At 32.8% G+C, this 72089-nt stretch overlaps 2 protein-coding genes and 1 long non-coding RNA gene across 5 annotated transcripts in view; 2 read left to right on the top strand and 1 right to left on the bottom strand.

Annotated features, from left to right (window-relative positions):
* Positions 1-37054: 37054 nt before the first annotated feature.
* Positions 37055-43687, top strand: LOC107940425 (ABC transporter G family member 22). 3 transcript variants are annotated; one of them, XM_041111605.1, is made up of 11 exons: positions 37055-37157; positions 37439-37837; positions 38787-38857; positions 40373-40608; positions 41450-41605; positions 41685-41868; positions 41947-42255; positions 42349-42633; positions 42713-42997; positions 43081-43188; positions 43284-43687. In XM_041111605.1, the coding sequence occupies exons 2-11, from the start codon at positions 37450-37452 to the stop codon at positions 43497-43499; spliced, it is 2238 nt and encodes a 745-aa protein (XP_040967539.1). In that variant the 5' UTR covers positions 37055-37157; positions 37439-37449; the 3' UTR covers positions 43500-43687. The 3 variants fall into 3 exon arrangements, with proteins under 3 accessions (XP_040967539.1, XP_040967542.1, XP_040967544.1); XM_041111608.1 differs by lacking the exon at positions 37055-37157 and having other exon boundaries at positions 37206-37837; XM_041111610.1 differs by lacking the exons at positions 37055-37157; positions 37439-37837 and adding an exon at positions 38947-39002 and having other exon boundaries at positions 38806-38857.
* A 133-nt stretch (positions 43688-43820) lies between these two features.
* LOC107940426 (prolycopene isomerase, chloroplastic) lies at positions 43821-48203 on the bottom strand. The gene is made up of 13 exons (XM_016873848.2): positions 47239-48203; positions 46421-46627; positions 46224-46323; positions 46044-46126; positions 45908-45964; positions 45676-45828; positions 45470-45548; positions 45226-45374; positions 44970-45104; positions 44704-44817; positions 44519-44629; positions 44328-44436; positions 43821-44105 (listed from the first exon to the last, which is right to left on the bottom strand). Exons 1-13 carry the CDS (start codon positions 47659-47661, stop codon positions 44032-44034), a joined length of 1794 nt encoding a protein of 597 aa, XP_016729337.1. The 5' UTR covers positions 47662-48203; the 3' UTR covers positions 43821-44031.
* A 22693-nt stretch (positions 48204-70896) lies between these two features.
* LOC121228249 (uncharacterized) overlaps positions 70897-72089 on the top strand; it is a 4099-nt gene continuing 2906 nt past the window's right edge. Inside the window, exons 1-2 of the long non-coding RNA XR_005925793.1 lie at positions 70897-70962; positions 71434-71516. This is a non-coding gene — a long non-coding RNA (uncharacterized lncRNA). The remainder of the gene's footprint in view (positions 70963-71433; positions 71517-72089) is intronic.

Here is a 72089-nt window from a genome sequence, read left to right as displayed (position 1 = left end):
ACTCATTAAAAGTAATAAACTCAACCTCACATGTCAGTGAATTCATCAAGTCCGTCTCAATAGGACCATCCAAATCTTGGGACATGAATTCATTAAGAGTGAGAACTCAACCTTATGCATGTACATTGTTCGCCTTAGGAATAGGTAGCATGTACACTATGAGCCTTTCCATGGTTTCGTTTGATCACATTGAACTTAGAGAACTAAGTTGGGTATCCGTCATGAATTCCTCAACCACTAGGCTTTAAAACATATCCCCTTCAACGAATCAAGAACAATTTTCCTACTTAACCCTTTGGTTAGTAGATCAGTTAGGTTCTTTTGAAATCTTACGTACTCTAAAGCAAGTACTCTATTCTCTCATGAATAAATCTCTACAAGTAGATTCCTAAGGCACTCAGCCTTTTTCTCGGCTCAGTCAAGAGTTATAAACTTTGATTTTATTGTAGAATGAGCAATACACATCTGTTTAGTAGACTTCCAGGAAATAACTACTTTACCCACAGTGAAGACATACCCACTTGTAAAGCTAACTTTATCATTTACCCAATTTGCATTACAACATCCTTCTAAGACTGTAGGGTACCCAAAAAATTCCAACTTTTAAGTTATTGTACTTTAATTTCACTCAATACCATTTAGAGAAAGCTCAACATTGATAAATAGCATAGTAAATTGTGGACCATGATCCTCCCCCACTTATTATGCCGATGCCCTCAATGACATGAAGCCACGCTTTTAGTAACTTTGTTGCATTGAGTTGACATTTTAGTTTCAAGTCCATCTTGGGCCTTCAAGGCCTAAGGTTATGATCCATTCAACGCGCATTAGACAAAGACTCAAACTTAGTTTCATCTCAACCATTGGTGTACTCTTGTCTATGCTCATTCCTCCACTGAAGACTTGAACTCAATGCCACAACACATAATCATCAAGTTACAACCTTGAGGAACCCTTAATGGTATGATCCTTTGTTGACTGAATATAACCATGTCTTTGATACTAAAAAAATCCTCTAGATGTGGCACCAGCCGCACTCATGCGACATCCTGTTGGATGCGTCCCTCTAGACATGGTTTATGCCAACCATCCCCTGTGGTACCAACACAAAACATTTCAACATGGGAAATTCAAAGACATTGGCCATCCTCAATTTAGGCCTTCTCGACCCCTCCATGGCCACCTAATTGGATGTGGCCATCTTGGCCAATTGCAACACATATGGCACCACCGAATTAGGTTGATCTCAATCTCAATCTTAGATTAATGCTCATTCACACAAACTCATAGTTACCTTGAACAAGACATCTATAACACCCTTAACTCGTATTCTTTGACGAAACAGGGTTTCAGAGCATTACTAGGAATTTCAAAAACATTTTACAAACAATACGTGTAAGTTACTATTTATTTACCGAGATCATTCAAAACATCCCTTAATTGGACCCTTGACGCCCATTTCGAGCATTAGAGTCGAGTTGGGACTTAATTGAAACCTCTAAGAATTTTTCGCGACATTTTAAAAATTTTCCAAGTTGCAGGGCTCACACGCCCATGCAGTCTAGGGATACACCCATGTGGTCAGGCCGTGTACTGCACACACCCGTGTCCCTAACCCGTGTAACTCTCTGAATTTTAAGGAATGAAGAAATTGAAGTCACACGGCCAAGTCACGCACCCGTGTGCTAGGCTGTGTGGTGAATTTAATTTTCAAAATTTAGGTGCAGTTTTCACACAGCCGTATAACACGCCCGTATCCAAGGCCGTGTTGACCATACAGCTGAGGCACACACCCATGTCTCTGCCCATGTGCCCAATTCTAAGCATTTTTTTCTCAAAATTAAGGTGGAGGGGACACACGGCCTAACCAGATGCCCATGTTACTAGGCCGTGTGTCATACACGTCTAGACACACACCCGTGTGTCTTCCCATGTGGTTAAAATGAAGCCATTCCTAGCTTCATTTCTCACCCAAAATTTCACCCAAGACCTGCACTTGAAACACGTAAACAATACTAGTAATTCCAAGCATTCAAATTAAACAAACTTCTTCATTCAACAAGGCATATCATTGCATGCATAGGTGGTTATAAACTTACCTTAGATTAACTTAGGAAATAACAACCTTTGATAACATATACTCAACTTAACATATGCGTATATATATATATCAAAATAACCGACTTAATCATACCAAAATAAGTCATTATTAGCCATTCTAATGGCTAGGTTACAAAACATCATTATCAAGCTACCAATGGTTAAGTTGTCCTATACATGCCATTATACCAAAATGATTTTACTAAGTATACCCAAAATAACTAGTTGATAGTGTGACGATACTCTAGTGATCTCTAACCCTTGCGAGTTCTGAGCACTTTATAACAAGGAAAAATAAATGGAGTAAGCATTACATGCTTAGTAAGTTCGTATAACAAAAACTAAACTTACCAATCCCGTTATTTAAATCTAAGCATACAAAATCATGTTTTCCATCCATTAGCAATATTGCCTAAACACATGCATTCAATCAAACATTTTAGTCACCAAAAATCCTCATAAAAATCAAGTAAACATAGATGAGCTCATCATGCAATATTTTTTTTCAAGACATTATCATTTCATCTCATAATTCTCATACCATGTGCAGATTTTTATGTTTGTTGAATCATTGAAATTTTGATGGATGCTCAAGTAGTACACTAGAGGTGTACGATTCAATAATCCATCAATTTTTTTTCGATGGTACCCATTATGGTACTTAATCAAGGAACACACTTTCGAGCCACATATCGTATAATAGGATTGCTCGTCTAAGATAAATCCTTTATATAAAGTATGCTTAAAGAGTTCAATTAGGATTACCAGTCTAGGCTAAACCTTAATCGTAACGTACACTCGAGAGGTATTATAATAGGGTTACCTATCCAGGCTAAATCCTTTCTTTAACAAGGTCAATGGGATTACTTGTCCGAGCTAAATACCGTCCGCAATAAATGCAGGACCTCATTCATTTCAGGAAAACGCATATATTCATCGAAATTCAATATTCAATCAGGACTTAACCCATTTCATCATTTCAAGCATGTATTCAATTTTTCTTTATAAAAATCAAATAATTCACATCAAATGATAATAACATTTCATACAATCACAACATTCAATTAAACATATTTACATGCCCGATTAAGTTACACGAACTTAACTCATCACTTGTTCACGTTAGAAATCTACTAATCTGAAACCTTTTCTTTTCTGCGATCTAACCTCGAATTAGTGTTTTCCGGATCCAATTAAGCCTTGAAAGTTTCCCCTCTCTCTCCTAGGGTTTCCATAGAATTTTAAGTTGAAGATGAAAAAAATAAGATGATATTTTCTTTTTATCTTTTAATTAATTAAGTATTTAGCAATTTCCAATTTAGTCCTTGCCCTTTTTCTATATTTCCATGGATGAGTCATCAAAGAAAATCTACATACTCCTTTAATGGTCTAATTACCATATAAAGACCTCTAGATTTGAATTTCATATCTATTTAATCCTTATAGCTCCTAGAATTCAACTTTCATATTTTATGTGATTTAGTCATTCTCCTAATTAAACACTTAATCGATAAAATTTTCGTATCAACATTTTTACATGACATGCCTATTATAATGCGGACCATATAATGAAATAAAAATAAACCTTATTTTTGGATCGAATTTGGTCCCGAAACCACTATTCTAATTTTACTGAAAAATGGGCTGTTACAACATCCCCCATTAATTCTCTTGTTCAAGCTTATTGATTCGATAATCTTTTAGTTTAATTTGGTTAAAAACTTGGTGACGCTTAGACTAGCTCCATAAATCTCATGTATTAGTAGCTTATCATGGAGAAAGGCATCGTAAACCCTATCCCAAACACAATGATCCAATGATCCACTTGTGGTTCTCTGACCAACTCAAACTCAAGCCCTTTATGTAACACCCCGATTTTCTAGGCTGGAATTTTTAAGGGTTGTGGTTATGGTCAGTGAGTAGGTTGTGCTATTATGTTTAGTTGCATGTTTAAGTAACAGAATGGGCTTGCTGGTATGAAGGTTGAGTGAGTGTTAGTGTACATCAAGGTTCTAGGTTCGAGTCTTTCTGTGCGCATTTCGCAAATGCATTTCTATTTCATTTTGTTTGAAGTAAAAATATTTGACCGCTTATATTTATTTTCATTATTATTTTGTATTGATTTTTATGTTTTCTTTTTGGTTGGACATTCTTTTCTTCCTCCTTCTTGGTTTTCTTCTTCTTCTTTCCTTTCTTTTTAAAAAACGGTTGAGTTGTGGTTTTGGAAGAACTTCGACTTCTCGATCTTCGAGTCAGATTCTGGACGTCTTTGATCGTGAATCAAGTGTGGGTTTTGGAACTTTTCTATTTTATTTGTGAATTGTAAATTTGATTTTGATAGAATGTGGCAATCTTGGTATATTTTGGAAGTTGGTTATCGAAATCCGAAAGTGCTGTCAAGTGCTGTGGAAATCTATTCTGGTTAGTGTGTTTTTTGAGTCCCATCGATTGGGGGTCAATTTAGTGACTGGAAAACTCAATTTTCAAGCTATTTTAGGGTGGTCTTGTGACCACACAGGTGGCCACACGGGCGTGTGCCGATTCACATAGCTGCGTGCTTTTGGAAATTAGGGTTTCTGGGCTAATTTGGGTGCTACACGACCTGGCCACATGGCTGTGTGGCCTATTTGGGGATTTTAGTCGATTTTTATATGGCCGTGTCCTTTGGGTATACGAGCATGTGTGATTGGAAATTAGGGATTTAGTATTTTGATACCATACGATCGTGTGGCTAATTTGGGGTTTTAGGGATCCCACACGAGCATGTGTTTTGGACACACAGTCGTGTCTGGTGGGCACACAGGCGTGTGAAACACTCACACGGCCGTGTTTGTGCTGTACTCTATTTTAGCACATTTTGGACAGTGAGTTACACAGCCTACTCAGACTGTCGTGTCCCTATTCACACGGGCATGTCCCTCAGCCACATGGTCGTGTGACTCCCTCTACGTGGGTGTTTTGAACCCCACACGGCCTAGGTTTTTCCACACAGTCGGAGCACACGACCGTGTGGCTCTAAGTCACTTGTTCTGGTTCTGTGTGTTTTTTAACTGAGAATGTGTCTGTGTGTTTTTTACTTCGCTAATCTTTAGACAAGGTGGCTAATAATTCTAATCTAGGCTTCGGCTTATGTGATATCTGTGACTATTGTGTGAGATGTTTGATTCTGAATCTGATCTGTTGGTTGTATGTACATATCTGGTTCTGTCTGATTGTAGATTTACGTGTTCATTGTTTCTGTAGGATCGAATGCATTCATGCACTTGCATAAAGTATTTTGGGATTAGTTGTGAAGAGAAGGAAGACTAATTCTATTCTAATTTGGCAGTTTAACTGCAATCTTATTTGTACAGTAGTTTACCACACTATACTGCACGTACGTCAGCTTTGCTGCGTACCACTATCTAAACTAGCAGTTTAAACTGCATCATGATTGTATAGTGGATTACTGCATTACACTGTACTATATATACATAAGCTCTGCTATGTATTGATATCTGAGTGGCTTAGTCTACAAACATGGTGTGTAGGGTTGGATGGGTCTTTCGATGTCCTATGTGGTGTGTTTCGGTTGGGTGAGCTTAATCAACTCTTATGGGGTGTGATCGGGGGATGGAGAGATGTGCTGGCTAGATGGGTGGGTTTTATTACTTGACTACATTTCATATGCAACTATTTGAGAGTTTAGGGTGCAAGACCATCTGATTGTATTCTATTTTACTGTGAGTGACTTACTGTTGGGATGTTAGTTCCAAGTTTACTTTCTGTCTCTATGAGTATCTGTAAGTCTATTGTGCTATTGAATTAAATTCCATAATTTTGTTCTTAGTCTCAATTCGAGCTCACACTGAGCTCATGTAGCTCACCCCCTTAGTGTTTCCCCTTGCAGGTACGTTTCTAAAACTCTGACGCTGGACTCAGTACGTGGAGGTCTCAGACAGTCTTGGTTGAAAATAATTTATCATTTTTCTTTTTAGTTTTTGTTTTGATTCACCGTTGAGATATGTAGGGTTTTATAAAAACTGTGGTACAAGTTCAATTTTAAATTTTCAATCGTACATTTTATTTTATACATTTATTAAACTTAACTATAGCTTTTTTGATTGAAAGCTAAGGTTTAACTGTTTTCAGTTTGTTAAACTTTAAAATGTTGTAGTGGAATTGAGACAATATGTTTTATAAAATTTTTCTACAATCACTTCGGTGATCAATGTGACCCCCAAGATTTGGTCTAAACTTTTAGGTTAGGTTTAGGGTGTTACAATTTAGCTCAACTCTCAACTTGGAACGGCCAAGCCAAAGTTAAACCACCCGAGATCCGACTCATCAAAGCCAAACATGTGTTCCATCACCTTAAAGCGCCCAATAGGTTACAAGCTAGTGTTACCAGGCTTGGCTTAATCTCGTTAGGCCTTCCAAGCCCATATTGATCGCAATGGCCCACTAGCCAACACAGATGGAGCTTGCAACCACTCCAATGCTACTAAAGTACACTCTTGCACTACTCAAGTGCCCTCAAACCAATTGCCTCAAGTGTACTTTAACTCGTTGCTTGTAGGAGCCTTCATTGGTTCCAGTAGCGAAAATAAAACCAAATCTCATGTTTAAACGGTAGTATAATTTGCTTCTAAATTGTTGGAAATATATTACTACAAAACAAAATCATTAGTGTTGACAAGAAACCAAACTGAGTGTAAATAAAAAAGTAATCACCGTATCATGGAAGATCATGGAAGAATCACTGCCTTAGAAGTAAATTCACCTTGACCTGTATAATCGTGTAGTGGATGTTGCCCCCCAAGATTACCACATTACTTCAGTATTTGAACACCCGAATAAAGAAGGTGGAATACAATTGGCATTGCTCTTCTCGAAAGGAATGGAAATCGGAAAACAAAAACAGTTGGTCGAAAATCTGATCAGAAAATAAACTAGAAGAAAACCGATAAAACCATAGTAGGTTCAATTTCCAAGAAAGTTTGGATGGGTCATAGACGATCCGATTTAAAACCCAATCTCCTAGATAGAATTTCTCTTTTGTGTAATTTCGCAGAACACTAGAATTTAGAAAACAAAAAGGATGCAAGAAGCTTTTTTTTCTCTTGTTGTGTTTTGTGAAAAATGAGGAGAATGACCTCCTATTTATACAATTTTTTGAAGGACAAAATGGTAAAATAACAGTGTCAGTTTCTAAAAGTAGTAGAGATTTCTCCTCATCTACCGCAGTCAAAGAACTTTTTGTAACTGAAAATATTTTGAAAATATTCTTTTACATTACCAACAATTATTATAGCAAAAATTCATGTAAATCTAATAGATTGTGTAAGGTTTAAATATAAAATATGTAGCTTTTTAAAAAAAAATATTAAATATTTATTTTAGAATTGGCATGTACAAAGCAATATTTATTATAATTAAAATCTTATAAATTAGAAATGAGAAATTTTTGAATTGTTAATCTTATCAATTTTTTGTACTCTAAGTTTATAACATACATAATTTTGTTTTAAAATAATCACAAAATTTTAAAATTATTAATTAATTTAAATTTTCAATAACTCACGTGGCATTTAAATAGATTGTTCAACTCAGCTTTGGGTCTTAAACCTTAAACCTTATAATATATAATATGATATGATAACATGAGAATAGATAATAGCACATTCAAGTTGTAAGTGATAAATGAGGCTAAGTAGGATTTAAACAAAAACTCATATTCATTTTAATAAAATATTCATATTTTATTCTATAAAATATTTATTACTAAATATTTATAAATTGCAGTACATATTTATTTTTAAAATGTTAATATAGGTTTTTTATAAAATATTAAAATTACTATTTAAATTTTAAAATTGATGTTAATGTTAAAATTTATTATTGAAATAAAATTATAATATTAAATAATTTTATTAAAATAATAAAATTTATTAATAATTTATTATATGGCTAAATATAAATATAATAATATTTGAATCATATTAAAATTTAAAATTAAAATTTTACTATTTATATAATAATATTTGACTTTATTTAAATTAATTTTTATATAAAAATCAAATTACTTATAAATTATTTTATTTTTTTTAAAAACAACTTATGCTTTTCAGAATAGAAAGGCAATTTCCCTAAAAGACTTATTTTTGGCTAATCAAATTACATTCCATAAATATATATATATATATGTAACAGCTCAATTTTAACCCTATTTGGAACGGTGGTTTCGGGACCCTGAATCTGAGTCAAAATAATATTTAAATATTATTTTCTATGATTAAAATGTGTGAAGTTGCTTTTGTGAAAGTATCGTTTAAAAATTTTTGATGTTTGGAGGTCGATTGATGAAAAAGGGTTTAATCGCGTAAAATAAAAATTTAAGGGTTAATGTATAAGGGCCAAATTATGAATGTTTTTATACTATGGAATATTAAGGTTGCAATTTAGCCATAATTAAGAATTAGTGGCCGGCCAAAATGCATGAAATAGTAACTTGTTTATTATATATTATGACATTATGATATATTTTAATATATATTAATATATTATATTTGATAAAAGATGAAAGTGTTCATCTTTTTATTCTCATTTGGCCGAAACTAAGAGAAAGAAAAAGAAAGTTTAAGCTTTGGTATTTTCGGTCCTTGCAAATTCAATTAGGTAAGTGATTTGAGTTCGGTTTTTATTAATTTTTACGTTTTTGAGATCGTTGCTATGAATATTATAAAGCCCATGCTTGAAATTTTGAAATTGATTATGTATTCATGAAGTGTCATTGTTAATAGTTTGATGAAATTTATGTTTGATGTTAAAAATAAGATAAATGTGTTAGATTAACATTTTTGGTATTGAATATTTTTTTGGTAATTTTGAGCATTTAGGGTTAAATTTTGAAAATATTAAATTGAAGGATTAGATTGAGAAATTAGTGAAATGGGAGGACTTATATAAGCCTAGTGAACATTCGGCCTTAGCATTGTACATGCAAATTCTTTATATTTTGTATTTTGTAAAAAATTGGATTAAATTGTAAAAGTGCATAATGTTAGGGGTGATTTGGTAAATTGATCAATTATGTGTATTTGGATTTAAATGAATAAAGTTTTATTTGAATGAGCTTAATTTGGAACTTTTTAGATCAAGAACCAAAAAGATCGGACGTGGATCGAGGAAAATCAAAAATCGTTGAGTAGTCAAACTCAACTGTCCGTCGATATCCGAGGTAAGTTATTAAGCAAATTTTTGTGTTGTTGATATAAATTTAAATCAAATTAAGTAGAAGAGCTGAATTGAATTACATGAAAGATTGATGTTGTCGAATTTAAAAGAAATTGATGAACTTAAATTGACGTGTATTGAGTAATAGAATTTAGGCACTAAGTGTGCGAGTGTAAACGATTACGGATGTGAATCTTGCACTAAGTGTACGAATGTGGTTATTGAGCACTAAGTGTGCGAGTTTAAATATTAAGCACTAAGTGTGCAAATTGTATATATATTTTCTAAGTAAACATTGGCGCTAGGTGTGAGATTTATTTGAGTAGTTCAGAAATGGTTGAATGAATTAAAGCTTCAAATTTCTTGATGAATAACTATGATGTATAGCTCAAGTTTGTGCAGGTGAGCATCGATTCTATGTGATGAGTATTATAAATTGAAAGTATGTATAAAGATAGATTGGATTTAATGGCTTTGTGATCGAATATATTAATGTTATTCGATGATGAATGTTAAATGCATTGATTTTTTTTGTGTTTGTGAGTAATGTAGTATATTATGGTTGAGCAGATGCATATTGGGCATATGATTAATAAATTATTTTGAATGTGGTAAGATATTGATTAATTGATCTAGTAGCATGACTTAGTTAGATAATACTAGCCTAATAAATTTAATTTGGAGTTGTTGAAGCTTATAACTTACTAAGCTATGGTAGCTTACTTTGGATGTGTTTTTCTTGTCTCTATTTTATAGATTTTGGAAATCGTTACGTGCTCGGGGATCGTTAGTAAAGTCATCCACACTATCTTCAATATTTTGGTACTTTTAAAAGTTGGTTCGGTACTTATGGCATGTATAAGCTAATAACTCTTTTGGAGATGTTTAAATTTCATATATGTTTAATGGTTAAGTCATGCGAAAATGACTTAATTTACATGTTAAAGTTTGGTTATATTTGGTTGTGGTTTGAGTTTGCCTTTATTTGTGATGTCTAAATTATGTGCATTTGTTTATAGTAATGATCAATATGGTATATATATGTTGTGGTAAGTGAGTTGTTTTATATGTTATTGGTTTATAATCGAAAATTTTACTTATAATTTGGTCAATTGTGGGTTGGATATTGATATTCGGTGTTAATGGCAAGCATGAATATGTTTAAGCTTAGTGATTGGTATTTATATTTGGATTATTACCTACATGATTTTGCTATGTATATTGAATATATATATATGGTTTTATATAGATGTTCAAAATGATTGAAATGGACATGGTTATTTTACTTAAACATTGATGACAAATGATGCACATTTGGTCTTGTTATAATCTTATTTCATGCGCATAAATTTTTGTTAAGTACTTATATATATACCTTATTTTGTTGAGTAAATATCAAGCATTGATGGCATTTGGTTTAACCTATTTTTTTTTTTTTTGAATTCGTAAAATGGTGAATTGACCTTGTTAGTAAGTATAAACAAATGAGTTGTTAAGTTTATATTTAAATTTGGCTTGGCAACATATTATTATACAGTTATAATTTACTATATGAATGTTCAAAGGTTGTTGTGATCGTTAAGTAATACCTCATAACCCCTCTAGCGACAGAATCGGGTTAGGGGGTGTTACAATATATATATAAATTATGTGAGTCAGTTCGGTGAAACAAAAACACCCTTAATCCGAATAATAAACGATTTAGTATTCTAAAACATATTTGCAAATTCAGATTTGGATATTACAGAATTTGTAGATATTAATTTGTTGTTATTCTTATTTATATTTTACTTTCTTATTATTTGGTATATTGACAATGAAGTTTTTTAACTCTACAAGTAAAGTTGAGATATTGTCTTTTAATAGATGTTTTTTTCATACTTTTGGGGAAAAAGGTTAATATATTTAAAGAATAGCCCTCAAACTACACCACATTTTACAAACTCTTATATTTATTTTATAGTTAAATAAGTCCCTGACCTGTATATTTTTTGTCCATTAAAGCCCTTAATTTTAAGTAAAGTAATTTTTTGTATTTTATTTTTACTTATATAATAATTTTATTAGTTGCAAAAATTTAATCTAAATTTCTTACTAAGCATGGAATTAAAATTCTTTTATTCAACCAAAATTAAAAAGAAAATTGTGTAATCTGTATAATGAGATTCAAGTTTGGTGGGTGTCAATGGTGATTAATCCTAATACTTACAAATTATTCATCAATTAGACGAATGGTGTTGGTGCTGTTTTTATAAAGAGTTTTAACCTTCGGAAAAGAAGAAAAGAGTTTCCCCATATATAAATTAATTAGCAAAATAAATGAGGCTATAGATTAATTAGTAAAACAGCTCAAGTCGGCACCTACAGCACCCAATTTCAAAGTAGGTGCCGTCTTCTATATAAATTTTTAGAGCTCAAATGAAAAATGGGAAAATATCATAAATAGTCCCCATATCTTATCAAACTTAGTTTCAATTTTTTTAAAAATTTGATGAAAACTACCAGTAAATATGGCATTTATTTATTAATTAATTTTTTAAAGAATCTATCTTGAAAATTTGATAAAATTATGAGAAATCATTTGTGATATAATTTCAGTTTTAGTCCAAAGATAGGAACAAGTTGTTCTTACACTCAACTAAAAGAAAGGAATAATATCGCAAATGGTCCCTTATAATTTTATTATAATTTCAAGATAATTTTTAAAAAAGAAGAAATTAATAAATTAATGTCATATTTACTTGTAGTTCCCGCCAAAGTCTTGGCTTGAAACCTATCAATATTGTATTGAAACTAACTAAAATTAGTTATTTTGGAAGTTTGATAAAATATGGAGACTATTTATGATATTTGATCATTTTTCATTTGAGCCCAAAAAAAATATATAGAAGTTGAAGTTGGGTTCTCACTTCTCAGGTGCCGACTCCAACTATTTCACTAATTCTACAATCCCATCTATTAATCTTTTTATTTCATATATATTGAAAACAAAGCCCTTAAAATTTTCTAGTCAATTTTATTTCTTTTACTCAATGCTATGTATTTTTAGTCAATGTTATTTGAGTATTTTAATTTAGTCAGTGCTAATAAAATCAAGATAGAACATTTAAGCGTTTTAATCCCATGCATAAATTTAGGGTTGATGTTATTTTTTCTCTTTATTTTTAGTAGATTAAAAGAGTTTTAGTTTCACCCTTCAAAAAAAGAGAGTTTTTTTAAGATGTATAAAAAAAATGTTTAGTAACATATTTAGATTAAAATCTCTATAGCTAATAATGTAATACCTCATGCTCAACTCAATCGCTGAGCTCGAGCAACAGAATGCCACATTTGTTACTAGAGTAACTACAAACAATTACAATTCAATTTAACAATCCATACATGCTGTTAAGACTAATATGCATTCATGACAAGAATAGGGTAATCCTGTAACACCATAAACCTGGCCTAAACGTCCAAACCAAGATCAAGAGCCACATCAAGCATTTCATGACTCACACAAGCATTAAGCAATTAAAATAAACCAGTAATTAGGTAATATTCAACACAATAGTAAATTAAACACACAGCTCTTCCGAATTCATAACATCATAAAGCAAATACTCCTACTAGTAGTAACTATGCTAAGAACATCGTTTAACAATGGACCGAGCTTCCGCGAAACCAACCCGATCAAGTCTAATTACCACCTGAAATTCAAACAGTAACAGAGTGAGTTATGAACCCAGTGCATCAAAAGGAATGTAATACAACATTGGTAACTTATAGAAGATTTTCCAGTTCAGAGATTCGGCTCAACATAAAGACGTGTTTGTTCTAAGTCCAAAGCAGAGACTTTACATATATACATTATTCCAGTTCAGAAATAATTCAGATCAGATTAAATGCAATGTCCCTATGCCATCTGCTACACACCAACTTCAACCATCCCAGCACACCACTATGGACAATTAATGCCCATCCATCCCTACACACCTTAACAGTGTTCAATGACACTTTCACAGAAACGTAGCTTAGCTGCTAGTTCAACAAGCAACAAGCGCCCGAATCAGATTAACATTTATTATGGCATAGCCACGATTTCAATACAGACTCCCATCATCTTACAATATCACACCACATGATAATGCAGAATACAGTAGTCCATATAACAAGATCAGTTATACCAATACACTACATAGCTAATAAAACAGTTCAATAATAGAATAATATCACAATGCACTTTCAAGTATGTGACCCAAAGTTCAGTGTCATGTAAGCGAATCCAATCATTCATGTATCGAGAAAGCCAATACCAAAGTGGAGCAACCAACTCAACCCCAAAATAGTTCTCGGGCTCAACATATTGCCACACGGCCTAGGCACACTCCCATGTGCTTTGGTCGTCTGGATTTTAAGCACAAACAGTGCATCACACAGCCTGGGCACACGTCCATGTCCCTGGCCGTGTGGTTTTATACCATGAACAGTGAGTTACACAGCCTGGGCACACACCCGTGTCCCTGGCCGTATGATTTCATATAATGAATAGTGAGTTACACAACCTGGGCACGCACTCGTGTCCCTGCCTGTATGATTTCATACACTGAATAGTGAGTTACACGGCCTAAGCACACGCCCGTGTCCTTGGCTGTGTGGTTCATACACCCCAAATAGTGAGTTCACGGCCTGGGCACACGCCCGTATCCTTGGCCGTGTTAACCCTGCACTAGAATGGCCACACACAACCTAAACCCACGCTCGTATGGTCATTTGTATGGCCTTAATTCAATAAATAGTGAGTTACACGGCTGTTTGCACGGCCTGCCACACGCCCTTGTGACACACACGGCCTAACCACATGCCCGTGTGTCTGGCCGTGTGTCATTGACAGTCTTCATTATTGGCGATCTGAAACTTGAAATGTAGAGTTTCCAGTACACACCTGTTCTGGTTTCAACGGAGAAATGATACGGAGACTTCCCGGAACCTAATTATCCATTCCACAAACAATTACATGATCAATTTCAACGTTCAGCAAAAACCCACTTATCATTAACATACGTCGAAATGTTCGACACCATTCTAATCCAATTCGCACTCTTACCTCATACGACACAAAAAGAATCATCCTCACACGATGGATTACTGTCTTTGGCAATACCCTTGCCTAAACAAAGTAGTAAATCGAGCGTTTAACATTAAGTTAACTAAACGAAAAAGTCTCGTTTTGACAGAAAATGATAACCAAATGAAAAGTATAACGACAAAAATTACAACGAAACTTACACTGAATTGGTCTCACAAACAACTAAACTTTACTACTCCACGAAATCTATTGCGGAAAGAAAAGAAAAGGAAAAATTTTGAGAAGAAGAAGCAAAATTGAAAAAAAAAATAGAAGTAAAAGGAAAAGGACAATAACTTTTTCTTTAGACTATTTAAACTAACCACCCCTTCCTGATATTTTCAAAAAATACATTTCTAATGCGTACGATAGAATTCGAACTTGGAACCAGACAGAATACAGAAAGATGTTTAACCAGTGAACCAACAGGCTCATTCTTGTTACACCTTCACAAAGAATTGCACTTAAGCGGGTAATGCATGTTTGTAGGTTGAATCTAAAACAACAAAACTTTTAATGATACGACTCAAACTCCAGACTTTAAGCTCAATTGCAGAACACAGAACCACAGATATAGAAATTTAATTACTACAGATTTTTACAAACAAGTTCTTAAGATTTTAGGGCATTACAACTCTCTCCCCTTAAAAGAAATTTCGGCCTCAAAATTTTACATGAGTCAAACAGATACGGATACTGTCATCGCATTGATTCTTCCGATTCCTACGTGGCTTCCTCAGTATCATTGATAGTCATCACACATGTCTCATATCACAATATCGTATCATAATAATCAATCTACAATTATTCACATAATCACATAATTTGCCAAAATAAGGCAAGCGAAATAGAAAGCTTATACTAAGAACTTAGGATGGCTATTCCTAAGCTCCCAATTAACACAATGAATCGTGTCTACAAGTAACGATTCTAAACACTCATCGATTACACTTTCACTTAATTGTCGAAAGCTTAAACTAGTTTTTCCTTTCCTTTATCTTTAATCATTGAAGGTCTTAACGATTTCGAAGCTTCAACAACACAACCAACAATCAACCAAAGGCTTATTTCAAACAATCAAAACACAAGTCTAAGCTAAATTCTTATGTAATCAAAACCTTCAACATAGTAAATTTCAATTTCAATTATCTCAGCCTATACTTAATCTTTTTGTCTAAAAATGATTCCGTTTATCTATTTATTCACCTATGACAGGCTCTCAACCTTTAAACTATACAAAACTACCCAATTCATGGTATCGAAATTTTTCAACATGTTATAGCAATTTTCACGAAAATTCATTAAATCCTTAACAAAACTTTAAAGTAAATTTAGAAACATTCTAATCACATCAAATTTAATTGAAAAATACATTGAAACCACATTTTAACCCAAAATCTCAAAACCCACCATTAACGACCTAATTTTTGGCTTTTATTTAAAACAGGCGATTTAATGACTAAAAAATCAATTTAAAGGATCAAATAAGATCAAAATAATAATAAGGAATCAAATCGTTACCTTAGTTGACGAAAAATTGAATAATTGATCGAAAACCTAAAAAACCTAAAAATTCAACAATAGAGAAATCTATGGTGTTCTTGGATGTTTTTCTTGAAATAATATGAAGATTTATGGCTTGGGGAATGATAGAAATCTAAGGAATTCAGTTTGGGAATCAAAATTGAATGAGAGGAGCTATGGAATGAAATGGACGACAAAACAAAAATATTAAGAAGAGAGTAACGTGGGTTTTATAAAGATGGAGGGGGAAATAGGGTGAAAATTAAAATATGGTTAAATTTTCTTTTAAAAATTCATAATTTAAACCCTTTTACAAATCAGTCTTTACTTCAAAATTGAAAACCTTTTGAACATTATTTTCAAAATTTGATTGGATTTTCTAAATACCATAAATGAGAACATTTCTGATTACCATGCTTACGAAAGTCCCGAGCTCGTTAGAGCTAAAATCTCTAAAATACCCCTAAAAATCCTAAACTTAATTTTGGGGTGTTACAATATCTAAAGGAAGTCACCTATTATCTGTATATGTGATCAAACATGAATTATGGTGAAATAATGGCTTAAAGTTACATATATAAGAGTAACAGTGTTTTGGTCATATGATCCTTTATAAAGGAAATGAGTAAAGAGTTATGAAGGATCAAATTGAAAGAGGTAAGTGGCATATCAAATATGTTGATAGGTAAGTAATGAGTTTAGAGTAAGGCATGATATCCACAAAGAATGAATAATGAAATTCTGAGAAAAGTATTCGCTAGAATCAAGTTGAAATACCAAAATGATAAGAAATTTATAATGATTCTTAAGTAACAATGTGCAAGCATTGTATAGGTAAAAGACGTTTTATCACTAAGTTCTTATGAGCTTATATGAGTTTTTTTTTTGTTTCAGGCTGATTATGAGTATGCACCAAGAGGAATGATGCCAAGATTACACCAAATGAAATGGTGTATCGAGGTATTATGCATACAGAACGAGCTTGGCGACGCATCCAAAGGCTGATTTGTTTGAGAATTTCACATTTTTGGGTGTCCGTAACAGATTAGTATTTCTAATTAAATAACATTGTAATTTGATCACCTAGTGTCGTAATTGTATTTACTTCTTGAACAAGCTTTTGTATTCAAGTTATAAGTTTTGTAATTAAGTAAGTTGTAGTTGATTGAAATTTGTAAAAGTAGTTTAGGTTTTGTCTGCTTAAGTGTGGTAACATCCAAGATCCAGATTCAGTTAAACGGATTGGGTTTGGAGTGTTACACTTACCTTAATAGTTAATAAGCAACAAATATGTATATGTATGTTTATAAATAGAATAATCTTGAATCATAAAAGTACAAATCGAAGCTTTCATCACTTGTTTACAACTTTCGTTTTCCCCTTCTCTCGTGATGAATCGGCGTTGTCTTTAGCTACGTTTGATAATTCAATATAGAAACATCAATTTACATCCAATTAAAATTCAAATGCATAGTCAAACATATTTTTCATTTTATTCAATTTAGTCCATAGATTAGCATACTTGTATTTTTCAATATCTAAAATTGGATAAAAATCTAATTTCACATTTTTTCATTATGAACCTTATACTTCCTATGTATGATAGAATTTCATAACAGGTTTTAATTTATTCAATTTAGTCCCTAATGTTACAAAGTTATCTAGCAAGCTTAATTAACTTTACAATTTAGTCTTTATCATGATCTAAGTTTAAGTTTATTAACTATCCAAATTCAAGCTTAATTTATCAATTTCTCTATAATGACAACTTGCTAAAAACTTAACAATTGAACATATTGATACATGAGCTAACAAAATCAAACTCTCATTATCATAAATCTATAAAAATTAAAGGAAAAATACATAATGACCTTAATAAAATTGATGGTTGAATGTATGGTTGTAAAAATGGAATTTCCTTCTTTTCTTCTTAAGGTGGACGATGGAAGAAGATGGTCATTCCATCTTTTATCAACTTATTTAATATTTATACTAAGTTTAATACTTAATTATTCTTAATTAAATTAATTAATCTAATATTTACTTAATTTAATCATTATTAATAAATTTAATGGAAATCATCATCACTTCCCACTAACAATATGAAAACAATGGTTTAGTTACTATTTAGGCCCTTTAGATAATTGCAATCTAAGTCTTCAAGAATTTTCTAAATTAAAACTCAATAGCTATTAGTCTTTTACAATTTAGTCTCTGAGTTTTAACTAACTTCCTTAATCTTTATATTTTATTCTTACAGATTTAGTTTACAAAAATGAGGTTCGAGAATCACATTTTCCGACACTACTAAAAATCGAAACGTTACAAATAAAATCATGATATATGTAAAAATAAAAGATAAAAACTTATTTTAATTAAAAATAAGGTAAACTATGCAAATGGCCTATGCAAATGGCCACCAATCTTTCAAAAGTCTTCATTTTAGGCACTCAAAAAAAATGTTTGCGATTTAGGCACCCACATTATATAGTTTGATCATTTTGATCACTCTCGTTAAAATTGTAAATGGAAATCTAACATGGTTAAAATTTTGATTTTCCACATAATTTAAGTAAAATAAAAAATTATCATTTTAGTCCCTAATATTTTAATATAAATAAGGTTTAATCATTTCCTTAAAAAAGGTTTAACCCTAAAAATTAAAGTAATGAAAAGGGATTATACCCAATTTTTAAGGTTAAACCCTATTCAATATCATCTCTTAAGCCCTAATTTCATGAAAGAATCCATTAAAGAATATGAACAAGCATTCATGTACTAATAATGCATATAAAAAGTTTAAAAATAGAAATATTAAAGGCCATGATTAACCTGTTTCAAGCTCTTCTTTTTGTTTGCCTTAAAAAACCAGAAAAATCTAAAAAAAAAACCAAAAATTTTTCTCTAGTTTTTTTCTCATAAAACTCAAACAATAGAGACTTTCCTTATTTTATGCAAAATAAAAATCATTTTAACAAACAAAAAATTCCACTTTGCAACAAAGAAAAAGCTTAAATAAACAACTAAACTACACGAAAAAGCTAAAACCAAAAAAATAAAATAAATAAAATTTACCACTTAAAGAAATTTTTTAGAATTATGGGATTATAGCTTAAAATCCTTAAAACCTTCACCTTTTATAGCAAAAAAAATCAACAAAACTAGGTAAATAAGGGCTAATCAATGCAATTATTTTGTTTAATAAATTGTTGAAGTACTAGGTGGATATCAAAGGAAAAAACTCAAGTGCCTAAGTAAACTTGGACTTAATAGATCAAAAGACATTGATATCAAAGGCAAAAACTCAAGTGCCTAAGTAAACTTAGACTTAACAGATCAAAAGACATTGCAACATAAGGGATGAAATGAAAAACTTGAGAACTTAACAACATCTCCATAAGAATTCATCACGAAGCAAACATCTATTTGAACCGCTAATATTATTTACTTCAAAACTGAAGAAAAGAAGTAAAAGGAGGCAATTGTTGTCCCCAATTTTTAAGATTAAACATTTTTTAAGGAAAGGATTAAACTTTATTTACATTAAAAGATTAGGGACTAAAATGATAATTTTTTTTATTTTATTTAAATGATGTGGAAAATCAAAATTTTAAAAATAATTCCATGTTGAGTGACAATTTGTTTAGTTTACCCTTAAAATTAAGGGCTTTAATGAGTAAAAGTAATAGATTAGAAGCTTATTTAACTAAAAAATAAGTTGGACTTGTTTAAACATAGTATACTAGCTTAAAAGCTTCTTTTATATATATATATATATATATATATATATTAACCAAAAAGAAAAGAAAGGACTTTTATGTCAATTTTCAACTAGTAAGATACTATAATTTAAACAATTTAGGAATTAATGAACATACACAAATTAACTATACTACTATAAATTTTGTTTTATAAAAAAAAATCAAATTAAGCCTAAAATTTTTTTATTGAGTTTGATGTTACTCAACTCAATTAGGAATTTATATAAAAATCAAATTATAAAAAAAAGCAGTATATTCAAAAGTTTATATTAGACTAGTAATTTGTTTTCTTTTTTTTTTTTGAATAAAAATCTACAACTTTGATTAATCGATCATCATTCGTTAATTTCATTTACGGAGTGAGTATTCATAGGATTAATATTTATAAACTTGTGAACTTCAAAACTTTTCAATGTTAAAATATAAATTTGTATCTAAAATAAAGGTTAATTCTACTAAATGTTGACAAACTATGATCTAAATTTTGAATTAACCCTTAAACTTCAGAATGTTCTAATCGAATACTTAATATATAAATAGTCTTAATCAAGTCATTTTGTTAGTCTAGTTAGATTAGGTATTAAATTCTAACTCGAATTTGACACTGAGTATGCTTAAAACAAATTGATTTAAAAAATAGAGATGGCTACGCCTTAAAGTACTAAAGGAAAAAAAATCACATCATTTTCGAGCCAATATTCACTATAGAATCAACTCTTAAGACATTGTTCAAGTTATGGAGCACCCTTTTGAAAACTTGTAACTTATACTGGCTCTCTACCGCTTGCCTCACCAAAGCATCAGCGACCCAATTTGTTTCTTGATTGATCTGCCATAATTTGATATGTCAAATTGAGTTCTTTTTTATACTTAAAGAGCTTGTAATCAAGCATTTCTAGGTCTTATTTTAATTATTTTCAATTTCTGTTTGATTTACTTTTGGTTAAGCGTATTAGGTTTTTCAATGTGTTTATTGGCCAATTAGGCAAAATCTTGCGTAATGAGTTCTAACAATTGATTGTAGCTGGTGCAGGAAACAACTTGGACAAAATGGCAAAGGCACAATAGGACTGCCTAGAATGTCACGACACTATATTGGTGAATTTGCGACATCGAAGTTGAATAATCACCTAGGAGGAATTTTGAGCAACAACCTTGCAAGTGGACTGTGGCCAAAGTCCCAACACCGAAGAGGTAAAGTCACGGCATCATAATGGTAAAGTTGCGACATCAACGACAATTGCCAGAGTTGAAAGTTTACCATAATGTTACGACAAAGTCATGATACCGATAGCAACGTTGTGACACTCAAGTCACCCTATAGATATTTGAGCGGACTATTAGAAAATTCGTGACACCAAATTTATGGTATCGCGACATTGAGGCTCAATGGACTTAAATTTTGAAAGGGAGTTTCAGTCTGCACAACTTAAAAGAATGAGTAAACTCAGGGCAAAGTTATTTAATTTAGGTTAAAACTTAAAAGTAGTATACTACTTTAAAAACATGTTTTGGGGGGATTTTGATCACTTTTTTGGCTGCTAAGAAGTTTTAGTTTTTAGATTAGAGATTTTTCAAAAATCTTATAGTAGTTTTTAGTTTTAAAATAAATTTTTGTACTTTCAATTTTCTTTTGTTCTTTTAGATGATTTTGGTAATACAAGTAGAATTTATTGTAGTTCGTTCTTCATCAAGAGTAATCAACTAAATCATTTAATATAGATTTCTTCTTTCATTCCATTGTAATCTACACAATTAGAATTTCGTTGATCAAGCATTGAACATTTCTAAACCCTTAATTTTTAATTGTTTAAATGGATTGTGAATTGAATGGGTATTGTAGAATTACGATAGGCCAGAACTAAAATTGTCTCAGAAATTGGTTAATTGACTTGGGAGCAATCAATCTAGGGTTTAGGGTTTAAGCTAAATAATAAGACTAAATTGAATGAAAATCAAAACTTAGAATTGACAACTTTAGGTAAAAATCTAGATAAGGGAGATCGAAAGGAGACCTTATTAGGAAGAAATTCAATTGCCTCATTAAGTTTCAATTAAATCGAAAGACAAATTAGACTAAATTGTAAATTGGTAGAATTATAGTCCAACAGCTATTAGTTAGACCAATTAAGAGATTGTTTATCTTGTTTGATAGACCAATAAAGATTAACCAATTCTCTATTGTTTGTCTTGTTTGATTTGTTTGCAACTTTTGACATTATTGCAATTAGGTCGTTTTTTGCTTAGTACTCCATTATTACTTTATTATTTGTTGTAATATAGTTTATAGATAAGTAGTTTTTTAGACTACTTTATTGCATGTTTTTCGCTGCTCAATTCGATTTTAGCTCATACCTCATTTAGGTTCGATCCTTGGAGTATTCTGAAGGTATTCCATTGGATATCTTCAGAAATGTTACAATTTAACATATATACTAGCAGTACATCGCATTTTCGTAGCTATTAGTAAAATTTATCTTCCTCGGTGCACACACACCAAAGAGCAATCATTGATGAACATGGTGATCAAAGACTTATCTTTGCTGATTACATAAACTCTTGATGGATTGTACCAACTCAATAGAAGAGGCACGCCCTCCATGTTTATTGATCATTTGTATCGTAATCAACCAATCACACTAAAGCATGACTCACTTAAAGCCTGCCTCCCAAACGAGGGAAAGACCCTTGTGGATAGTCTACAACTCTGATTGTAGAACAGTACAAACACCTACGAATCAACTAAACTTAGTTATCCAATGTCCCCCCTCATCCTGAATCACATTCCCTATAGAAGCACAATTATTAGCTAGGTTGACCCCGCCATCACATTTAACCTTTACCAATTTACAATTGATCATGTTCATTTCACCTATGCATGGTCGCTACTAATGTGGACCTTGACCCAAATGAAAGCTACCGAAATGTTATTCACCCAAGCTCTGCCTTAGACAATAATAGTAGTTGAGTTAATTCTACCAAAATCAACCAAATTTCTTGCATTCCAAATTCTTTAAACGATAACTTCCAACAAGACACTTCAATTTAATTCTTGAAAAAAGACACTCATAACATTAGCCATTTTGTCATCTACCCAACCAATTAAGGACATAGAAAAAATTCTAAGCCAAGTAACCCATAGTGTCAGTTGCTTCCACACTTTCAAAGCAATTATGCAGTCCTGTAAGTAATACAACACCGTTTCCTCATGACTTTCGCATATGGGACATATGGCATCAGCAGTCATCCTTATACATATTGTCTCCATATTAGTGAGTAGTCTTCCCTTTCACACTAACCACAAAATTTTTTTAATACATTACAGTCTTTTGGACCGCCAAATCAACTTCCAATTGCACTCATCTGGAACCTATATATTTTAACAAGATGTTGGTATGTTCTTAAAATAGAACATTTCCCCAAACTAGACCAGCCTGTGGATTCAGATGTCAAATATTATCAATATGAATTGTTGCTTCATGCATGAGAACATTTGCAAACTTAAGCCAATGCTAAAGACCCTCGAAGCTCACCATATCACTAACCAGAGCATTCTCGTTAATACCATCCAATACATGGAAATAGTTGCACAAAAAGCCTAGCTTTACCACCAAAACATTTGACCAAAATTGCGTTAAATGATCGTCCCCTAACATCCAAAAAGTTTCTGCTCGAACCTCATCCCGAACTTTCATAAAAAATTTCCATACAAATAAGCATGATATGTTACTAATGCTAATGGGACACCTGTCCCACACTTTATATTTATCTCGCAAGACTTGCTCCTAGAAAACCTCCCTATTCAACATGAGATTGAAGCTCAACTTAATTAAAAAGAGGGAATTATGCTATCTCAGATGATGAATACCTAAGCCACCATACTTAGGAGGTTGGCAGTAATCAGCCCAGTTAACTAAGGTAGTCTTCCTTTCACCATTAGAAGCTCCCCAAATAAAATTCTTTGTCAACTTCTCAATCCCTTTACATATTCGAGCTAATAAGAGAGAATTCTGCATGAAATAATTAGGTATCATAAGTAGCATCGACTTTTCTAGCGTCACTTCACTCGTCATTGAAAGTAACTTAGCTTCCACTCATTAAACTTCCTTCTGAATTTATCAAGAATAAACTAAAAAGTAGAGTTAGTGACTCGTTTGTGAAATAGCAAGATTCTCAAATAACTACCCAAATCATCAACCTCTTTAAAACCTATTCAATGAATAATAGAATTCGCCACTTACGTAGATGCATTAAGGGAGAAAAATATTTAAGTCTTAGAAGAGTTGACTTTATGCCCAAAAAAATAACATAATTGTTGAGGCACATGCTTAATAACTGTTGCCCCATATCTGCTTTAATAAAAGAACCATATCGTTAGCGGAGACCATGTAGAAAATTGATGGGCCATTACGAGATAACTAGATAGGCATCCATGTTTTCTCCCACGTTACTTTCATAATACTATGCCCTAATCACTTCAGACAAAGAACGAAGAGATATGGAGAGAGGGGACCCCCTTGCCTAATGCCCCAAGTTAGCTTAACCTACTCTATTAACCCCTCCCCCCTATTCTAGAGAACTTGCATTGAAGAGGAAGAGACACAATGCATAATCACTAAGACCAAGGACTGTGGGATCTGAGCTTCTAGAAGGGAGTCTTCAAGGAAGTCCCTGCGTACACGATCTTATGTTTTTTCAAGACCAATCTCAATTACCATCCAACTTTGTTTACCTTTCTTGATCCTCATCAAATGAATCAATTCCTAGGTTATCAAAATATTATTTGTAATACGACGTATAGACATAAAACTCAACTAGTTATGAGCAACTAATGTAGGCATGATTAGTTTATGATGATTCACAATGACCTTCCTAATCAACTTGTATATGGTTGAGCATAACTTGATTGGCCAAAACTACTTTAAGGACTCAAGGGTCGACATTTTTGGAATCAGCACCAACAATGTTCTATTAAGGGATGGATCAAGGAGTTCCTCTTGAAAGATATCCTTCACCAAGTTACAAACTAATGGATCGACTGTGTCTTATTGAGACTGAAAGAATTGTGCATGAAACCCATTAGGTATTGTTGTAAATGAACCGTGCTTGAACGAACAAACCTTTGTTCTTTGTTCATGTTTGTTTGTTTATTTTTAAGCTTGTTTGTATTCGGTTCGTGTTCATTAAGAATTTCAAAATTTTTGTTTGTGTTAGTTTATTTAAAATTATGTGTGTTCATATTCGTTTATTTAATATTCACGGACATGTTCGTTTAACTTAAACAAACATGTTCACAAACATTAAACGAACATGTTGTCAAAAACATGTTCATGAACATAAAATTAAACATGTTCTCGAACAATGTTCATGACTAATAAACAAATATACAAACAATAAATAAACAAATATAAAATACTCAAATATAAATATTAATAATTATATTATAAATAAAAAATATACAAACAAAAATTATTTTATTAATATATACTAATGGAACAATAAAATAACTTTTTTTAAAAATAACAATAAAAGAGCTTTAAACGAACATAAACGAGCTTGTTAATGAACATAATTGAACTGAACAAGCTTTCTTCGTGTTCAATTTGTTTAATAAACAAGCCTCAAAATCTTGTTCATGTTCATTTATTTACCTTAATAAACAAACAAAAATCAAACTGTTCATCCAACACTCTATTCATTTACAACCCTATCGTGAGGGCTAGGTGCTTTCAACCTTCTCATCTCAAATAACCTGCTTGATTTCATCATTCTGCACCCCCTTACATAAAGAGTTCAAAACAACCCCTATTGACTTAGGAAACTATCCTTGTGATATAAACTTCCCTTGTACCACGCCTTTTAATGATATATAAATAAAAAAAGAACTTGATCGTTGTAGCTTTCAAAATGTCATCATTAGAACAACACACCTCATCCTCGAGTTGAAGAATCTCAATACGGTTCTTCTTTCTACTGGCCATTGTTAAAAAAATCATGTGCACTTATCATATAGACAATTTACATTTGACGTGTTAAAAAAAAACAACCCTACAAGTTTTTGCAGGACTTTTTATCTTTTTTCATACAATAGATACAAGAGATGATTGTTAAATTGAATTATATTAGCTTATTAAACCGGGAATTGATGGTCCAATATATTCAATCATTACCATAAAACTAAAGGAAGATTGAATAAACATAAAATTGATTGAACTAATAAAAATCACTTGAATTGAGTAAAAATTAGTTTAAAAAATGTTTGGACCATATTTAATTTAGTTTTTATAATTTATAAAATGAATTTTATTATTTATTTGCAATTATTAATTTTCCATTATTTATATATATTTTTTATAATTTTATAATTGTTTAACTAACAAATCAACCAGTTGAATCAGAACTAATAGTTTAATCAATTTGACCGCTAATTCAATTTTTATAATATTAAATACAAATTTTTCATATAGTAAATGCATGTGTTATTAAACATGTTTAATGTCAAACCTGAATTAAAAATTAAGCCATAAATTATAATTTAGGAATGGTTAAAATATGCAGTTATTCCATGTACTTTGATAAAATTTAAAAATTAATCTTTGTACTTTAAAACTTAAAAAGTTCAATCATCTTACTTTTTCAATTTAAAAATTCTAATCCAATCATTATTATTATTGGTAATTTTTGTAAAAGTTTGATAACTTAACATATTTATTTTTCGTCAATTATATACCATTTTACATGAGAACATTCTAAATTCCTAATCAACATGTCAAATTGTTTAATTTAATGAAAAATACTTAAAATTTTAATGATTAGACTGTAATTTTTAAATTAAAAAATAATAGAACTTAATTTTTAATTTTTAAATACAGAGATTAAATCTTAAAAAATAGGTACTGAAATTTATCTATTGGGAATATGTGTGTAAATTAAGGATAAAATAATAATCATAATTGGGCAGTAAAAGAAAAATGAAATAGAAATGGACACGTGGTTAGTGCTCATGGACCAATCATCCCCCAGCAGCACAGTAGTAGAGATAGACAAACCATATCACCAATTGATTTGTTGCTGGGTGGGGCCATCCAGTTTCGCCGAAAGTTAAGTTTAAAAATTAGAAAGGTTGGATGAAAATATAAGTTTTAAAAATAAATTTATAAGGTTCGTTTTTTAAATAGATCAGATATTAGGTAATTTTTTATCTCGGCTCAGTTTGAATTTGAAAAAAATGTTGCTATTTTTTGTTACTGTTTTATTTTTTTATTTTTTTGTTATTATTTTATTATTATATTGTTGTATTTTGTTGTTATTATTTGAATATTATATAACTCCTGTTTTATCGTAGAGATATTTATTTGCTAAGTTGTACTTATATTAATATTATTTAAGTATTTTTTTCTATTTATTGGGAAATATTTATTTTAATATTTGTAGTGTATTTGATATATTATATTTTTAAATTTTATTTTTATAAAAAAATTAATACGGGCGGGTCGCACTCAGGTTTTAGTATTTTTATTTGGGTCGAGCTTGGACAAAATTTTAGACCTATTGTCAGGTTCGAACCTAAAAAACAGACCTAATTTTTTTACTTAGCCTAACTCAAATTTAATTTGGTCCATGGACTAACTCTAATCACAAATCAAATCACCAAATGTGTCCTTTTGTGGCCTAACTTTTTCTCTTTTTCATTTTTATCCATTCATTTCGCTTAGGCCAACTAATTAGACCCTTTTGCATATTTAACCATATTTGTAATCAACTCTTCACACCTCACAATTTAATATTTTATACTTGAAAGAGTATCTCAACCCAAATCCCAAAATACATCGAAGGTGATAATGTGTCAGGATAGATTGAAGTTTAATTTTTAAAAAATTTCAAACTCAAAGTCAAAACTTAAATCACTTGAAAAGTAAATTTTACTATTTAAAAATTAAAAAAAATATTTCAATTTAATTATAACATATATTAATATTAATATAAAATTATTCTTATATTTTTATCAATTATAAATAGTAAAATAGGTGGAGCCTACTAGACTGATTATATTTAAATTTGTAATTTTATTTCATAATATATCAATATGCACATCATAATATTTGCATAAATAATTTCGTTAATTATATAATCATTTAAAGTTATTTATTATATTAAATGATAATGATTTAATTATTCTTCATAGTTAATTCATTTCTTTACAGCAATTCGAAGTATTATTTTAAGCGAATTGAAAGGAATGTATTATAGGGAAGCAAAATATAAGAACTAAATTTCAATTTTGAATATAATAAAGGGATAAGATTACAATTTAAAAAAAAATTCAAAATGATGAGTTTAAAGCCAAAGTACTGAAATCCAAAATTAGCTGTTTTTGCTGGGTATGAATTATAATAATTAAAAAAAAAACACTGCAAAATATGCTCCGAGTTTGTATATTTTTGGCTAATTTACAAAAAAAGCCCTTTTATAATATTATTTGTCGAAATGAACCGATATTTTGATTATTTACCGGAAATGGTCATTTTTCCCGAAAGCACGTCCACGTCAACGCGAAGTCAGTGGACGTGTCAGCAAAACGCATCCCTGGGGGAGCGTTTTGTCCACGTCAGCACAAAGCGCTTCCTAATTTACAAAAAAGCCCTTTTATAATATTATTTGTCGAAATGAACCGATATTTTGATTATTTACCGGAAATGGTCATTTTTCCCGAAAGCACGTCCACGTCAGCGCGAAGTCAGTGGACGTGTCAGCAAAACGCATCCCTGGGGGAGCGTTTTGTCCATGTTGGCACAAAGCGCTTCCTTGAGGGTGCGCTTTGTGCTGACATGGGGTTTTTTTAGGGTTTAGGGTTTTTTGATTGGTTTAGGGTTAAGGTTTAGGTTTATGGTTTTAAGGGTTTAAGGTTTTAGTATTTTTTAAGGGAAAATTTAATTAAATTAAGGTTGAGGGTTAATTAATTAAATTAACTATTAATTTTAAAAAAATTAATTAAATTAAGCTTTAAGGTTTTTAGGGTTTATTAATTAAATTAACTATTAATTTAAAAGAATCAATTAAATTAGGGTTTAGGTTTTAAGGTTATTAGGGGTAATTAATTTAAAAAAATCAATATATAAATGTTTTATTTTTTATTTGCTACAGTAGTATTAGAGAAAATAATTTTGAGAAGACGTTTCTGAATAACTATTGTCAAAAATACTTCAAGCAGGATGTACTGTAAGCAAAATTACGAAAAAAAGCTCCCACGTGGACGCTCTTTTGCTATAGTAGTATCTGAAAAAATAATTTTGAGAAGACGTTTCTGAACAAACAGTGTCCAAAATGCTTCAAGCAGGATGCACTATCAGCAAATTTACAAAAAAAAAGCTCTCACGTGGACGTTCTTTTGCTACAATAGTTACTATTTAGCCTTAGACTATAAATGAACCAAATTTCATTCTCAAGTTGCATAAGTTACAGCAAGAGAAATTGAGGCTAAAATAAAATAGAAACTGAAGATGAGTGAACGTATTAGTGCTATTATTTACTATGATGGCTAGGTCCGTGACACCAAGAACGGCGGTTTTTTCTCGGAGAACACAGCGCGACTAGTTTTTAACCAGAACACAGATTTGACAGAACTTCGTAAAAGAATTAGGTGTAAAATCTTCGAAACGACGCCAATGAAAGTTTTGTCTATTAAGTATCGATTTTGTGTTTCGGTTGATCATGTGAGATATAACTCATTCAACATCAAAGGTCCTCGTAGCTTGGAGGTAATGGTGCAAACTCATCTTGCTAGTGGATCACTCTATCTTGAGTTATATGTATAATTTTCATCGTCAAATGATGCATTTGCGACTTCAACATCTACTGCTGTTCGAGAGGAATACACGACCTCTACCCGACACTCCGTTAATGGATGGCAAAATACAGAAGTGCCTGTGTTTGGTAGCAGTATGGAATACATAACCCCTGCACAACACTCCGTTGGTAGATGGGACATGTACCTCTGTGGGTCGATGTTTGATACTAGAAATACGTATTGGGAATAGTATTAACTTCTAGTGGTTGGCAACCCATATCAACTTGGGGACGTTATAAAATGTCCAGAAGAAGGGATGATGTACTCCCTATGATATCCACCGGCAAGGAGACCTTGTTCGTTACATATGATGGTAGGTCAGATGATGAGTCTGATATGGATCCACCTCGAGAGCCCAACCCCGATGGTGTAGAAGTTACATTATTTTCAGAATCAGAGCCTGTTCCAACCATACCTGAAGATGTTGAAGGGGGTTTAGATGAAAAAGAAGAAGATCCGCGATTCAGGGCGTGCTCGCCTCCAGCCTACATGCATAATGCTGATCTATCTCAAGATGATGCGTTAGAGTTTCTAGAGCTACCATACAAAAAGCATGACCGTACAAGTTCGTCATTAGATTTGGGTGAATTGGGAGTTAGTAAGGAGTTTTCCAATAATGATAGTTTTCTTGGTGCATTGAAACAATATAGCATCATGAACGGAGTTAACTACAACGTGATTAAATCCAAATCCAATAAGTTTGAGGCCAAGTGTGCAGTGCAAGACGGTACATGTTCATGGAAAATCATTGCCTCGTTAAGGAAAAGGACAGGCTTGTGGGAGATAAAAAAGTACAAAGGTCCACATACATGTGTTGGCCGTACAATATCACTAGGTGTTTAGGGTTTTTGAATAATATTGTTATTACATAATGTTGCATTATTTAACTTATTTCGTTGACAGTTGTTTCACAAGATCATCTCAAGATGGATTCAGATATGTTAGCTAGCTTAATACTACCAACGGTGAAGGCGGATCCCAAGACTTCAGTGCCAGTCTTAATTGTCAATATTCGTAGCCAATTGAAGTACATGCCCTTTTACCACAAGGTTTGGATAGCTAAGTAGAAGGCATTGGAAAATATGCATGGTAGGTGCGACGCTTCATATAGTGAAGTGTGGTAGTGGTGTCAGGTGCTGGAGAGATATGTCCCAAGTTATATAACAAACCTTGAAATGGAACCTGCATACTACAACGACCAATTGCTCCGTGGATGCCAAGTGTTCAAGCGTCTGTTCTAGAGTTTTAAGCAATGCCGAAATGCATTTCTATACTGTAAGTCATTGGTACAAATTGAAGGTACCTTCGTGTATGGTAGATATACCCATCGGCTATTGCTAGCTGTGGCACAGGATGGCAGTGAGAGAATCATTCCAATTGCATTTGTAATAACATCGAGGGAGTCAACTGATGATTGAGATTTCTTTCTTTCTAGGTTAAGGAGGCATGTCTGCCCCCAACCTGATCTATGTATTATATCGGATCGGGTCACTGGAATATTAGCCGCAATTGAGCGACAAAGAAGCCAATGGCATCGCACACACCATCGGTATTGCCTAAAACACGTTGTGTCCAACTACTAAGGGTAATATCGATCTACAACTAAATGATGAGTGACCAACATGGGTATTTAATCTCTATTAATATAATTTTGTTTGTAATATTCACTTTATTCTGAATGGAAAAGTGGTATGTAATTTTTGCTATCAATTTATATTGGCAGGGTATGAGATAAGTAAGAATCGTTTTCATGATATATTGATGGTTTTGCATTCAGTTAACGAAGAAAGCGTAGACTACCTTTGTAACATATCTTTTGAACAATGGACACAAGCATCCGACGACAGCCTACGATTTGGTCATATGACCTCAAACCTGGCTAAATACATAAATTCTGTTCTAAAAGGAACGCGTCATTTGCCGATAACATCAGTTGTGCGAGAGACATATTTTCGTTTAGCGGCACTATTTCCAAAGTGAGCAACAAGTTATAAAGGCCAAATGCAGGGAGGCCATGTATAGTGCACGAAGGCATTGCAAGAGATTAATAAGGCGAAGGTATGAGCCAATACTATGCACACAGTGTGTCACGATTGCGACAACCTTTGGTTTTGTGTGACGGAGTTTGACAGACCAAACCAAGGTATTATTGGCGGGCAATATCGTGTACACTTGAGAAATAAAACCTGCGACTATGGGGTATTTGACGCACTACGTTATCCATGCATTCATGTAATTGTAGCTTGTCAGAATCTTCGTTTGGATCCCATGACGTATGTCAACCAAGTGTACAAAATAGAATACATGTACAACGTGTGGAGACACGTATTCCTACCGATTCCAGATGAACGTAAGTGGTCGTCTGTATCGCTTGCTCCGTTTAAGCTGTTACCGGATAGAGAATTACATCGCAAATCAAATGGTCGACCTTGCTTGACTAGAATAAGCAGCAATATGGATATCCGAGAAAGAACGAACCAACAGAAGTTGTGCGGATGGTGCAGGAACCCAGGCCATACAACTCGATCATGTCCAAATCGGAATAGCTAATAGTTGATGTCATAAAATTATGTTGCGTTATTTATATTTTATTAAAAATATAAAAAATGTTAAAAATATTGTCATATTCAAAATAACGTTTATTTTAATAAAAAATATTGGCTAATTTAAAAGAATATTTATTTTATTAAAATTATAAAAAGTAAAGTACAATTAAAATATTAAAAATAACTTTTATTTTATTAATTGAAATTATATAAAAAAGTTTCTACAAATATATTAAAAAAACTAATGTTGGTGTCAGTTGGAATTAGTGCCACATGGGGGTCGTTGACGGTTACGTGTTGGATTCCTCCTTGATTTAGCTTCTGGCGAGGGTTGTGGTTGCTCCGATGGGGATTGTGGTTCCTTCGGCAGGGGATCTGGTTGTGGGCGTTGGGAGGATGACCCACCTTGGTAGAATAATGACTGCGGAGGTGTTTGAATCTCATAAGGTGATGGGAAATGGTAAAAAGAATAGCTCTTCGATGGCGCCTCATGCGATCCCTCATACGATGGCAGCTTATTGATCGGTGGTTAAATCGGAGTAATTGGGAACGAAGATGAACTGGGCTATGTATTTCAACCTACCATAGGACTGGGAAAAGGAAACATATAAGGGTTAGGGTACATATAAGGGCTAAGATACGCACCTAGCATAATCTGAAAAGGTTATGATATGGGTGTCATCGGTTGAAGTGTTGGGCCAAATGACTGTGTGGGCGTTGTTGATGGGCCCGCGTCGTCATCTATTCTTCTTGGATTTAAAAGGCCCCGTCGTTCTCTTTACACATGAATTTGTCGTTGCCTCTCCTCTTCCGATAGTAAATATGGCTTGCAATGGATCCTAAACCATGGTATGTATTCCGGGACGCATGCTAACTCAGGAACGATGATCGGTTCCCAAGTAGGTATATAGTCATACTGATTTTCCTACATTTCGATATATTTTGACCAGTTTCTCGACCAATCCGTATTCAATAGCCGTAAGTCGACTTTGTGCTCATCATCGAGCACCTCAGGTGCCACGGGAATCGGTTGTTGGAATCCAAATTGCCGCAATACTCTATTTGACTGGTGCATCTCTACGATAGCATAGTTGACCAATGGGACCTTCACATGCCAAATGTTCGGATTTTGAAAAAATTCATACGGAATTACTGCCCGAATTGTCGGATCCTCGTATGGTATCCATTGAAACTTTATGAACATTATAAAAATATTAGTTATATACGTAATACTAAATAATAAATACTAAATACGAAACGACTATTTTATTATTATGTATATATATTTTATTTAACATTTACTTGTGCTTCCGACTGTTAGTCTAATAGAAGCCGTATATCTTCAAGAGATGTAGGTATTCTAACATAATTCGCCGAATGGTTCCACCTAATTAAATAATTTTTTAGCATACAATTATATTTTAAATCTACGTAATAATTGTAAAATCTAATATAAAATTTACCTCGTTATCAGTAGGAATGTATATGGGTGGTTCACTCAAGGACATAAAAATGGAAAGCAAAATCGTCCCCATGATTGCAGTAGTGCTAGACATCTTTCGATTTTGGCTTTATTTCGGTCACGGCGCCCCGCACATCTCTTGGTATAATGTTGATAACACAGTAGACCTCCAACTTAATTCACTTGCTGCTCTAAAATTAACAAGTTTCAGCAGCCATCTCAGATGTATGCAGTTTCGTGACAAGTCGGCATCAGATAACCTTCAATCATCTCAAGAATGTATGCTCGAGCATATCGTATTCTTTCTAGTTCAGTCGAATCATTATTCGGCTCTGGGAATGTGTCTAGTAACCAGCCTATCTCGATTTGACCTCCGTTAATATTATCCGGAATAGCACCCAAAAGCTCGTAGCATACGACTCCCCAATCAGCAGATTGAGCAGACCTGGTGACTGCGTACACATCCACCGGCAATCTCAATTGCAATTGCACGTCTTCTAGAGTGATAGTAAACTCTTCGCATGGAAGATGTAAAGTGTGCATCTCGAGTCTCCACCTCTCTATCAACGCACTGATTAGCTTTGGGTCCAACTTGCACCCCTGGCCTATCGGGGCCACGTGCCAAAAACCCGCTTCCTGTAGATAATTCTTTATCAACGGCGATGGAGGACTAGACATATTACGGATATAGCATTGCAACACCCGATCTACAGACTGTTATAAAAATTATAAAACAAAAATTAATTAAAATTGCATAAATGAAAAAAAATTAAATAGTATTCAAAAATTAATTAAACTTATCACTTACCATTATCATTTGATCGACAGAGATGTGTTTGTTATCTAGACGAATTAATTCTCTGGTCATTACTAACACGATAAAATATTTTTGTAATTTAAAAAAAAACTAATTTAAAAAAATTTAAACAGAGCTTTTTTGCAAAAATTAAAGAAAGCTTTGACAAAAATTGAGAGAAATTTGAGAGAATTTGGAGAGAACTTAGAGAGAATTGTGAGAGGACTATTGTGTGAAAAAATGAAAGGGGGGAGGCCTTTTATAGTTTCCTTTTTTTGACCGTTGGAGTTCAAACGGTCAAGGGTGCGCTTTGTGCTGACATGGACAAAACGCTCCCCCATGGACGCTTTTTGCTGACACGTCCCCTGACTTCGCGCTGATATGGACGCGCTTTCGAGGAAAATGGCCCTTTCCAGTAAATAATCAAAATATCGGCCTAATTCAGTAAATAATGTTATAAAAGGACTTTTTTTTAATAAATTATCCTATATTTTTGGACACAAATTTGCTCCCATCAATATATCATATCAAGTTTCCTCAATTTAATTTAATTTTATGTCCCACTCTTTCCTTTTTCTGAAAAAAAATCGTTTCCCCATATTATAATTAGACATAAGTAGCACGAAATAATATTTTTACAAAATAATTCATAAAAACTTAATCATTAAATAATACTCTTACATAAGTATTTCTTTTGTTGTAAAATATTATTAATTAGACGCTCAAAACGATAGTTTCATTAGAAATAATTATTGTTATTTTTATTATCTGACATAATTATAATAATATATGACATAAACATAAAATAAAAAATAACGTGTTTGCAACTTTTTGTAAAATGTATTATATAGTGATTAGATTTGCATTAAAGTTAATTACATTTAAATTATTAAATAAAGTATGTATTTCAATAAATTCTTAATTGATGGTCTTTAATAGAGCTTATAATGGCAAATAGATTTGGGTCTCGTTATTATGAGGCTTTGATACAAAGTGTTGCGAAGAAGTGAAAAGGCATAGATATTTCTATGTTTATATAATTTAACTAAAATATAAGTTGTTCATTGTTAAAAAATTAATAAGTTGATTAAAATTTTGAAAATATATTTGTTGCATATGATTTTCCATAACGATGAGCGCCTGAGTTTGATAATCTTAAATGTATATTGCCCTAGATGGCGAAATTTGGGAGTAAAGTTAAAATGAAAATGGAAGAGTAAAGTTGAAGAAAGCGAAGTGTACAAGGTTCCAAAATTGTTGGGTTGCCTGATAAAGCGGTAATCTACAAGAAACAGACAAACAGACGAGTTGGACATCAACGGTTCTGTCTGTATGCGGCACACATCCACCACCCTATTTATTACGTTACAACTTCATTCTTTTTCCATCTTTAATTTTTCATCTCATACATTTTCGCACCCAAATATTTTCTCCTTACGCTTTTTCTTGGCATAATAAAATTGTTATTATAGTTTATTTTTTAGTTTTTAATTTTTTTAAATTACCTCAAAATGGAAAAAAAAATTGTAAATGTATCATACACGTGGATTATTACTTGAATGACATATCAATATTTAATTAACTTTTTAAAATTTTAAAAATTCAAAACAAATTATAAAAATTATTTTTTAAATTTAAAATCATTAAAATTATTAAAATTTATAAAAATATTTTTTATATATTTTTAAATCTTAAAAAAATAATCAAATGCTAATATACAATCCATGTATACGTAACATCAACAAAATTAAAAACATTAATTTTTCTATCAATTTTAAAATAATTTGACAAAAAATTACAAATTTAACAAAAAATTAAATTAAGAACCATGATTTGTCATTTCATATTAGATCCCTTAATCAATTTTTTAAGATTTGATTTAGATTATTTCAAATTTAAATTATTAACTTAAAAAATATTATTTTTAGAATTGATTTAAACTTAGAGTGTATAAAGTTATAAAAATTTCTGTTTATCGGGAAGTTTAAGTATCAAAATTATTTGCATTTCTTTAATTTATTAATGATTATTATTCTTTTAGAAAAAAAATTGTTTTTTTATTTTTCACCCATATAATAAGCTTATTATGCTATGCACATAGGGAAAAATTATAAAAACATCATAGGATTAAAATTTTGAAGTGTTTATTTATGAAATAATATTTGGACACTGGTTAATAAATATTTTATAGATGTATGGTAATTTTTTAAGACTGTTTGTATGATAAAAAATATTACTAATGTAATAGATATTAATATTTTATTTATATATCTTCAAATTATTCCATACATCCTCTTAGGAGGCCAAAAATATTTACAAACGAGTTGAAAGTGTTACAAAAATATTATAAAATGTAATATAAAAAAATAAATATATAAATAAATGCACCACTAATTATGTATATGCTTAATTTAATTAATAAATTTATAAAAAAATATACAAAAGAATTATCACTTTAAGATTTTAAAAATGAAGGAAAAATTTCAACAAGAAAATGTACAAGTGTTGGGACACGTGTAATCAAAGGATGGGCGTGATGGGCGGTAGCTAGTTCCACCCTATATCTCCCGTCGTTTATTAATAAAAACTCCAGTTATCACCAATCATCACAGATTCATAACCAAGCAAGCCAACTAATTATAATTGGATTTTGTGGGTCTATTTGTAAAATTTTAACAAAACGAAGGGTGTTTCGGTAACTTCACTTTCCCATCCTTTAATTGCACCTTATAAGTACTACACTGGTACTGAAAGCTGTTACAGTTCAAAAGGCAAAAACCTTTTTTTTTTTTTTTCAAAGTAAGTACATTTTATATTTTGGCTCTTTCTGGTTTTGTTCCTTAGAGTTAAAAATAGTGTACGGATAATGAAAAATCTCGGAGTTTTCTTATCAAAGAAGTTGATTCATTTGCCAAAAAATAGTTAAATTTGAAATCATTTTATTATCTTTTTACGTTATTATACGGAGTTGATAGTTACCAGTTCATAAGGGCAACCCTTCTTAACCATACACTTCCCTCATTTTTTTTAACAATTTATTATTTTAAATTTTGATTTTGGTTGATCTTATGTGGATACAGTTGTTTCCTAAATGGAGAAATCCAGTAATTCAACAACTTTAGGTCGAACAAAATCGGATCAGCTGTTGGAGACGCTGGCGGCGGTTTTCAAATCGCCTACGTCGCAGAGTGATCTAGCGCCGGGAACGTCGGATAGCGGTGGAACTTTGTCACGGAAATCGAGCAGGCGGTTTGTAGTGGGGGCATCGCCGGCGCGGAGCAGTGGCGGCGGTAGTAGAAATGCACACATTAGGAAGGCGAGGAGCGCTCAGATGAAGTTGGACTTGGAAGAACTGAGCAGTGGGGCGGCGCTCAGCCGTGCTTCTAGCGCTAGCTTGGGCTTTTCTTTCTCTTTCACTGGCTTCACCGTTCCGCCGGATGAGATTGCCGATTCAAAACTCTTCAGCGATGACGATATACGTAAGTTCTTTTATTATCTCTACCTTTACATGCAAAATGTTAATTAACTAATTTAATTTAATTTCCTTCTTTTTATTAAACTGTAGACAATATACATGCAATAATGCTTTCATTTCATGAAGCAAATTGTATTTATATATATATATACATTAGAAGTTTTTGTTAATTTAAAATGTGTTATTTATTTTTGGCCACAAAAAGCATAAAAAATAACATTAAAAAAATAGAAGTATTACTGGCCACAAAAGTTCGATGGATAAAGAGTTATGATTGGTTTTTATTGCCTGAAAATAGTCAGGCCAAATAAAGGTCACCACTCACCACCTTTTTATGCAATTAGTCACTTCAAATTCTGGTGAGGGTTGTGAAAAGAGTTAAAAATACTAATTCCTTTAATTATTTTTTGAAATTATAACTAAATTATTAGCATAAATGTATGATGATAGCCAAACTTATAAATTGTCTCTTGAAAATACAAAGAGAAGAAATTGAACTGTCCAAATCCTACTTTGCCCTTGTGATTATTAGGATAAATTTAGATATTAATCATTAAATCACCCACCAAATCATGTTATCACTTAGATTATATTTTAGTTTTTATCAAGTTAATGTCAAATATCAATGGAGTCTTAATTGAGTCGTAAAAATATTATCTATCTATCTATGTCACCTATTAATTGAGTCTTAACTTAATTGTAAAATTATCAAAAAAATTTTATATTTACAAAGTAATAAATACTATTTTATAGGTTAATAATATCTTTTCATAAAATATTTGCATATGATGAGATTTGAGAAAAAGAATTATAATTTTTTATTATTAATTTTATTATTTTAATCAAAGTTATATTTAATTATTATATTAATTTTTTAATTTTGTTGTATATAGTTTTCATCTAAACTATGAGTCATAATATTTGTTAAAATAGATAATAACCTTTGATTGCAGCTGAAGATATTGAAGCTGGAATCTGCAGGCCAAAATTTCAAGCAGAGCCTACATTGCCAATTTATTTGAAGGTAACATTTTTTTTAACATATGCAGGGTTTACTAGTATCCCCTTCCCAACAGCATATTCAATCTGTGTTTGTGAATGGTGCATGGACAGGCTACTGTAGCAGAATTACTTTAATACTTGGATTCAGGTTTAAGTGTTGGATACGGGTATGTATCCGACACGGGTATGTTTAATTTTTCTTTGAATTTTCTATATAGAAAATCTTTAAAACGTTATATCTTCATGTTCAAATATGCATCCACAAAACATAGCTAGCACGATTAAGTTCAGTGGCATTTATATGCAAAAGAGTTAAATTCTAGTTTGACCCCTGTTTCAAGAAAAATGATTTAAAAAAATATTTTTTATATTTTCCTGTGTTTGTTTTATATAAAAAATTTGGTCAACTGAAAATAATTTACAAATCATCGAAAAATAAGTCATTTTTCTTGTAAAATAACTTATCCTTTTGAAAATCATAAGTTATTTTTTGAAAAATAGCTCTTAATTTTATTTTTATATAAAAATTAACTTAAATCAAGCTTAATATTATTATATTGATAATAAATTTTATTTTTATTTTTTAAAATATTTAAATTTATTAAAATATTAATATAAAGTATTATAATTTTCAATATTATTAAACATACATATTTAATTATTTATATTTAATCATATAATAAATTTTTAATATAATTTATCATTTTTATAAATAATTTAATATATCAGTTTTATTTTAATAATAATTTTTAAAATAATAATTTTAAATAATATTCTTCAAATATTATTATAAATATTCAATATTAATGTTTTAATAAAAATATTTATTATAATTATAAATATATTAATAATAAATATTTTGTAGTATAAAAGTTAAAATATTTCATAAGTTCATGTACTCTTCACAAATTTGGAATTTAGTCTCTGTGTTTTTATTTTCAAAAATTTAATCTTTTTACTTCTCAAATTTGAAAATTAAGTCCAATTATTAACATCATTAAATTTTTTTATCTATTTTGTTGATATCGCATTTTTAAATAAAAAAATCCTCACTTGGTAGTCATGTAACTAAAAAAAGATATTCTAATGAACCTAGATTTAACAAAATATTTTTAATATATGTAAAAACAATGTAAAATATAAATTTATAGATATAAAATAAACTTAATTAAACAATAAAAAGATAAGAAAATTTCAAATGTATATTTGTTTTATTGAAAATAACTTTTATGATTTTTTTTTAAATCTATCGAACAATAAAAAATATTTTTCACAAATTCTTTCAAACACCAAAAAAATATTAATTTTTTCAAAAAATAAATCATTTTCGTTAAAACAAATGAACCTTAAATTTAAAGATTTAGCAACTCTATTTTAATATGAAATTATCTTATCATTTTATTGCTATTATTATGAAAATTATTTGATATGTAAGATTAATTACTAGAAGACGAAATAATAACCCATAATATTATATGAATATTGCAAAGTAGAGTGAATGAAGGGGTTTATTTTGATTGATGTGAAACCTGTGCAGTTCAGAGAAGTGAGTTACAAGGTGGTCATAAAAGGAATGACGAGTAGTGAAGAGAGGGATATATTGAATGGAATATCGGGTGATGTGAGCCCTGGTGAAGTTGTAGCACTTATGGGACCTTCTGGAAGTGGGAAGACCACACTTCTTAATATACTCGGCGGCCGTTTAACTCACTCCGCCGTCGCCGGTTCCGTTACCTATAATGACCAGCCTTACTCCAAGTTTCTTAAAAGCAGGTAATCTTTCTTTGAATTTTTCAACTTCCGTCTTTATTGCAGTCTAAGTACTAATGGTAGTCCAAGTACTTACACCACTAGTTTGTCAAGCAAGTCACCCTTATATATATATATATATATTAAAGGAAAAAAAAATGATGTTGCAATAAAGTGCAAATCGCAACATCAAAATCATATCATTAATATCAAATAGAAGTCAAATTTAAAATTTTTATTAAAAATTCCAAATAAAAACTAAAACATAATATATTTATATAATTAATAAAAATCTGAAATTCTTAATTTAGGGATTTTTCTTTGCACTATTTTTATTTTTCTCTTTTATTATGACTTGAAATTGAAGATGTGGTTTTGATATGGTGTTTTATATATGTATCACGCTTTTATTAACAGTTAATTCCCACGTTAGTTTTTTCTTAATAGAAAAAATGTTGGGTTGAGTTCAAGGGATATTGGATTTACATTAAATATAAATTTTTTTACATATTAATTTATGATTTTATAATTTTTAAAAAAATTAAATAAAAGTTATTACATTTTGAGGAAGAGTCTTTTTATGTTAATTTATAATTTGATCATTTATGAAGAAGCCCTAGATGACTTGTTTGATGGTACCTAATTTATATATTAAAAACCTTAGTCAAACATGAGTATTCAAATGGAGTGTTGGTATGGTAATATAGAGATTGTAGGTTGAAAGTGCGTTTAATCACGTGATAAAGATTTAAAGTTTACAAATTGTATAAAAAACTATAGTTGAATACATTAATTTAAAAAAAATCATCCAAAAAAAAAAACGATTCGAATATGGAATAATATTAGTGGTATATGAATACGGCAGGATCGGATTCGTGACACAAGATGATGTGTTGTTTCCTCACCTTACCGTGAAAGAAACATTGACATATGCAGCTCTCCTTCGACTGCCCATGACCTTAACCAAACAACAGAAGGAAAAGCGAGCCTTAGATGTCATTTACGAGCTTGGCTTGGACAGGTACCCTACTTTCTCTCTCAACAATATTGCTTTTCAATCTCAAACTATGTCCTCTAAAGCAATGGTGATTCATACACAGATGCCAAGACACAATGATAGGCGGCTCCTTCGTCCGTGGCGTGTCGGGCGGGGAGAGGAAAAGAGTTTGTATTGGCAACGAGATCATAATCAACCCTTCTCTTCTCTTCCTCGATGAACCAACATCCGGTTTGGATTCCACAACAGCTTTAAGGACTGTTCAAACATTACAAGACATAGCTGAGGTTAGTTAAAGGGCTTACTACAAGTAATTGACAAATCGGACATGTTTTTTTGTAATTGTTTTTCCATTCATTTTGCAGGCTGGGAAGACAGTGTTAACAACAATCCACCAGCCATCAAGTAGACTCTTCCACAAATTTGATAAGTTGATTGTTTTAGGGAAAGGCAGTTTACTCTACTTCGGCAAAGCTTCCGAAGCCACCGATTATTTCTCGACTATTGGATGTTCCCCTCTCATTGCCATGAATCCAGCTGAGTTTTTGCTTGACCTTGCTAATGGCAACTTAAATGATATCTCCGTCCCACCAGAGCTCGAAGACAGAGTTCAAATGGAGAACTCCGAAACTGAAACACGAAATGGAAAGCCACCACCGGAAGTCGTTCATGAGGTACTTCAACTAAACTTCCTTTTCTACAGCCAATTTCGACACAAATCAAAAACTTAACATGCCAGCCTAATGATACTTCCATTTTGAATGTAGTATCTAGTGGAAGCCTACGAGTTGAGGTTATCGGAAAACGAGAACAAACTTATGGATCCTCTTCCTTTGGACGAAGAACCAAAGCTCAAAGTATTGTCTTCGAAGCGACAATGGGGAGCGAGCTGGTGGCAACAATACTGCATATTGTTCATCAGAGGGATCAAAGAACGAAGGTATGATTATTTCAGTTCGTTGAGGATCACACAAGTTCTTTCCACAGCCATAATCTTGGGATTACTGTGGTGGCAATCAGATAGTAAAACCAGTCGAGGCCGTCAAGATCAGGTATATATATTCATCATTTGTTTCACTATTAACATACTGATACAAGCTCTATATCTTGTTTTACCATGGAACCTTGCAGGCAGGGTTGTTGTTTTTCATCGCAGTTTTCTGGGGTTTCTTCCCTGTTTTCACAGCAATCTTCACATTCCCTCAAGAAAGAGCAATGCTGAGTAAAGAAAGAGCGGCCGATATGTATAGATTGAGTGCTTACTTTTTAGCTCGAACTACAAGTGATCTTCCACTTGATCTTATATTACCAGTGCTTTTTATTTTAGTGGTCTATTTCATGGCCGGTCTCAGACTGAGTGCCGGTCCGTTTTTCCTCAGTATGCTTACGGTTTTTCTCTGCATCGTAGCGGCTCAGGTTTGCCCCCCATTTCCAACTAAAACCATAAATGTGAAGAGATAGCGTAAAATCAACTACGAAAGATGGCTTGTTTTTTGCAGGGTCTTGGATTAGCGATTGGAGCCACTCTAATGGACTTAAAGAGAGCTACCACTTTGGCTTCGGTTACTGTCATGACCTTTATGCTGGCTGGTGGCTTTTTTGTTGAGGTAAGCCAACAAATCTTATGATTAATAAATTGGGTCAAGCTGGGGACCAGCAGTAATAAAGTACTGATGCATGAATATGCATTTGAAAATTGCAGAGAGTTCCGGTGTTCATATCCTGGATCAGGTATTTGTCATTTAACTATCATACTTATAAGCTACTTCTAAAGGTACAATACCAAGACATGGTGCCGCCATTAAAAGGGATTCAAACAGACAATGGGTCGAGGGAAGTCGGGGCTTTGGTAGCCATGATCTTTGGCTACCGTCTCTTGGCCTACTTGTCTTTGCGGAGGATGAAACTCCATTGTTGAGCTTAATGCCTCAAATCCAATTCTGATTTTGGTTCTTCTAATGTGCTAAAGTTTGAGATTTAATTGTTGTATTTTAATTTGGTAATTTGATCTCCTTCCTTACTTTTATAATGTTCTTGGTCAGTTCAAAATGCTGACCTCTAAATTTTTCTTTAAAGATACCTTTATAAATTCTTTTATTAGATTAAGTTTTTTGATTGAAACTTTTAAAAAGAAAATCTGCTTAACATTTTAATTTGACCAACCAAATTCTGCTTAATATTACAAAGGTAAGAGGACCAAAAGCTGCTCAATCAAAATATCAAATTCTAGCATAATACAGGAGCAAAACTATAATTTGACCATATAACTTTCAAGGACCAAATCATCTTTGGAATTTGTTAATTAGTGCATTGATTCTCTCTCTCTTTATAATCAAGCTTATAACAACAAAATATACACTTAAAAGGCGGTATTCAACAAGTTGGGGAACTGAAATCTTAACATCCACACCTTGGGTAATTACAGCCAAATCTTTAAGAGAGATATTACCTTAAGCCAATGTCCTTAACCAACCAAGTAATCCAAGAAGAGCAGCGTCCAATATTGGAGACTTCTTCTCAAGCCCTTAAAAGAAAAATAAATAAATAAAAGAAATATGTCAACCCAAATGACCAAAAAACCACAGCCAAAGCACTTGGCATGAAATAATATCTTAAAAGTCCTCTGATTATAAGTATCCTTTTGTCGGACTAAGCTCGATTTTTACCTAACATTAAAAATTTCACTTCCTATTCAAATTCGCAATAAATGCTAATTCCATCCTAGTCTAGGGAAAATACATCTTACCAATATCAGCAGCAACCCGGTGAGCACACATTACGCCTGAAAAAGCAACTGCTATAACGCCTTGTCCCGGAAAGCAGCTATCACCGACACAATAAAGACCACTAATACCCTGCAAATCATTATCATAGGGACACCATCAAAACTAATAACTAATTCAAAAAAAATCAAGTGCAGATCACCATAGGACTCACCGTTGTATTAAACGGCATCCCTAATAAGCCCTTGGGAATTTGACGAGGCATCGGTCCATAAGTACCCATGTCACGAGCCAAGTACCGTCTGTGTGTCTTTGGGGTCCCTACCTACAGTCATATTTGAAACATTTCATAACCCCCAGAATCAAAAGGTTAAAGACTGTATGGATTGCAGCCTATACCTCCTTAAAAACAATGGATGATTTCAGTCCCGGGAATAGTTTCTTCTCCAGCCTTCCGATGATTTCATCAGCTATTAGCTCCTTTTTCACCTCATAGTCCTTTGGTGGAAGCCCCTAGTACAGTCTAATACTAATATTTATAACAATTCAATGAGACAAAAATATTATATAGAAAAAAATCCATAACTTAAAACATAGATGGGGCAGGGATAATGGATGGGGAAGAGCTCAAAGTGGGAAAACTAATATATATGGCCTGAGCTTACTGCCCAATCTTCTAAAGGAGAAGTAGTAAATATGTGAAGAATATGACGCCTTTTTGGAGCCAATGATGAATCAAGAACGGTTGGAATGCTTAAGAAGATGCTCCCATATGGTTCCTCTAATCTCGTCCAGTCATCCTTGAAGTATAGAAGAACAAATATGCAATGAACTATTAGTTAATGGGTAAGAAAATCCGTACTCATCAGTTGTGTGTTCAAGAGAGTTGATCTGAAAGAAGCCAATTAGAAAGGAAAATACCTCGAGCACAAAATGATGACAATCAGTATCAGGAGGCAGAACGCCAGCCTTAACACCCATGTGAATCGAAAGAAATGATGGAGCCTTAACATAAACTTTCTGAAAATTTTCTTCTTCTTTTGGAAGGTTTTCTGCTTTTAACAGCTTCCCTATGAGACAATGGATTACCAACAAGTCGGTCATTCAATAATCGGGCTGAAGAAATCAGTAAACAAAACATAACTAACTCTTTCCGAATACTAACCAAATGTATCCCATCGAGTAGCATTTGATATTGTGGTTTGAGCAAAGAACTCCCTTCCATCCGAAATTTTCACCCCCACCTACAGAAGTCAATCCAAAATGCAGTTCCACAAGCAATAAATAACATCTACAACATGCAGAACCATCAATCATGCAACTTTAGGCATCAATTTACCCATAGTATTTCAAATCTAATAACAGACTTACAGCTTTCCCTTGGTCAATTATAATGTTAGTCACATTTGCCTTGTAAAGTATTTCACTACCCTGATCGATCAGGCCTTCGGCCAAAGACTTTGCTATTCCACCAACACCACCAACAGGGTAATTAATTCCACCGAAATGCCTGTCACATAGAACCTGGAACAATCTATGGATAAGAGACAAGATTATAAGACAGACAAGACAAAAGTTGCTGAAAGGTAATCATACAGCTTACCATGCCTGCATTGATCATTGGTGTCCGCAAAGCATTAACTGTACTCACTATGAAACACTGCAGAAATACTTTAATATTAGTAAAAAAACCGTTTCCCCCTCTTCATGTAGGACTATTGAGATTAACATTGTCACACCTCAGCATCAATGAAAGACAACAAATCGGGGTCCTTCACGTACTTTCGAGCAATATCTCCAGCATTTTGGGGCAAATAATAAGCTGTAGACATCGGAAGGATATCAAATCTATTGCCATGCAACTATTTGAGTTATGTATAAAATCTCATATCAAGTATTAAATATTCAGCAGTCATTACCAAGTGTCAAACATTCAAGAGGCTTCTGAAAGAACTGTCCAAAAAGGTAGATTGGTTCCTCGAGGGACTTCAATTGCAACGAGTTCAAGGCATTGAAGATCTAACCACATATGCATACAAGTACTAAAAGTGAGTAATAAACTAAAACATAACCATAGAAACTACAGTAAGTAGCAGTCACCTCAATTGAGACAAACCTTCCAACACTCGCCATAAAATTTAAGGATCCCTTCCTTCTCATGTGGAAATTTACTAATAAGTTCATTGATAAATTCACTGTATTCTCTATGTACTTGAACGGAAAGGTTATTCGGTAGATGGAAATGAACTGTAGTTGGATCAGGAATCACCTCCATCTCACGCCCGACTGCAGCCAATGCTTGAGTTATCAAATTCAGATTCCCCTGCCAATAATCGAACCACACATCAACCAAGAAAAACTCGACATTGAAGATATACTAATAGCTTGGTACACTTCAGCTCTTGGATAAAATGATAACCATGGCAATTTTTTACTGCTAAGACATATGCCAAAGAAAGGACCAAAAGACACCAAGTTTTCATAATTTTTCTATATCGCTGAGAATATTCAAAAACATACATCACATTGGCCTATTCGTTTTCAATCAATTCATCAGTCTACACAAAAGCCATCAAACAGTTCCATGATCCACTTAACATCTATTGGAACAAGGGGGAATTTGGATACTCCAAATACATGAAAAACCTAGAAAACAACTTGAACAAACACAAACCTGAATCTGAATCCAAGTAATGTAGATTAACACAGACACTGCTAAGAACTAGTTACTGATTTCTTCACCACTAAGACATACACCAAAGAAAAGGTCCAAAGACTCCAATATTTCATAATTGTTTAAAACATATCTCACATTACCCTATTCATATACAAAAGCCAGCAAACAGTTCCACAATCCAAATGCATGAAAAACTTAAAACATACACAAATGAGTAACATAGGTTAAACAAAAAGAGTGATAAGAAAGAAACAGACCTTATCACTGAATCCAAACATGACAGAAGATCCTACATCGAAAGTATATCCATCTCTCTGGTAAAACCCAGAACTCCCTCCAGGAATCACATACTTCTCCAGTACCAAAACCTTGGCTCCTTTAACAGCCAACTGTGTAGCTGCAACAAGCCCTCCTATCCCTGACCCTATAACTATTGCATCATATTTACTCCCCGTATTGACTCCTTCCTTTCCCTCTATCTCCACCGCACTGTCTACACTCAACAGGGATTTCAATCTCATAGGAATGCCTTCTCTCCTTTGAATGACGTGAAAGTTGCTGAATTCGACACCACTAATCTTGTTACCTTTCAATTGTGAGTTTTTCAATGGATTCCAGGACGAAAAACCCGACTTCCCTTTTGTAGGGAACAGAATGGTTTGATAACAACCTAAACTCATGTTTCTATAACGAAATAAAGGGTTTAAAAAGCTAAAAAAAGATGGAAGTTTACCAGCTTTCCACCATAAGAATGAGCAAAAGGTTGAAAATTGAACTCTTGAAGGTATCAAAGTACAGAGTTTTGGGATTTTGGGAAATGGGTATTGAGAATTTTGAACTCAGTGTTCCCTGATTAATGAAACTTTCAGAAATCGCGAGTCGTAACTGTCTACTTAAAGGAAATAAAGGGTTTAAAAAGCTCAAAAATGATGGAAGTTTACCACCTTTTCCACCATTAAAATGACCAAAAGGTTGAGGATTGAGCTTTTGAAGGTATGAAAGTACTAAGTTTTGGGACTCTGAGAAATGGGTATTGAGATTTTCAACAGGGTTGGTCTCTGATTAACGAAATTTTCAGAAAACTGTGAGTTGTGGTAAGTGAAGAGACGATGAATCCCAAGTCCGGTGTAGGATAGGAACAATTTTTTTATGCAACTTATTTTCATGTTACTGCACACATATGTGGCTTCCACAAAACAGAGGGCGATGCCAAATTTTGATCCTTTTTGTTAACTTGTAGGAATCAGACAAAAGCCGGTTTTAGTTGTGTAATAACTAAAGGCTTTAATAGAAAAATGTCTCTAAACTATGGGTGAGTTTGGATGGGCGGTGCGTTTACCTGCAGTTAGTGTAAAAATAGCGGTGGCGGTGAGATTAAATACTGTAGCGATACTGTAGCGTGAGACAAAAAGTAAGCTAAACGCACCGCACCGCACCCAATCGCCCATCTAAACCCACACTATACCTGGAATCCTAAGTGATATAAAAAAAATAGGAGTTGGTGATTAATTGATTGATTGGATTTAAATTTGAATATGTATGATTGTTAAAATGTGCTAATGTATGTTTTATTATAATTATGATTTGTATGATATACATATGATATAAGATATGTTAAAATAGAAAAATTGACATGATAGGTAAATTGGGCATATTATGTTATATTTATAATTGAGTCCTGAATTTTATGCTATGCAATTGAAGTCCCTAAATACTATAAAATGACTTAAAAATTTGCATGATTAAGTCTTATTTGGATAATTTCATAATTTTACTCTCGATTTTACAAAAAAGTTTTACAAAAAGTACAATTTAATCCTTAAACTTTGCTTTAAAAATTAAATGAATTTTACTTATCAATTCTAGAATTTTCTTTCAATTATTGTCCTTAATAAATTGTTTTATACTGTACATATGATTTAATTGTTGAATTACGAATGTTACTTATGTGGTATGTTAAATAAAAAAATGAATATTATGCTTGATGGTTTCCATGTATCTAAGTTATTTTATTAGAGTTTACTAAGGGTGAAATGAATTAAAATATTAATATTGAGACTTGACTATGAGTATTAATTGTTATATATAAACTAAAATGAAATGTGCTAAGAACTATAAATTAAATAAGTTTGTAACACCCCTAACCCGTATCTGTCACCGGAACAGGGTTACGGAGCATTATTAAAGTTTTTAGAATATTTACAGGTAATTCATGTCATTTATTATTCATTTCTCAAGATTATTCATAACGTCCCTTAAATGGACCCTCGAGACTCAATATGAGTATTAGAATCGAGTTGGGACTAAATTGGGCACTCAGAGAATTTTTCGTGAAATTTCAAAATTTTTCTTAAATGCAGAGCACACACGCTCGTGTGGTCAAGGGACACGCCCATGTGACCCTAAAACACGCCCGTGCTGTAGGCCATGTTTGACCCTGTGTAACTCTCTGACTTGTGCCACACGGCCAACCCCACGCCCGTGTGAGTAGGCTGTGTGATCAATTTAATTTTTAAAAATTAGGTGCAGGGTTCACACGGCCAAGACACACGCCCGTGTCTCTGCTCGTGTGCTCAATTCTGAGCATTCTATTCCTCAATTTTAAAATGCAGGGGACACACGGCCAAACCACAAGCCCATGTGCCAGGCCTTGTGTCACATACGGTCAAGACACACACTCGTGTGTCTACCTTTGTGGACATAATAAAGCCAATTCCTAGCTTTATTTCTCACTCAAATTTGCCAATAACCTATACCAACACTTACAATTATATACCAGCCAATCCAAGTATTATAACCAAACTAATTTTAACATCTAACATGGTATATTATTACATGCATACATATTTATAATTTTATATTTATTAAGTAAACTTATTTAGCATAACTCAATCAATCCATAATATGTACTCATGATATTGCCATAGAATAACCTTTAGGTATATCAAAACATAACCATCACAAGCCATTCCAATGGCTAGATTACAAACAACATTTATAAGCCAACAATGGCCAAGTTACCTATACATGTCATTATACCAAAATGATGCTCCGACCGATCTTCAATCTTCTCGAGCTTCCGAGCACTATAAAAAAGAGAAAATAAAACCTAGTAAGCATTATATGCTTAGTAAGTTCGTATAATAGGAATTAAACTTACCAATTTCATTTATTAAAATTAAGCATACATTAACATGTTTTTCCATCAACTTGGCAAATTGTCTAAACACGTACACTCAATCAAACAAGTTAGTTACATAAGTCTCATGTACATCAAATAAGTATAGATGAGCTCATCATAAAACAATTCATCAGATTACTCAGAATCATTCAAGATATAATTTTATTTATCTCATCACTTTCTCTTGTTAGGAGTTTTATTCGTTGAATTACTGAAATATCGATAAATACTTAAATAGTACACTCAAGGCGTACGTATCTATAAATCGCCAATTCTTATTCAGGGAGCATACACTCAAGCCACATGTCAGGATGCTCAAACGAGCCATGTAATCATGTAACAGAACACTTCTTCGAGCTAATCAGGAAACTATAAGAGTTTTTACTCAAGAAGCTCATAAAGCCTTTTAGATATCTCCAAAGATATAATATTAGGAAGCTTCAAATAAGGTAACAGAGAGTTCAAGCGAGCTTAACAGGATGCTCATGAAGGGTTGAGTTTGTGTCCGCATTATATGTCAGATCACAACTGATTGAAACATGTATTAGGACGCTCGCAAAGAGCTGTGGTAGTGCGCAACATATGTTAAATCACTACCGATCAGGATGCTTGCAAGAACTATATAATAGGATGCTTGAGAGGCTATATCGGGATCACTCGTCTGAGCTAAATCCCTTCTACAACATATGCATAATCACATTCATATACGAAAAATCACATTTATCCATCGATTTTCATTATTCAAACAGAATTTAACATTATAATGAACTTTTCCATCATGTGATCATTCATATATTTATAACATTCATATAGTCACATAAACATTTACTTCATTCAAATTAAATATAACATTCAATTCAAACATGATAATATACATAAATAAATTACACAAACTTACCTTGATAATAGTTCGTAGAAGAAAATCTACTAATCCGAAACTTTCTCTTTCTCTCGATCTAGCTTTGAGTTTGTGTTATCTGGATCTATATAAATTAATTTAATCATCAATTTCTCACATTTCATATTCTATTGAATTCAATTTATACCCTAGGTAAAATTATCATTTTGCCCTTAAACTTTTCATAAATTCCAATTTCCTCCCTAGGCTCGGAAAATAAAATTTATGCAATTTACTCCTTATTCCAAGCCTAACCAAAATTTTAATATAAAATTTACAGCACATGTATCCTATAAAATTCAGAATTTTTTTCAATTTTCAGAACTTTATAATTTAGCCCCTAAATCACAATTTCATCAAAATTCACTTTGTAAAAGTTGTTTATCTATCAACAACCTTTCATTTTCTACTATAAATTTCAAATTTTCAGCATATTCAACCATGGCACAACTTCTATACTTTGATAACTTTTCAAATTAATCCCCCAAATAGATAAATTAAACTATTTCGATCTAAAAAATATAAAAATTTCTAAAAACGGGACAAAATTACTTACCCAATTAAGCCAAGAAAGCTTGCTTTCTCTTTTCTAGGGTGTCCATGTATTTTGGGGAAGAAGATGACATAAAATAAGATGATATTTTCTTTTAATTATTTATCATCTTTTAATTAATTCAATTTTCAATTTAGTCCTTAGTCTTTTCTAATTTTTCCATGGATGATTCATCAAAAATATCTACTAACTTTTCTTTAATGGTCTAATTACCATATAAGGACCTCAAGTTTTGAATTCTATAGCTATTTGATCTTTCTAGCTGTTAGAATCTAACTTTTGCATTTTATGCAATTTGGTCCTATCCGTAATTAAGCACAAAATTGATAAACTTTTCTTATCAGAATTTTCTTATGACATTCCTATGAAATACTAACCATGCAAAAATATAAAAATAAATTTTCTTTCCGGCTCGAATTTTGGTCTTGAAACCACTCTTCCGATTTCAGTGAAAATGAGTTATTACAAGTTAATAAAAGAATTAAGTAAATGTGTAACACCCCAAACCCAGCCTAGATGTTATGGACGAATCTGGCGGTGTCACATTGAAGTGTTTTTCGAAATCGTGATTTCATTGAAAAACTCTTCTTACTATTTAAAACTTGTGTAAAGTCTCAGTTTGTGTTCATTTAATTTCAAAACGTGGTTCATTGGAAAGTTAATCACTTTTAAAAAACGTTATTAATTTCATTGAAAATCTCTTACAATTGCGGAAGCTAATTTAAATTAAAGAAGTTTAAAACATATGTCTTTGGAAACAGTAATTGGTTTGAAAACTTGTCTTTTCCTAGCCTAGTAGTTTAAAGTGAGTAATCAAAAGGCCGGTCTTATTACAAACCAGAAATCCAAAATAAAAAATTTGAGTAAGCAATTTAATGTAGCAGTAGGAGTAGTCGTGTGGCCATCTACGAGTCCCTCGCAGCACCGATTCGCCTCACGCTAGGAACTACCAGTACAGTTAAAAACGGGGTGAGTTTACAAAAACTCAGTGTGTAATCCCCTTACTAGAGTAACAGTCAGTATACAGAAATAGAAACAGTCTGGGCCAGAGCCCTTTAACAATAACAGTACAGTTCAGTTTAGAGCATAAGTGGACCAAAGCCCATTACATTATCATTTGGGTCACAGCCCATAATAGAATCAATTGGGCCTAGCCCATCTCAGTAACAAAACAGAATGTGTGAATGCATGGATGCATGCTATCCCATTCAACCCTACACTTGCCTCCATCTAACCCTGCACTACCGTGGGGAATAACTCACCCACGCCATCCCTACACTTACAATGTTAGCACCGGTTGCAGGACTAACCGAAATCGCAGCAAAGTTGCTAGTACATATACGGCTTTAAGCCTTCAGTAGCGGTATTATAATTGGCACAATGCCATCGATAATTGTAATAAGTTCAGCACATAGCCATCAGCGACGGTAATATAATCGGCACACATCCATGGGTAAATATGATTGACACAGAGTCATCGATAAATATGATAGGCACATAGCCACTGGTAAATACGATTTGCACAAAGCCATAATCAACATAGCATAGAGCCATATTTAGGTTGGCACAAAGCCATAATCAGGTTAAGCAGCACTAAGCCGTTCATCGATCTACAGTCGTCTCATGCGACCCGTACGACCTTAACAAATCAATACTGGATCCACAGTCATCTCATGTGACCCGTGCGATCCTATCAGAACTTCCTCTGTATCAATGTCCCAACCCTATGCAATATGTCGTGTATGTTATGCTCAATCATCACATGTGCATGAAAAATGGCCATGCTCAGTAACAATCATTTAGACATATATTAAAAGCATATCAGTCGTACAACCACCGTCAAGTCAGTTAAAGCACAGTCATACAATCACATGCAAATCAGTCAAATTCATAGTCTAAGTCAGTCATTTACCCACAAGGGCAAAACAGTCATTTTACCCTACAGGGGTATTTTGATAATATAAACAGTTTGGCCTAAACATGCTTATCGGCCCATCCAAAGGTTTACAGTTGCCCCGAGTGACTTTTACAACTCTAACGATCCTATCGGTGAAAATAGGCACAAAGCCTATTATTCGGCCCAAATAAGCCTATATGCTCGTGCGGCCCAATTAGCCCAGAATTAGCCACTGTTATGCATACTAAACAGCCTAGTCCAAAGTTTGTCACTTATCGAGGATTTTATCCATACAGGGCCTACGAGCCCATTTGGCCAACACGGCCTACTTCATCCCATTGAGCCCCAAAATGACCTATGCCATGTGTGCGACATGACAAGCTCTACTATTTTCCACCTAACAGTTAGATTTACACAAGCGGGCCCACAGGCCCATTGGGCCCATTGGGCCGATTATGGCCTAAGCCCATGAATTCGTTCATGGCGGCCTTTTTCGCCGTACACCCACGTTTCGTGAGCTCGGTTTACCGTGCATGCGATTGTACACTCTAAGCTCCTCTTTTTGACTTTTTGACTTCTCGGTATTTTAGCATTTCAACATTTCGATATTTGCTGACCTATGGTCAAATCAATGTGTGCAGATTCACACACTCTTTCGACTTTTGATCGATTATCAAATACGGTACTCTACACACCTGATGCGATTTGCTGTAAAACACTATCGAGCACTCTGGACCTGCAGATCCGAACAAGATAGTTCACTACTCCACAGTTCACCACGAACAATTCTATAAAGACCCAATTCCAACATCAATTCACATTTCATATCTAGGGGAAAAAGAAAAACTTTCCTTTAACACCACCAAAATATAGCCACTTTACTTACGAACCGCATAACAGTAGAGTCACACTACTCCAACGCTAACCGAGTCATTCCAACCCTTAAGCTTCGCAAATAGAACAGTCGATCGATTCACCAAAAATCCATAAATGAAAAAAATACTTCACAGTACAATTACCAATAATGCAAGAACCCAAAAAAAAGGTGACAAGTTGCGACAATGAAAACCAAGGATTAAGGAAGAAATGACTTATAAGGAAAATCCAAAGCTGTGAGAAGAAAAAAAAAGAAAGTTCAACAGGCATTTGGCAGAAACAAAAGAAGACAATGAAAAATCGGCAAGGGAGGAGGAGGGTGCAAATGTTGCCATAGAAAAGAACAAAACAAAAAAGGGAATCGAAAGAAATCGTAAAGAACCATCTAGCAAAAATCGGTAAAGAACAAAATGGTAGACTTGAGAAGCAGAGGAAAACTATCGTCTATAATTTTTTTGGGAAAAGAATGAGAACCGAATTCTTTGAACACAAGATAATAATAACCCACTTAAAATCCCATTTTTTCCTCCTTAAATCTCTCCATAAATCACTCCATGGTACACTCTAACTTGGCATTCAAACTCTATTCAAACTCTCATGACCAATTCAACCTCAGAGTCTCAGTCCAACTCCACCTCCTACACAGCTCAAATAGCAAAATAAATACTCCATTGCGCATCCCAAGACTTGAACCTCAAACCTCACAGTTACACAACACGCCACCTTACCACTCCACCACAGGCTCTTTCTGTGTCATAAATCATCCACAATTATTTATAAAGCCTACATGCCAAAGCCATGGTTCATCCCTTAAAAACCAAAATTTTGCAAGAGCTAAGGCTTGAACCCAAGAGTTCTCAGGCACTTCCCATGACACTTAACCACTGAAGCAAGCATTTATTTGTGTCATTCACTTGCACAACTAAATTACAATTCCTTCGATACGCGAAGCCTATTTCTTCTAGGCCCAAAATTTAGGACGTTACAAAATGTGTAAGCTAATAAAAAATATGTAATTTGAGCCCAAAATAAATATATACAATTAAGTGACTAAAATAAATAAGAAAAAAGATTCAGGCCTAATGGTTAAGTGTTAGTTTCAACAACCTAAGATAAAAGCCACACTAAAATAAATATTGTTGGGAGTAAAAATTGAATAAAAAATAGACTTAGGCTTAATGGTAGGCATGTTAAAACTTTTCTTAGAGGTCTTAGGCTTAAGTCACTCTTTCCTCTTTTTTTTTTTTAATTTCATAATTTCACCAAAAACATCCCCAAAACATATCTATATGATTAAGAGTCACAATTAAATAAGAAATGGGTAGTAGTTTAATGGTTAAGTGTTAGTTTCTACTTATGAATTGAGTTCAAGCCTCCACCTCATTTTCTCCTTTTATTTTAATTTTAAATTTCAGCAAAATCTTGAGAAAATTACATATGACGCCCCTAGGAATTTAATAAATTCTTTTCTAATTAGAATTCACAACTTGCCCATTTTCAAAATTCCAATAGAATTAGAATTCCACCGTCTTTTTCACTTCTTTTTCTAATTAAATATTCAATTTGCCCCTTTTCAAATCGTAATAGAATTTGCTCTTCATCTTTCTATTTGTTTTCTTTTTATTTTCTTCCCTTTCTTTACATCATATTTTCATTCTAAATACTATTGATTACTTTGCTATCCCAAGTCAAATCATTCCCCTTTCAATAATTTTCTATTGGAGTTTAGATTTGTCATCAATAAACATCTGTTACCTTTGCCAAGAATCGGTAATTACATATAATTTTTTATGTTTAGATCCTGACTTTTCATAGATTTTTTTATCTTACGTTAATCTTTCAATTTTGTTGAACTACTCTATTTGATAAATTATTTTGATATAATAAACAAAAATATCTTTAAATAAAAATTTGTTTTTGAACAAAGAATTCAAAATATAAATAATATTTCAAAACTTTCAAATAGCTTAGAAAATGCTTTTAAACACTTAGAATAATTTTGAAAAAGTTTTGAAAACGAATTTAAACTCTTAAACTTGATTAAAACTATTTCAAATCAATTGTAAAACTGCTCCCTTCAAGCAATATCGATGTTTTTCAAAATGTATCGATACTTACAATTTTTACTCGATACCTTATTTTTTATTGATACCAAATTTGCTCTTTGTTTTGAATAAAAAATTGAACACAAAAATTAGGTATCGATACCTTTAAAATTTTATCGATATCTATTGAATTTTATTGATACCAAAATTTTATATCAATACCAATTTTGTATTATATTTTTCATGACCTTTCAAATATTTTATATCGAGATCAATTTATATCGAAGCCATTTTGAGGTAAAAAAAATTATTTTTCATTATGAAAATTGTTGAATTTTTATTAAAATGTTGGTTAAAATTTGTGTTCTTTGGGTTGATTTGAAATATATATTTGTGTTTTCATACAGGAGGTTGCCTAAATTTAACCACTCTTAAAATTTTTCTTTAAACCTTTTGCCCACAAAGTGTTCGATAAAATACCCCAACCAAAATTTTAAGTGCTAATAGGGTCTCTCTTGTCTAGTTAGTTAGAATGTCTATTAGGAAACATCCTCATTCCAGTCCTTCATCTTTATCTAGTGGTCAACCCAATTCCCTCGATGATTGTTTTAGAGATAACAATGATACTTACCATTTTAATTATTACTTTTTAAAACGAAAAGTTAATGTTTTTCGCACCCTTGATATTGAATTTTTAGCCAAAATCAATTTTTTTGTTTCTTCAAACTTTAATCGAATGACAGTGGATCGGCTTTTTTAAAATTCGTTCACCGACTCATGCTAATCTTGTTCAAGCATTTTATTGAAATGCTAGACTCGAACATGATGAATCTGGTGAGACTGTGGTTGCTGTAAATTATTTTCTTATGAACACTCCTATTCGTTTCACTTTAGAACATTTTGGTGAATTTTTAAAACTTCCTCCGGGGTGAGTCAAATGAGAAAGGCCCTTATAATTCGGCCTTGAACATTCGACGCTCGTTTGCATCCGAGCTAAATGTCCATGATCGCATTTTGCATTTTATAATTACATGGATATTACATCCCATTTCAAAACATGTCATTCTTTGAGTTACTGACTATTGGTGGATTGATTCTTTTAATCGTAATAGGCGCCCGGATCTGGTGTTAATCTTAATTAATGACATTACCAAACGTATTGGCTAAAGGCTCGAGAGTAAGCTCTATCTACCTTTTGGACATTTTTATCATACATTTTTAAATGCCTCAACATCCATACAAATGTCGATCCTCCTTTGGCTGTCAAATACAAACCTATTAGCTTTTCTACCCTTTATAGAGTTGGTTTTAAAATGGATCCTATTACCAAAAATTGGGTTAAAGATGTCCATCATGTCCCACAAGAAGATGATGATGAAGGACTTGAAGATGACCATAATGGCATTCCTCTAGTCCAACAAGACTCTCTACCAGACTCTTCCTCAGCTCAACCGTTTGCTTCGCCTCTCTCCAATGACATGTCTGCTGCCATCGTTAGTGCCATTACTTCCTTAATTGAGGGGTTTAAAGGTTTTCGCACTTGACCAGATGATGCATTTGAGCATGTTAATAACAATATTTATAGTCTATACTCTAGGATGTCTAGGATGGAGGAAAATATTGCACTTTTAAAGTCTCATTTCTGTCCCTCCATCTCTTCCTCTTCATCAAGATGACTAGGAAGCCTATATTTCATTTTCTAATGCATTTCACTCATTTTCATTGCATATTTTCCTATCTCTATGATAGACCTTAATGTTTATTTTAGTATCTTATTTGTAAATACTTTATTTTGGCACATTAAAGTTAGTTCTTTACTTTTCAAATTATTTACTCTTTTATTAAACTAACAAAGTCTCTCCATTTAGCTTTATTTGTTGATTTTTGAAATTACAAAAAAAAGGGGGAGAAGAAAAGAGAAAGGTAAATTTTTGGTATTTGGTTGATTTTCTTTATGACTAATCTTTTAATGCCAATAACAAGTGACCACTTTTGGTTTTCAAATCATTGTTTCCAAATTTTCTAAAAATCAAATCATTGATTCAAATTGAACTTTAAAAAGGGGAGTAACAAATTCAAAAACAAGTTTACCAAAGTGTTTTGTTATATCAAAAATTGGGGATTGTTGAATTGCTTTATTTGATAAATTATTTTGATATAACAAACAAAAGTATCTTTAAATAAAAATTTGTTTTTGAACAAATAATTCAAAGCATAAATAATATTTCAAAACTTCCAAACATCTTAGAAAATGTTTTGAACACTTAGAATAAGTTTAACAAGGTTTTGAAAACAAATTTAAACTCTTAAACTTAATTAAATTTGTTTCAAATCAATTGTAAAACTACTCCCTACAAGCAATATCGATATTTTCCAAAATGTATCAATACTTGTACAATTTTTAGTAGATACCTTATTTTTTATTGATACAAAAAATGTTATCTATTTTAATAAAAAATTGAACACAAACATTAAGTATCGATACCTTTAAAATTTTATTGATACCAAAATTTTATATCGATACAAATTTTGCATTCTATTTTTCATGATCTTTCAAAAATGACAAAAAGTATTGATAGCTATAAAAATATATTGATACCTTTTACCAGGTATTGATAAATCATTTTTGGTATTGCGAAAACTAACTTTAATGGGCACTGACATTAAATGCTACTATCGTACAAAAAATATCAATACTTTTTTGTTGTAGATGAATTTAATGATATGATATTTTCATCCCAATGACTTTATTTATTTTCTCAACAACCACAATGGTTGGAAATGAATTAAAAAGTATAAATACCAAATTTTAAAGGTCCTACAACAACTAGAAAGAATACTCAAACTTAAAGATCAATCAAAACAATCTTTGTGCCATATATTTCCATACTTTTCTTTAGTACACTTGTGAGTTTTATTTCCATTCTTTTGCTTAAGTGTTTTTCATTGTAATTGAGCTTAATTTTGCAAATGCTCAGTTCTTGTAAAGACTGTTTGCTAATTTGTATCTTTTTAAGAGGGTTAGTATCTTGGTATCTTAAGATTTGAGTAGAAATCTTAAGGGATTTGTAAGGTTAAACATTATCCTAAAAGGTTGATCAAATTAGTAAATTTGGGAAAATCCTTAGTTGTGGAAAGCTAAGGTAGTGGAGCAGGCAATTGGGCCTGAACCACACTAAATTCTTGTGTTTCTTTTCTATCTTTTCTCTCTAGCTTTCACAAATTTTTTAAAAGGTCAAGTCATACCCTCTTGGAAATTTCGGTTTGATCATTTGAGCTAACATATTCAATTACTTGATATTTTTTAGTTCTTACAGAATCTTTTGACAATCTTGAAATCAATCATTAACTCATGTATAAATGTTGTCTGAATGACCTAATTTAGGTGCACCAGATCATATTTGATCGTGAGGAACGTCGATCGAAGTCCTGGTAAAAGGTGTGTGTTCTTTTACAAGAGAATCAAGGCAAACCTACCTAGGATTAGTGCCACATGATCAGCCACATGGGTGTGTAGACCACACCACCCCTCATATGACCATGTGCCTCTAGAACCCTAGGATAGTTCAAATCTCACATGGCCTAAAACCCTCCCCACGGCCTGCCACTTGTAGGTTAATTTTGCAAAATTACACACGGCCATAGTCTGTTACACAGTTTGGACACACGGCCATGTAACCCTTCCACACGGCCTATAGCACCCTACACGCCTATATGGCTAGGCCGTGTGTCCCTTATTTTACAGTTTTGCCCAGGAATTTATATTGTGCGTAGTTTAGTCCTTGGATACACCCAGAACTATTTTTAGTGTTTTATTTGATTCAATTAAGTCCTTGATAAGATGAATAATGCTAGAATCATTTATCTGATTAACTGAATTAATATTATATATGTGTGAAATGTGAATAAATATATATATATGTCTATTGTATCTGTATTTATGATAGTACGTACTGCATAGCTTATGATATTGTTAATCAAATCCATAAGAAGTATATGTTTCGCTATTGAATTGATTGGTTAAAAGCATACCTACTATTTCCATATCGATCTATTATAAGCACATTATTCTTTACTTTTTAATCTGTTATAAGCATGTCATATTGCTTTGCATGGGGCGAGATGCTTTGAATGTAACAGCCCGATTTTGGGCCTAGTCGGAACAGTAGTTTCGATACCACTATTTCGAGGCCCGATAAAATTATGTTGATGTTATTTTATGTGTTATAATGTGATTTTATAAGTGCATGTTAATTTTGATATATTAATTTTAGCGATTTCTAGTCCAATTTCGAAAAAGGACTAAATCGCATAAAAAGTAAAAGTTATGTTTTAATAACTAAAGGTGTTAAATTGCCTTGTATCTTAAATTGGGGGTTTTTTAATGTGAAATTAGGCCATTGAAAGAGTGATGGCCAACCATGAGACAAGGAATTAAATGGTCAAAAATGTTAGGTAAGTGTTGGGTGACTTAATTGACAAATAAGTAATAAAATAAAAAAAAATATCATCTTTTCTTCATCTTCTCTCCACAGATATTTTCCAGCCAAGAAAAGGGTTTAGAAGCGGAAAAATTTTAGCAAAGAAACTCCCATGCTAGTAAGTGATTTTTAATGTCTTTCTTGATAATTTTTGCATTTTTGGAACCCCTAAAGCATGAGCTTTCAAAAGAGGGGAGTATTTTGCAAAATGATTAAGAGTCTAGGGTTTTGCCATGAAAGCATATGTGTTGTTTTCTGAGTTTTTATGGAAGAATATGAGTCTTGGTAGTGTTATAAACAACTTTTATGAAAGAAGTTCGCATGAAAACACCTAAAATGGGGTATTTTGCAAAGTTGTTAAATAAGTGTAAATGTGTGAAATAATTGAATTTGTGAGTTGCTATAGTTATGAAAATGGTTTCTCTAGGCTTAATGAGTAAGAAAATGTGATAAAAATCATTTTACGAGCCTAGAGGCAATTTGGTAATTTTGGCAAAGTATAGGGCAAAATTTTCATGTCATTGGACTAATTTGATTAGTATATTGTGCTAATAAGTTAAATGTGATGTTATAGATGATGAAAAACAAGATTCGGGCTTACAACGACGAAAAATAAGAAATTGATGTTTAGGCCTCTTTTACCAATTTGGTGTCGAGGTAAGTTCGTATGACTAAATAAGCATGTTATCCATGTTATTGTTAATATACTTGAATCTATCTTGCTTCGGTTATATTGAATTATATGTTGATGATATTGAGTATGATGAAAGTGATGCCAAAAGTTAATAACATTCACGTGATGGTAGAAGACATTAGAAATTCAATGGAATATGATATCCCATAGAAACGAGTAAGTCGTATGTAAATAATATAACTATATCGTTATTACACATATTTGAATTGATATAGCATAAATTGCTTGATTGTGGAAATGATTATTTATGATGAGAATTGATGTAGAGGAACTTCCCGGTTGAACCTTAGGAATAAACGGATATTCATGCCATGACATTGGGCGATGTGTGTGTGCTAGTGTAAGACATGTCTGGGACATGCATCGGCCACATTATGAGAGCCAGTGTAAGACCATGTCTAGGACATGGCATCGGGTTTGAGACGAGAGCTAGTGTAAGACATGTTCGGGACATGCATCGGCTACGAAATGTGCTAGTGTAAGACATGTCTGGGACATGCATCGGCACGGATATTTGAGAGCCAGTGTAAGACCATGTCTGGGACATGGAATCGACATTATACCCTATGTTTGAGGCTTAGTGAATATTTGATAGCTTTCCGAATGGTTCAACGGTAAGAGTTACGGTTTAAGCTAAATGAGAAAGGTTATGACCATATTGTGAGTGGTACAGGTACTTACATGAAATTGATGAGATGTGAATTTAATTCATGTTATATGATTAGTAAGGAATGAATATGAGCATGTTGAGTAACAAAGGTATGTATGCCAAGCTCATGATAAATGATTTCAGTTTATGATGCACATTTGATGAAGATGTAAATAGGTAATTCATGCCTATGAGAATGATTTTGTGATGGCCTTGTGATTATAGGCCTATACTTATGATGTATGAATATGTAGCCTTACCAATGTGGTGGAAATTAATTAATATGGTGTGAGAATCTTAGCATCGTTAATTTACACTAAAATAGTTTTGGACAGCAGCCACGGTCCGAATTTAAAAATACACTAAAAATAGTGGAAAATGAGTTAGAGGCTGAATAAAATATGGAATTAAAGATTATTGAGTCTAGTTTCTTATAAAAGAAACCATGTAAGCAAAAGAATTTCCTATAATGAGATATTCGAAGTTGTGTGAGACAAAGTTAGAATGATTTCGGAATCCCCTGTTCTGATTTGATAAAATCATTATAAATTGTACAAAAATATTTGAGTTATAAATTATGTGTTTAGAATCCTTAATGAGTATATTTTCAATAGAATTAGACAAGAACATTAATCGAGTTCTGTGCTATGAGATAATTGAACATTTATGCAAAAGGGTCGGAACTGTTAGACAGTGAATCAGGGGTAATTTTGAGGAATAAACTGTACTATTTGGCTAAACCAAAAATTTTGGAAATTTATGGTAGAAAATTAACAGAACTTAATTTAGAGTTTTGTAGCTCTAGATATAATTATTTTATTGACTGTTGTACAAGAAGATAGCTTATCATGACTTGAGAATATGTTGGAAACTTGGATAAAACATGTTAATAAGTTGCTTATTGTTTTCATATGAACTTACTAAGCATAAAGCTTACCCCTTTCCTTTCCCATGTTCTCTAGGGTTGCTCAGGTTAGAGTTAGTTGGAGATATTATCATATTGTCAAGCTAATGCTATTGGTGTAAGTGATTTCAAGTACTTTGAGTCTATGGCATGTATAGGAGTATAAATATACGAGTATGTGATATGATTTTAGCCAAATGTATTGGCTTATTTTGATTATGGGGTTGTAAACCCATTTTAAAGATGCATGCATGTGCTATGGACTTATGTGATGAGTTTAGAATGATTATGGCATGAATGTGGTAAAGATGTGAGTAAACTCTATGATATCTATTGCATGTGAAATTGCCATGATCATGACGTGTTATGAATGTTTAAGTGCCTAATTTTTCCATGTTGTATGCTATTGTATAAGTATGCATGCATGTGTTGTGAGGGGGACAAAATGGCTTGGAAAATAGCCCCGTATTTGTCCACATGGGTAGACACACGGGCGTGTGTCGAGGCGGTGTGTGCCACACGGTCTGCCCCCATAGGCGTGTTGTCCAGCCTTGTGTCCCCTGCACCTAAGTTTTTCAAGTTAGTATGCATGGTAGTAAGCACACGGGCAAGAGACACGACCATGTGTCTCAGCCGTGTGAAGGACACGGCCATAGGACACAGGCGTGTGCCGTAGCCTCGTGGTTCGATTTGTTCATAACCAAATTCACAGAATGTCCAGGTTTTTGGAACGGGTTTGGGACATAGGCGTGTCCCTAGCACACGGGCGTGTGGATCCTTAAAGCATAAAATTTTTCCAAGTTTTTCTTAAGTTCTTAGTTTAGTCTCGAATCGTCTCAAATGCATGTTTTGGGCCCCGTGAGCTCATTTAAGGGACAAAATGTATGTGAAATGAAAAAAATTTAAATTGATCAAAATTTTACGTCCCGATTTTATATAGTTGGTTGAGTTTAAGTCCGGTATCACCTCGAACCTTGTCCCGGCGTCGGATACGGGCGAGGGGTGTTACATTGAAAGAAGAAGTTTTGGCAAATTACTTATCCGTAACTCTGGTTGTTGTATGCTATTCTATAATTTTTGGCCATGTGTCTCAGCCATGTGAAGGACACGGCCATAAGACACAGGCGTGTGCCTTGGCCGTGTGGCTTCAATTTGTTCATAACCAAATTGACAGAATGTGCAGGTTTTTGGACACGGGTTCGGGACATAGGCTTGTCCCTAGCACACTGACGTGTGCTCTATACCCACACGGGAGTGTGGAGCCTTAAAGTATGAAAATTTTCCTTATTTTTTTAAGTTCTCGGTTTAGTCATGAACCGTCTCAAATGCATGTTTTGGACCTCGCGAGCCCGTTTAAGGGACAAAATGTATGTGAAATGAAAATTTTTAAATTGATCAAAATTTTACGGCCCGATTTTATATAGTTGGTTGAGTTTAAGTCCGGTATCACCTCGAACCCTGTCTCGGCATCAGATAAGGGCGAGGGGTGTTACGTTTAGTGGTATCAGAGCATGGTTGATTCGGTTCTCGAACTAACATAGTGTAAGAGAGTCTAGCTTTACATGCCATAATCTACTCGTGATAGTGTGATACCTCCCGGCGTTAATAAAACTATTTGCTAAGATAGGAAATGTGACAACCCTAAATTGACCCTAGTCGGAAAGTGGTTTCGGGACCACAAGACCGAGTCATAAAAATAATTAACCATTATATTTGATGCTTATTATATGTATATAGGCATGTGTGAAAATTTCATGTTTGAATTTTGTTAATTGTAAGTGAATTTTGCTAAATAGGACTTGTGTGAGAAAATTTAGAAATGTGATAGGCAAATGTTAAAGTGGCCTATTGATGCATGCTAGAAAATGTTGTCCTTGCATGTCAAAATACCCAAAACTTGGGATGGTGGTCGGCCATGCTATGGGTAAAAGGGTATTATAAACATGTTATGTTAGTGTTTCATGGGAGGAATGATAAAATAAGGAGCATGGTAATAAAATAATGAAAAGGAAAATGATGAAGAAAAAAAAAAAAGTTCTCATGTTGTTCAACTTGGCCGAATAGAAGAAAGAAAAAAGAAGGGAAAGAGCTTGGAGAAAATTGGCTATGGTGGTTCACTAGACTAAGGTATGTTGATGTTGTTCCATGAGATTCATGCATATTTTTAGTTGTTAGCTTGAGTTCTACCTAGCCCATGGTTTAAATCTTTGCTATGAGATGGAGATGATATTCGGCTATGGGTGTTGTCTTCTTGGTTGGTGTTTGATGTTGTGGTGATGAGGCATGAAGATGAGTTAAGTTTCGGCTAAGGTGGACTTGTGTTGATGTCATTTGCATGCTAAGTGTGAAGCTTTGTAATGATACATGTAATGGTGATTGATGACTCTTGGATTTTCTTTTTAGCATTTTTGAGTTAGACATTAAGTTCTTTGTTTAACCCATGACCAAAATTGAAATGGTATGGTGTCTTAATGCATTCGGCCATGGTAGGAAGTAGATGAGAATTGGTAGTAAGGTGAAGTGCAAATGTTAGTATTTGATTACTAGTGTATATATGTGTATTAGCCGAGTTTTGAACTTGAAACAAAATGGTATGTAGTCAATACAAGTAACCATATTTGTAGGAAGTATTAAGCATATAATCGGCCTCAACATAGACATGCATATTCGGCCACATGAGGTAGATTGGTGTTGCATGTATTCGGTTAGAGGCAAGCATATTGATGCTTTTATCTTGGCTTAGATAATCGGCTAAAAGAGAGTGCGGGCTAATATGTTGAGTTGATTCATGATTTCATATATATGTGACTCTAATGTCTAATGTATATATGGGTTAAGTACCTTGAGTTTCTCTTTTTGATGTTCAAAATCAATTTATTTGTTAAATTAAGCTCAAGAGCAAAGGGGAACTAAATCCGATAAAGGGAAGGAAAAAGTGATCGAATAGCCGTCGAAATCGTTCTACAACATCCGAGGTAAGTTTTTGAGTAATGAAACTTAGTTTACGATTTGATTAAGTCATGACGTATAAGCATAACAAATATACGGTGATATAATGATTCTACTTGAATTATATGTTGAGTTAATTAGTCTATACGTATGATGGGTAGCCGTATGTGCATAGAGATCATGACATAAAGCAAACCAAACCATGCTGTTTGTATGTGGCTATTGAGCCGAAAATGGGAATGCTTAATAATTGACTTGTGTTTGAATTCTAGTTATGAAAATGAAATAAAGATGTGTCATGATTTACTGATATGTGCATGAATATTCGGATGATAACGGGGCTAAGTCCCGAAGGCATTTGTGCGAGTTACTATATCCAGGCTAAGTCCCGAAGGCATTTGTCGAGTTACTATATCCGGGCTAAGTCCCGAAGGCATTTGTGCGAACTACTATATCCGGGCTAAGTCCCGAAGGCATTTGAGCGAGTAGCTATATCCGGTTAAATCTCGAAGGTACTTGGTTTGGGAATGAGCGATCTTGCTGTAATAATTTCAATTAATATGCTCGTAAAATCCCAACGATGAGGTATGTTTCGTATATGCATTGGATTAGTCGATTCCTTTTAAATAGTATTCGCTCGGTCGATTAATGAGCTTTCAGCTTTTGGTTAAGTTGATCTCTTATGTATGAGTATAAGGGTTGGTAATGTGAAGTAGGTATGATTTTGAGAATGTGTGTATATGAAATTATCCGTTTAGTCATATGAATGCTATACTTCAATTGTGTCTAATTTCATTGCTCAAAACTTACTAAGCATTAAATGCTTATTCCGTTTCTTTGATTCTCTATTTTATAGATTTTGGTTCGTTAGCTATCGGACTCGGGATTGTCAAAGTTGAAGTCGTCCACACTATCAAAGCCCTTTTGGTACTCTTTTAGTTGAACTCTGCTAATGGCATGTATAGGACTGCCCTTTTGTTATTAGTCAAGTACTTTGGTGTTGTATATATTTAGATAGCCATGCGAAAATGGCTTATATATTTTGAGCATAGTGATATAATCATTTTGTATGTATATGGTTATTGAGAGGTGTGGATATGCTTGGCAATGATTGGCCATTGGAATGGTTAATCATGATCATATTTTGTGCTATATATGCTAAAGGGCTAGTTGAATCATGGAAACTATGAAATAGGTAAAGTCTACCTTAAAGGCAGATGCTGACAGCAGCAGTGATGTAAATTTGAAAAATCACTAAAAATAGTAGGAATGGAATTAAATAGTGAATAAATTATGTAATCGAACCTTGATGAATCTACTTTCATATGGAAGAAACGAAATGATCATATGAGTCGTATTTTAAGAGATATTTAAGTTTTCATGGAACAGGGCCAGAGCGATTTCTGGATCCCCTGATCTGACTTTGGAAATTCACTATAAATTAACCAGAGATAATTAGAAGTCATGCCATATATTTATAGATTCCTTTTTGAGTCTAGTTTCATTAGAAACAAACGGCATAAGTATTGAAGCCATGTACAGGGAGATATATAAGTCGTAATGCATGAAGGTCAGAGCAGTAGAACCCTCAAACAGGGGAGACTTTAACTAATAAACTGTACTAATTGGCCCGATCAAAAATTCTAGAAAACAATTTGTAGATGGATATATGAGTCTAGTGTCAGGGAAAATTTACGGAATCAGTTTTCGAGCTTCGGAACTCGAGATATGATTTTTAAAGTGACTGTGATGCAGTTAGCCAGCTTGTCGAAAAAAAAAATGAACTGTGTAAGTCAATGAAATAAGTCCGTAAATACCTCGTGTTCGGCTCCGGCAACGGTCTCGGGTACGGGGTGTTACAGGAAAGACTTCCAACCAAGCAAATCTTTTTAATGATAGAAGTAATATTAAGATGATTGAAACGTGCTTGTGATATGTTGAAATTTGGAAAGGTATGAAAATAGATTCATGATTTTTTTTACATGAATTAGTACTCAATATGTGATAATCATAAGTTAAAGAATGTGGAAACATGGAATGAAACGAAAGATAAGTCCTGATACGTTTTTCCCTGCATGTTAGTATTCATACGATGTTATGTGCCCAACTCTTTTGGCCAAGTGATTATGAAAAGAAAAATTTACTCGAAATGGCAGAATGTGTGTATAAGTAGTTCTGTTTAATGATGTGTAATCAGTATGTACATGTGATTGACATTTATGTTTTAATCTTTGAATTAAAGATGTCATAAATGTTATAATAGCATGAAAGCTGAAATGAAAGATCAAATTGAGTAGAACGCTGGAATTGAGTACAATTATTCGATTATAAATTGACGGATAAGACCATAGTTGGACTATGGCATCAATTGAATGATGTACTCAAAACCGTAAGACGTTCTCTAATTTGGTAAATGTTGGTAAGTAAATTAAGGCTAAGTGTTGAAACTTGAGTAGACATTAATGGTAATTCGAGTAAAAGAAATGAAAATTTATATTGTGATAAGTTCACTGATGTTTGGCTAGTATTCATATAAAATAAAGTTGCATGTGTTACTAAGATATGTGAAAGTGTGTTCATAACAAGTTGGAAATTTGAAATGTTTGAATCGATGTGTATGATACTATGTTGTTGTTAAATGTGTATATATGTGAGAGTCGAAAGTTTAGAGGCTTTACAATCTTCACCCCCTTGCCAGAATAGAGTTATATGAGGAAATTCATGAGAGATATGTTGTATAAGCTTGCAAATGTGAAACTAAAGAGTGCAATAATGGAGTATTATGGGATTAGTGATGACATAATTAATCAAAGGAATGATATCGGATTTGCAAAGATGTCTGAGTATGACAGATTCAATTAAGTAAAACTTTAGCTATCTCTCTCTTTTGAGTATTTTGTATTTTCCTCTATCCTTGGGAATATGTATGGTTGTCCATTCCTAGTGAAAATTTTATTGTATGAGAATGTTAGCAATTGTGATATTAGACTAAAAAGCTCTGTTAATCCGGTTAGTTATGATCAACATTTCTTATCTCTTCGGAATTCTTTTCTGATATGCCGAAATGAAGTCGATGGTGAAAATTTAGATGAGACCATTCTGATGTTTCTATTGATTATGGTTATATATATATACATATGCGGGAAATATATTATCTCTGTTATGATGGAATTCTAGAGCATATAGATGGTAATTTCCTTCTGGTTTTCTCTGAGGGATTTTTCAGATTTTCCTCATTATTTTTTTTGAGGTATATTCTCGGATTTCTGGTATGGTGTTATGTATTGGAATTCTTTATCATGATTGTTCCTATCGTTCTTATTTCAAGAATTATCAATCTGGCTCGTCTTTAAAGGTATTCTTTGACTTGCGATAACAATGTCTATTATGATTATGCTACTAGTTCGATTATGGGAGTGTGGGAATTCTAGTATTTGGGTTTCTCTAATCTTCGCGTAAAGGATTATTATCAGCAAAGGTAAATTAAGCCATGTGTATTAAGTTTATTCTCTAGTTCGAGAATAATGTTGCGCAATTATGGGTAAGTAGACGTACAGTCTGAGATGAAGAAATTTTATTCTTAAAAATATGATACAAAAACATATTAGTTGGATTTCTCTCATTCAGGAGATGCTGTTATAAGTAAAGTTGTCCTGATTAATAAAGAGACCACATCTATGAAGTTGGAATCATTTGATTCATGTTAGTAAAGTTTCTAAACAGTTGATGACTAGAGCATAGAAATGTGGCTATAAGTGGCAAATTAAACAAGTACAGCATGATTCGAATTTTAATTTGGAATTGTAGGGAGGATTTGATTTCTTGTTTCTGTTACTATTATTTCAGAGTAAGATTTGAGTATTGAGAAACTCTGGGTTATACAGAGAATTGAGTACAGAGTTCACAGTAGTATCTTATCTATTCTTCCAAAGGATGTTGAATTGTCTATAGGGTAAAGCCGGATATCAAATGTATTTGAGATTATTACTGTCAGTGATGACAGTGGGAAGAAAATGAGAAAGGATTGTTATGAATTTCGTATCGAGATATCCCTCATCCTCGAGAAAATGGAGGGATGCAAGTTGAATTGTGATAGATTGATGATGGAAGTCCGCATGATTATTTTAGTATGTACAAATATATTATTCGACAGATGTGACTGAGTTATATGTTTCTGAGTTTATAGTTCCAAGAATGTCAGTCTCCAATATTTCGAATTGAGTTCCGAGGTTTATACCGCAATTACGGAAAGGCAGAGAATCCTAAGTACGAGACTAAGATGAATTATAAATTATGAGAAAAAGGTGAAAGTGACTCATGAAAGTTGAAAGCAACTTCTTCTGGCAAGATTTTCAGGGACAAAAATCCCTAAAGGGGGGAAGAATTGTAACAGCCCGATTTTGGGCCTAGTCGGAACAGTAGTTTTGAAACCACTATTCTGAGGCCGAAGAAAATTATGTTGATGTTATTTTATGTGTTATAATGTGATTTATAAGTGCATGTTAATTTTGATATATTAATTTTAGCGATTTCTAGTCCAATTTCGAAAAAGGACTAAATCGCATAAAAAGTAAAAGTTATGTTTTAATAGCTAAAGGTGTTAAATTTCCTTGTATCTTAAATTTGGGATTTTTAATGTGAAATTAGGCCATTGAAAGAGTGATGGCCGACCATGAGACAAGGAATTAAATGGTAAAAAATGTTAGGTAAGTGTTGGGTGACTTATTTGACAAATAAGTAATAAAATAAAGAAAAGAAAATATCATCTTTTCTTCATCTTCTCTCCACCGATTTTTCCAGCCAAGAAAAGGGTTTAGAAGCTGGAAAATTTCACGCAAAGAAACTCCCATGCTAGTAAGTGATTTTTAATGTCTTTCTTGATAATTTTTGCATTTTTGGAACCCCTAAAGCATGAGCTTTCAAAAGAGGGGAGTATTTTGCAAAATGATTAAGAGTCTAGGGTTTTTCCATGAAAGCATATGTGTTTTTTGCTAAGTTTTTATGGAAGAATATGAGTCTTGGTAGTGTTATAAAGAACTTTTCTGAAAGAAGTTTGCATGAAAACACCTAAAATGGGGTATTTTGCAAAGTTGTTAAATAAGTGTAAATGTGTGAAATAATTGAATTTGTGAGTTGCTATAGTTATGAAATTGGTTTGTCTAGGCTTAATGATTAAGAAAATGTGATAAAAATCATTTTACGAGCCTAGAGGCAATTTGGTAATTTTGGCAAAGTATAGGGGCAAAATTGAAAATTTTTCCAAAATATGTCATTGGACTAATTTGATTAGTATATTTTGTTAATAAGTTAAATGTGATGTTATAGATGATGAAAAACGAGATTCGGACTTAGAACGATGAAAAACGAGAAATTGTTGTTTAGGCCTCTTTTACCAATTTGGTGTCGAGGTAAGTTCGTATGACTAAATAAACATGTTATCCATGTTATTGTTAATATACTTGAATCTATCTTGCTTTAGTTATATTGAATTATATGTTGATGATATTGAGTATGATGAAAGTGATGCCAAAAGTTAATAACATTCACGTGATGGTAGAAGACATTAGAAATTCAATGGAATATGATATCCCATAGAAACGAGTAAGTCGTATGTAAATAATATAACTATATCGTTATTACACATATTTGAATTGATATAGCATAAATTGCTTGATTGTGGAAATGATTATTTATAATGAGAATTGATGTAGAGGAACCACCCGGTTGAACCTTAGAAATAAACAGATATTCATGCCATGACATTGGGCGATGTGTGTGTGCTAGTGTAAGACATATCTGGGACATGCATCGGCCACATTATGAGAGCCAGTGTAAGACCATGTCTGGGACATGACATCGGCATTGAGACGAGAGCTAGTGTAAGACATGTCTGGGACATGTATCGGCATCAAGATGTAAGCCAGTGTAAGACATGTCTGGGACATGCATCGGATACGAAATGTGCTAGTGTAAGACATGTC

This window comes from Gossypium hirsutum, chromosome A01 (genome assembly GCF_007990345.1).
Source record: "Gossypium hirsutum isolate 1008001.06 chromosome A01, Gossypium_hirsutum_v2.1, whole genome shotgun sequence".
NCBI classification, from domain to species: Eukaryota; Viridiplantae; Streptophyta; class Magnoliopsida; order Malvales; family Malvaceae; genus Gossypium; species Gossypium hirsutum.
Note: the sequence above shows the minus strand (reverse complement) of the source record. Positions and strands in the feature narration are given on the sequence as shown.

Bases quoted from the DNA above. Each gene is read 5' to 3' on its own strand.
- LOC107940425 (XM_041111605.1), top strand. From the start codon at position 37,450: ATGGAGAAATCCAGTAATTCAACAACTTTAGGTCGAACAAAATCGGAT. The intron at 37,838-38,786 runs GTAAGTTCTTTT...CTTTGATTGCAG, and splicing joins CTTCAGCGATGACGATATAC to CTGAAGATATTGAAGCTGGA. The intron at 43,189-43,283 runs GTAAGCCAACAA...TGAAAATTGCAG, and splicing joins CTGGTGGCTTTTTTGTTGAG to AGAGTTCCGGTGTTCATATC.
- LOC107940426 (XM_016873848.2), bottom strand. From the start codon at position 47,661: ATGAGTTTAGGTTGTTATCAAACCATTCTGTTCCCTACAAAAGGGAAG. The intron at 46,127-46,223 runs GTAATGACTGCT...CGATGTCTACAG, and splicing joins TCTTGAATGTTTGACACTTG to CTTATTATTTGCCCCAAAAT. The intron at 45,375-45,469 runs GTTAGTATTCGG...ATTGTCTCATAG, and splicing joins TACTCGATGGGATACATTTG to GGAAGCTGTTAAAAGCAGAA.